Source organism: Cupressus sempervirens, chromosome 2 (genome assembly GCF_028749045.1).
Source record: "Cupressus sempervirens isolate cs-2001-9-10 chromosome 2, ASM2874904v1, whole genome shotgun sequence".
Classification (NCBI taxonomy): Eukaryota; Viridiplantae; Streptophyta; class Pinopsida; order Cupressales; family Cupressaceae; genus Cupressus; species Cupressus sempervirens.
In genome coordinates, this window is record NC_143119.1 from 48248600 (window position 1) to 48320688 (window position 72089).

Sequence of the window (72089 nt, forward strand, 5' to 3'; positions counted from 1 at the left end):
CTAGAAACACATGTTAGTAATGTTGTTTCATATTATTTGTGAAATTGAGTGACACATCTATCTTCAAAAAGGAGATCAAAGATAAATTATCAAAGATAGATGAGGATATATAGGTAAGTGCACACTAGCTGTCACTTGGTCTGAGTTATAGTTCTAAACACTTCACAAAGATCATATATCTGACAAATCTCTAAGTAGAATTATTGAGGGAAGAAGCCAGAATTAGGTTCACACTTGTAGAAATTCAGGGCATGATTCTTCCAAACATGGATGCACTACAAAAGCACATTGAACATGCAAAATCTCTCATCCATGATAGCAACTTCTCTCATGTATTTGCATATACATCCACACACACACACACACACACACACACACACAATGTTTCAATCCTATTTTGAACAATCGTGAAGTGTGATAAGGTGGGGCTACTAGGTTAGGTAAGGATAAAATGTATTAAGAGTTAATTAATAATAACTAATTATTATTAATTAAGTTTACTAATTAGTAATTACTTTAGAGAATTATCATTTCCTTTATTTATTTATTTTAAGCTAATTATTCAACATTGATTTATTTCTTTAGTCAATATGTATACATAAAATTATTTATTTCAAGATCAATTAGTCATTTTTATTAAATGATCATAAGAATGCTAATTATTAGATTTAATAAATAGAGGAGATGTTACAAGGTGTTACATATTAGTCATCATGTTTTCATTTTCTCCACAATAAAAATCATAATATTTTGAACACTAGTTTGTCAGGGACAAAGCACCTACTTGTAGAAATGCTCCATCTTTCTTCACTCTTAATTATTTGGTAATGTGATTGGTAGATATGTCTATGTAGGATATGGTGATGCTTTTTTGTGTATTTGCAATAGTTTTGGGGCTTCACACTTTTTATTGTAAATTTTTGGCTGACACACATTTGTAGCTTCTTCCTTTATGGTTGATAAGATATGTCTTTTGTTGACATTAAGGTCATTTTTTCTATTAGTGACTCAACGCTTAGTTAGTTGGTTACATTGCTACCAAGCTTTGTCGTTGCCACTGAGATTATCATTCATCCAATAGTGCTAACCAAGTGTCTCAGTTGCTATCGAGCTAAATAGACAATTTATAGTTCGTGTCAAGCTACATAGTATCTATTGAGCATTAGAGACAGTTTGCAATATAGCCTGAGCGTAGCAATGTTTATGAGCTATCCAGTAGAAGTGATGAAGACTCTAGTATTAACTGATCTTTGTAGTGTTAACCAAGTTCTACAGTGTCTACCAAGCTCACAATGTTAACATAGTGAATCTAGTGTTAACCGAGTCATGTAGTGTCAACCAAGTGATTCAGTCGCTATTGAGTTTCTTAGTGTTCACAGAGTTACACAGTGTTGACCGAGTTTGCTACACAAAAGTGATTAGTATAAACCAAGCTTCAATTTCAACCGAGTGCCTAAGTTTGTCGAGTGTTGACAGTGTTTGCTGAGTATCAAAACATCACCGATTTTGTCTTCAGAACCCAAGTTACAACAATTGGACCAACTTCATGAATTATGATGAAATTGGTATTGTAGTCGACTCTAGTAAGTAGTTATTTGGATTGATATACATGTAACTCATTGTATCATATCCAAGTGTGTGATTCAAAAGGAATATGAAGTGTATGAGTATGAATTGAAGAAGGCTACAAGAAGTATAAGGGACAACAAAGTTTTATCTATCACAACCACGTGATCATTGCAATACAAGGAATCTCATTCAACGAATCAAAGTTGGAAATCAGGGATCAGCCACTGATTCATCCTAATAGGTGCATCAATTAAATCCTTTAACTGGGTAGACTTAACAACCTTCTGCTAAATCTCTTAACAGAGTGCATACTTCATTGTATGTTTGTAAATCTTTTAGCAAGGTGGACCTCACTGTCCTTATTGCTCCTAATAGGGCAGATCACCAGAAGTGGTCAATTGTAAGCCTTAACACGTTAACTTTATACTACAATACTAAAACTTGTGGGTATCATCCACACCCCAATTTTACTTTCTATTTGGAAGGTTTTTAGGTTACCATATCTTGTGTCAAGGTGTTATGAATGTTTTATTGCTTTCATTCTTTCATGCATGCAATTAGATCAAAATAATATATGAAGGATTACTTGGTGAAGTGAGTTAAAGTTTTATTGGTTCCTGACTCACCTCTTTCCTCTTAGTAACCTAGCCTACCTTATATTTCCAATAGTCTTTATCATTGTAGATGGTGTGTGATGATTGTGGCTATAATTTTAGATATTATGGAGGGTGTGCTAACTTAGTGTGATGTTTCACATATTTTAGTTTTTCTTTTCATCTATTGGAGATGGTATTTGGAGTTAAGAGTTCATGTTTTACAAGCTACACCTTTTTGGCCTACTTGATATATAGTATTTTGTGTTTCCATGAGTATACACATAGGATAGGTTGAGATCCTTGGGAGATGAGTGAATAAGCAATGGATAATTATGTACAGTAAATAAATTTTTTTAAAATAGTAAATGAGTAGACTGATATAGAATTGAAATAAGCAACATATGTACATGAATAGTGAACTGTAATCATCATTGCAAATGAATGCATTTGTACCTTGTACAAATATTAATCTCTATAATCAAATTCATTATAATATTGTTGCAAAGAAGTGATCTTAATAGGTATGCAGGTAACTCTATATTTCCCTAAGGCAATATGCCTTAGTATGTAAGTCCTACCCAGGGCCAGTGAGCTCCTTGGCCTCAAGCATAAACTTCTATAACTAGTTAATCATTATTGGATATTATTCTTACCATAGTTTTTCCCATTTTAGACTATCCACATAGAATTCTAGTGTTACATGTGTTACTCTTTAAATTTTAATTGCTTGATTATGTACATAAGCTATATGAATGAATGTTCAATAATAAATTTAAGTATACCCCCAACATCCAAAAGTTTTCAACAATTATAATTAGTGTAAATTTTTTGTCATTGCACATTCTTAGGAACCAAACCTTAGATTGTAATGTTAATTGTTATATAAATAATTGTGTGGATCTCTTCTTATTGTTTGCATGATTATTTTTATACATTGTTATTGTTTTTCCTTTGATAACTTTTATTAGTTTTGTTTAAGATGAGACCTATAGAGCGGACTTCAATGATATTTGTTTGCTAGACAAAGTATAATTGCAACATAATTAATTGAAATATTTTCCTCAAAAGTAGCAATCCCTACTTTTTTGGGCTACATGTTTAAGTAAGTGAGAAAGGTGGGGGAATATAAATTGGCTTACTAGCTTGATTTTTTCCCTACCACTCATCAATCATATGAATTTTTTTATATTTATTTATTTGCTCTCATATATTAAATATGCTAAATAGAAAAATTTCATGAGACCGCCAACTGTTATAAATTGTAGAGCTTAGAATTTTATGGATGAACTCTATGACGAAAATATGAGACCTCCCACTTAAGAACAATCCTAGAAAACCTTAGCAACACCCATTGATTTTTTTAGGAAGTCCCCTCCATAGAACCTTATCCTTATTGGAATCTTTTTATGGGAAATAGGAGCTCCTATTTTTGGGTTAGTGAAAATGAGGTGGGACTAGAAATCGTTCCATTGGCTTATGAATGCTATCTGTCATTTATAAACCATCTAAATTTAATTTCTAGTTAAAAAATAACTTTAGAAAGGATTTTTATATATTTTTGACAATTTTCATAGAAGAACAACATAAATATTTTTCCACAATTTTAATTGAGAACATTATAACTACTTATACTTAAGTAGACAATACACGTAAGAATAACATGAGAATATGAGACAAGCTTTAGAAAATGAGGGAAAATAAGCAGAGAAAAGTGAGATGGCTTCACCATTTCTTCATCTCCTTTTCATTTGCTTAAAATTTTACCTTAAAATGGCGAAGAAATTATTTGAATGAATGAATGATTGAAATAAAGTTTTAGTAATTTCAACAAGGCTAAACAACCTATGAGACCAACAAAAAGCTAGCAAATGAAAATGCAAGACCCAAAATAAAAGGGTCCCGCCAACTAATTCTCCTTTTCCTATTGTAACTCGAATACCCTACTATGCATTTTGATTAGGAAATTCACAACCTTTATAATTGGTAAGGGTGTTCATGTTTAGTGTATCATAGTAATTGATCTGAATATTCTTCTAGGTTGAGCATTCTATGATGTAATGAAATTCTGTCTCCATTGCTTCTTGAGTATGATAACTACATCTTATATCCAACCACTCTTTAGATAGTGTCAACCTTCTACTTTCACATCTAAACCATCACTGATGTAAACCAAGTCTTATTTGGGAAACTAACATTTTTTGCTTTCCATTTTATTTCCATTCCTATGTAGTTCTTCCAAGTATGATAATGTGTGGGATTAAAATATTTAATGTAGCACTCCTTTTCCTTATAATATGCTCAATTCACATTCTTTCGTTGGCTTTGCCTTGAACACTTTTTATAATTTCCCTGTTGATGCTTGGACATTCATTTATTTAAATATCACATTTATTTAACCATTTGTTGATTTGGTGCTCTTTCTTCCATCTAATAATTCATCTGTTATATTGTATGGTTAATGATACAATTCCATTCTCTCTAATCTTCTTAAATAGCCTAACAAATAACACATTCTTGCTGCTTCAATAGGAAAATCTCAAGCCCTCACTAATGCAATCTTATAATCTTATATGAAATAGACAACTTAATTTAAGACTACTTGTGACTAAATGCTTTTGAAGTTTTCCCATCATCTCCATTTACTTACTAAAGTGTTGTTGCCCTATACCTCACAACCATATAGTACAATTAGAACCACAAGAAGTCCAAAAAGAGTTTTCCAAGTTTTCTAATCCCATAGCTCAACACTTCTATATCTATTTTGTAATGAGTGTAATGCTTTTCATGTAAGCCAAGGTCATCTTCATATATGAATAACTTTAATACATAACTTGTAGATTAGACCTCTTACCACCAAACTTGTATAATCATTCCTCTAATTTGTCAATGTAAATTTCAAATAAAATAAAAGCTAACAAAAAACCTACTCTACTCTACTCTACTCTACTCTAATATCACTTGCAAGACATTCTATAAACATTAGTAAAAAAACCTAATTAAACATAATTAACACATATTACCATTAGTTGGACTACCGTCTTCCCATATTGTTGCTAAAAATGTTGAACTATTACAAACAAAATTAGCTCCATGGGAACCTGCCTTGTGGCTTCAGATTGCCCATTTACTCCCTACGGACGCCCCCTCCAACCCCGACCCAAAAAGTTTAAACAATTTTAATTGGACTGCATACCTACAGTGAATTAAAACACGTAGCCTGTGTACTCTGTTACACTGCCCCCCGTCGACATGAGATTTCAGTCCGGGAAAATATCCCGCAGGCCTCATTTGTTCTGTTAACTCTGCTGCATTCAACTAATAATATTCGATGCTGAATTTGATCTGCTCACAGCAAAGTTTCCTTTTAAAAAATCCCTTACCCATTTCTTCACCGAAATGGATAACCAGTTCCAGCCGGGCACATTCACAGCTACCGCCTATCTTATCATGGGTTCCTCCTGTTTATTCAAGCAAAAATACAAGACAACGATATGTGAGGACTTCCCTTAAGTTGGAGGCACAAATTGAACCTGAAGAGATGGAATTGCATATCAGTGAAGGGAAGCGTCTGAGTGAATTGAGCACATGGGGTATTGGAGGGCCTGCAAAGTACTTGGTTGAGGTGAATAGTGAAACCCATCTGCTCTCTGCATTTAGGTATGGCCGTCCTTACATAGTCAAATGATTTTTAATAATGCTTTTTGAAGCTTTTTGCATAGCGTATTGTTGAGAACAGCCAAATTGTAATAAGGAACCATCCAGAAAGCTCAGTCACTAAAAAGTGTTGGTTGCTGCTCATTGGAAGAAAATCAAGCAAACAAGGGGCTGTAATCTTAGCTGGTTAATAAAAGAAACATTATGATCATAAAGACATCTCTCTTCTTCATGGCTTCCTCTATCAGAGAGTTAGTACCTAACTTATTTTGAAAGCTACCATCAGATTTAGATGCGTAATCTGTCATTGTTTTTTAACATTTTTAGTAAACCAGTATCTTAATTGGCCTTGACCTTAAAAACTACCTCAATCTTTACTTTTCATTAATTTGTTTCTAAGAAGAGTTCTCTCTTCAAGTGACGCCTTTAAAGTTTAGACAGTACAGTGGCTTTAATTCATGTCGTTGATCATAACTGAGACCCCCCCTGAATTCAAACTGCTCTAATTTTATATTAAAATGCCAATTCTCAAGGCCATCTTGAAGGTCTTCCCTCTCAGTTCTGTGATATTAACTCCCTTGTCTAGAACGTAGATAACATTTAGGGTGCCTAACTTATTCTTTAGAAGTTAGATCTGCTTCCCCTACAGGCCTACAGGATCGTTATTACCACTTATGCCATTTTTAAATTCAAATAAATGGAGGGTGAGATGTCGGGTGAACAGCTTCTATAACTTTGCCATTCAGTTCTTTTTACCAAATCTCAATAACTGCCTCCTGTAAACTAAAGCAGTTTTTCATGTTTTCAAACCACTTCCATTTAGAATCTTCCAAACTCCTACAGAGTGAGCAGAAACATCAGGAAAACAGCTTAGAGAACTCAGAAAAGTTATGTTAGTATTTCAAGTTTTAACCATTTATTAATAGCTCTTTGAATTTTCATGTATCTGAATTCATCTTGTTAGAATATTGCCTGTTTTTCACGTATACTTTCCATGCCTTTTCAGAAGTTTTTTTTTACCATTTTGAAGAATTTCAGAATATCATACTTTTTCCTTTGTGCTCATTTTCCTCTTCCTGCAAATTTCTTGAGAAATCTGCGTATAGTTTCAGCTTTGATACTCATATTGGTGAAGTTTTTTAGGACCCATTTCTAATTCTTGATGCAAGATTGGTTTTTAACATCTGTCATTATATGATCTATCCTATTAGTGCTACCTTTCTTGACCAGTACAGCGATTTTGGGTAAATTCATAGTAGCCATGTTTGTAAAAATACAAATAGAGTTATGAAACAAGAATATGTTCCCAGCAAAAAAGTTTGGGATAAAAATTGACATAGAATGAATATTGAAGTACAAATACCTAAACTATTGAAACTTGAAGGATTTTGCATATAACTTAATTGACAATTGCTGATGAAAGATACTCTGCTCTGTGAAACATCTCTGGAAGGGCAGTACATGCAGCAAGTTCATTCAGTTCTCCTAGTCGTCATATTTTTTCCATGCATGTAATAGGATAGTCACCAGGGGTAAAAAAATGTCTGTTTTCATTTATCACACCAAAAAAAAAAAGAGATTCATGAATTTTTTCCCTGTATCCAATTTTTTTGCCACTAAAATGAAATAATACTGTAATAGTTGATAAAAGGATTGTATATGGTTCATTGAAAACTCAATAATTTTGAGTTATCTTTAGGATAAACCTCTTTTGTTTTCGCTATTAATGCCCCTCTTTAATGGTAACACATGACAATTAAGGCTCGAGAGTTACTGTATATTTAGTGCATCAGCTTTCTAAAGTAGCCAATTTGGTCTGATGGATTATCTACTGACACATATGATTCATTGCCATGGGGCTCAGTTCTCATGAAATGATTGCATGGAAGCATAATGTGGCTCAATCAAACCTCCTGCTTCCATATTTTAGATTGAGAATCGGACAATATTAACATCAGGCAGACTTTTAGATGACTTCAGCACTAGAAATCACAAGCAGAATTTTAGATGACTTCAGTACTAGAAATCACAGATTAATTACAAACATTGACCTGGAATTGGCCTGGAAACTTCCAGCAACCCGGACTAGAAAACCTCCAACCTCTCCAAAATAAGGCTAAAAAATTACAGTATTCATAGTATCCAAATACTCGTGCATAACACCCAATTGAATCTTGATTTCTTTTAGGTCCTTTACAGCTGCTGCTTCAAGAACTCAATTTCATCAGGTTCCACCGATCCTCTTTTGCTTTTCTTCTATCTTGTTGAAATGCCAATCAAGAGTCTACATAGCATCCACCACCTCACCCTTTCTACAATTACTGTTTCCATCATAAATCCTTGCATAATCTCATTATGCACCATTTCATGTATATTATCTTTGAATTCCTCTGAAATGGTCTCATGAGACTAAAACAAATCAATCTAATCTAACCCATTGTACCTAAAATTGCTTTCATCACATGCACAATTTCACGTTGAAGATGTTCTGGATTAGACACCAGTTCCTACCTTAACAGGTCTTTTTGCTTCTCCATACTTGGCACTATCACACATATCCTTGCCATCAAGCTTAGCAAACAAACCAACCCTAGCTTACTTTGCTACAAGCATAACATTGAACACAATAAACCCGTCAGTAGAATAGCCTTGTTATAATTAATGTACAGTCATGTTGTTCATGTTTTTCACCTTGACGAATTATAAACTTTTCATTTTTATCAAATAGCATGTGTTGTAAACTTCTTGAAAGTCATGTCAATTTTTTGGGTTGCATGTAAGGTTGCTCTATTGCCTTAGCATGGTCAAATTGAAAAATACTAATACCTTTGTCATCAAGTCTCATTCTTGAATGTTCTCAAATTGTTTGCAATGTCAACTTTGTTGACGTGAGTTTTATTACCACTTCACCATGCAGAATAGAACACCAAGAATTCTATCCTCCCTTGGGCAAGGCAATCTTATATGCTAAACACTATAGTGATTGTGTAATTAAATAAGGCAACCCCAAGGTTTACATTGCAAACTAGTGACTTTGTGTTGGATATAACTTAGTGAATGCAATGTGATTTTCTGGTAACTACATGGGGGCTTACATTATTCATTCTTGGACATCAACTTTCTAGATGCGAATGATTTGGCAATTTGAGCTCTTTAACTGCTCTTCAACTACTGCTTACAATACAAAGTGCAGAAAGCTTAGGTTTAGAAATCTAAGCTAACTCTAACAATGTAAGAAACTATTGATGGTTAGATGAAACTAAACCAATCCTTGCTTTTTCAAATTAATTATGCGAAGGAGGGTGTAATCTTCTAAGGGTATGTGGGTGATTTTCAAATTGCGAACACTCATTAAAATACCTCTCTCAAGTCAACTACGCAAAGGGGGTTGCATTTTTCTAAAGATGTGTGGATGATTTTCAAATTGATAACATTCATTTAAATACCCAAATTCTAAGGGAGGAAATGTGAAACCATGCAACACTACAAAACTTCACAAGTATTCATCATGATAACAACAATGGATGAGGAATGATTTTGGCAACATATTCATGAAGTCTCTTCTTACAAATGATTTGGGCAAGCCTTGTATAGAGCTCCAAGTACAACAAGTGGCTTGAATTCATTCAAGATCAACAACCGAGATTATGCCAATGCAATCCTGATGTAACTGCCAGCTACAAACGTTAAACACTATCCAATTACACAAAAGAAATAATTTGTGAGCCACTGAGAATATTACATTCCTTTTGAATACTTACCCCCTTGAGGATGGACCAATGAGAAAATTCGTTGTTGTGAAGCACTTATGGAATTCACATGTACACTTGAGAACAACTTGATTGGATGTGTTGGTTCCCAAAACCGCAGATTGGAAATCCAAGAGCTTGCCACTTCTCCGATAGGACTTCTCAATCAGTTTTGGCCAACGAACGGAAATCACTTAGATTCCCCTGCACTTCGGGCTCCGCTACACCCAAGCCGGTAAACCTTCACCTTGAACACTGACTACCTAATTCAAGGGTTTGCTATAGTGAATTTAAACTTTAGGAGTTCCTCGGCTAGCAGGGTCCTTGAACTCGATAAGAATGAAACTGAAACTAGATGCTGAATACTTGATAATTGAATTTTGTATAAATTTTGTTAATAATGAATTTGATGCTTGCAGGAGGAATGTATAGATTTTCTGACTTCAATAAAAAGACCAGTGCCTTTGCTTATCCGGGCGATAGAGTCAACTTCAGAGAATTTTTACATACAACTTCATAATGTTCAATGCATTTGTACTGCCAACAATTTTGATAATCCAGATGCGACAGACCAATTATAATGCAATCTTAAATTAGTCCACATTGAATTTTTACTCCACTGAGACAAATTGGACACAGCTGCGGAAACAATTAAATATTTCACAACACCTATGATGATCAAATTTAAAATGCTAATTGACCATGTCCACTTATCTGATAACAAAATCATATACAAAATTTTAAAATATAATTATAAAGGACGATTCCCCTCAGTTTAAATCTCTATGCCATTAATAATAAACAAAGAACATTTTTATTTTATTATTAATATAAAATAACTTTATAATAATAAAATAATGGAACTTCAATATAAAATCATATTGAACCCTTATTCCTCCTTACAATAAATATAAAATGCCTCTTCTCAATATGAATGTGTGAATGTTCGGATCTATCCCCCTGAATTGTATCTTTCTGCTCCTCTTTTATATCCTTCTTCACAAATAGGTGTAATGTTTCAATATGAAACATTGTATCTTTTATTAAATTGCACCTTCTCATTATTTCATTTTAAAACATCGATAAGGCATTGTTTTAATTGCATTAACAATTTCATTATTTGTTAAAGACTGATTAACATAATGCCCAGACTTGCGGTAACAATATGCAGAATTATAAGATTACATTCTTAACGAAAGCATCCGTCCAATGGAAGATGTAACACTTGGAACTTTTGTAGAGACGCCAAGATTAATATTGTAGAATCACTTATCCAATTCGTGGCACCGAATACAATATTTGTTGATGTTCCCAATCGCCAAGTATATCCATAACATTTCGAAGCCATATTCAATTGATTTTGATCGCTTCTGTGCCTTTACCGCATACACGTTATTGCCATCACCCTCGGCACTGGATATATATTCGTGTCCTAATTCTTCTTGCATCATATGATACAGAAATCATATCGTTCATAGAGGAAAATTACTTCAAAAATGAAAATGCATAGATCCTCATGCATTTGATTAGAGGCAACTTATATTAGACGTTCTGAAGTAAACGGAATGCTTCCACAGCATCAACTCATCCGCATATGTTACATGCACTTGGTGTGACATGGTTTTTCCTAAGACTTTGATGGCTTCTCCGATTAAGAGTTAACTGGATTTCCCCATGAACATTTTGAAGAATCATTTGTTGTGCTTTGTCCTGTCCATCCTTTATCTGTTCGGGACTTCAGTCTTCGGGGTCTAGTAGGAGTTGCAGATCCTTGCATTGTTATCAAGATCTGCTGACATTCGGCTTGGTGTCATCAGAATTGAATCTATACTTGATAAACTTGAGGCTCTTGGCAATCCTTCAATATTTGATTTTCTTCCAAACATATCAGATTGATTCTCTGATACATCAATTGCAAACCCATGATTTCCACCAGTAGTACCATTGCTTGTCATTGGTTCTGGTACAGGGAGATATTCAACTTCAAAGTTGTACTTTGGCAAGCAAAAGAATTTAAGAGCACCAGCTACAAAGTACCGAAATGGACCAAAATGCTTTTGGTACTTTTTTGAAAGCTCTAGAACATCACCCACGAAACCATAATATGCAACTGTAAGACCTGCGTGAATGTCACCAGCTTGGACCCACCCAACTGCAAAAACATCTGTCGCTATTAGACCGCCCCTTACAATAGCTAATGCAAAAGAACTAGGATCCCTAACCCCCAACACTGTCCAAACAAGGGAGTTATCAGAGCCTGCAGGAATAATTTTAATTGGGACAGTCATTGCTTCTTTCGGATCATCTCTGTTAATCAAACCATTGAGAACCTATCATTTGTTTATTGATATTTATGATACAGCCGCACTTTACTATCATATGATATCTCCGATGTATCTTAATATGGTGCAGGTTGGCTATCCAATACATGTTCTTTTGTCCCTTCTTAGGTGCTGAAGGTTCCCATCTTTGTTTTGTATATTATTGAAACGTATATATCATAATCAATAAACAATCTTCTCCACCATCATTTCTTAAATGGAGACTCTAAAAATTTTAAGCTCCATTAGGATGAATTTGGACATGTGGCATATGAACCCTCTAATTGGTTGAAGATTGGTGAGCACCACCTCATCATGTTTATCTTGTTTTAACTTCACTTCTTTATCCTTCTTGTTTGGAAATCTTCTCATTGATGTGTTCTTGAAATGGCTTATATCTTGATACTTTGACCTTGATCTTGTTCATGACTTGAATTGAGTTCTTTCATATTTCCATGGTGTTAGTGCTTGAGATGAGCAAACTATTTCATTCTATTGAGGGTTCTTGTCAATAAATTTTATAGGGAACCTCTTGGAGTGAAATGGACCTTATGGGTGTGCTCAGAAGGCCCAAAATTAAAAACCTATAAGTGCAAGTAAGACACATTAATGCAGCAAAAAGAGATGCAAGAGGAATCGATTTAAAAAATAAAAAAACACTAGAGCTAATTATGGTCTAACGTACAAGGTCAATTGTATAAAACAAAATTAGGAAGTGACTTTAGAACAAATTGGATTTATACCAGCAAAATGAACAACATAACAAGCACAAAGTGTATAGATGATTGTCATAGCTATCCGTTACAGTAGATCAAAGTAGAGACAAAAAGTAGTTGTGCATTTCAACTAGATCCATTCATGTTTTCTTTTATGGTTTGCTATGTAGTCCCTACGCCTATCCTTATAATCATTGATACTATGTAGTCCTCGTACCTTGCAAGGAATATTCCTTTACATCACATCTTTGTTTGTATTATGTTTCCAATGTTACATTAATTTTTAAAAATTTGTGTTAGGGCATGATACAAAGTTGATATTAGCACCTATGTTGTTGCTAGCATGTCGTAGCCTCTAGCCATAGTGGGTTGTAGTCTAGGGCTTTCATCACTTAGCAAGGGCTATAATCCCTGTGGTTTCTGTGTTGCTCAAGTGCCTTTCCATTGTGGAAGATTCAATTGGCTCAAGTGTTGCCTTTCCTGTCAACTCAACTTTGCCAAGATTAGTGTTATTGCCACAAGTTGCCCTAGCTATCCACTTGGTTTTTCGCATATCTTGCCTCAAGCATCTATAATTTCGACTGAAATAAACTCCTTGTGCTTTTCTATGCTCTCGTGAAAAATTGTAAAAGGGGTTTTGTTTTTATTTCTATGGAGGTGTTGAATTTTAGCCCTACAACATATCAAATGGTACAATAAATTAACAATTGTTGCATATTTGTCAATTATGTTCTCTTTAAATTAACATTTAAAATGGTGTAGACTTCTTTTGAGCATCTTATGCCAAACAATTGCTACACTGAGAATGCACGAATGACTGAATTGTTTTTTTTAAAGGTATTCTAGTCCACTTTAGATGGTACACTATTTAACTCCACTAGAGAATATGATAAATTTGCATATAGGAACAAGATGAATGAGGTTAGGTATTGATATCATTGTTTGTTTAAGATAGTCTTTTGTTTCACATCAAATCTTGCAAAATTCCTAAGCAAATTTGGCACAAGCATGAGCTTTTTGGTACAATTAATGAGTTTTGGGCACTTTTGATTGAGGTAGAATCAATTACATTAGCATTGGATTTCTTCTCATCCATTGAGGACTTTTTTGTTAAATTCGAGTCATTTGAGGTCACTATGATGGGGTTGTGGAGATGATAAGGTTGAGAAGGAATGTATATTCATCGTTTTGTTTGATCTCGGTGAACTATTTCAAGTCTTCTCTTCTACACTTTATTCTACTATGGGTGCACTTGGTGATTCTTTCACCATGTCTATTTTTGGCGTTCTTTATGATCATTTGACATGGGAAGAGGCTAAGGCTAGTTTGTTGCTCTTTGATTTTGAAGAACCAAGCATTAGTGGCACAATCATCCAAAGGGAAAGGGGAGAAGAAACAAAAAGTCTAAGACATATTCTACACAAGGTGGTGGACATCCCTCCAAGTCAAAACAAAATTCAGATTAGAAAAACCGAGTGTCCCCGATAATTTTTCAGCCCTCCCCATCCCGAAAACATCTCGGGAACTTGGGGATGCCTAGGGGACTTTGACTTTGACTTTCAAAGTAACACAAATTTGGCATATGTATTCTATTGATTTTAATATTTTAAGGTTCTATTATGTGTAAGTGCATGCTTTATCCATGTTTTCATATGAATATTTTAAATTTCCCTATATATTTTAATTTTCCCTAATGTTATATAACCGTCCCTTGGCCACCCCCAAAGCTAGCAAAGAAAATTGCCATCCTGGAAACTCGTCCCCCTGTCTCCTGCCCTACCCATCCTAGAAACTCAGGGTAACACTAGAAAAACCAATCCTTTCCAAGAATCCTAATTCTTACTAGTGTGATGCGTCTTCTTCTTGTAGTGTCATAAATTTTATACCCTTGCAATTTCACATGCTATTTTGGTCCTTTCTTTAGTGTGCCTATTCGGTTGTTTCAAGCCTATTCAGGCCTTATCAACATCCTAGTGCTGTCATATGTAAAGATTGAGATCAGATTGTATATCTTGGATCTTGGTACTTTGCAATTGCCCTTTTTATCCCTTTTTGTGTGGTATGGTGCCTAAGCCCTATTGCCTCCAAAAGGGTTCCAAATTGAAAGGTGCAAGTATTAGTTCTCGCCACTTGTGATCCGATCCTAATATTTTCATTTGATTGGAAGTCAACCTACATTGAAAAATACCTTGAGAACCCTATATTTGGCAATTGTTTATCATTCACAAACCTAATCTAGGAAGTTCATGCCAATTACTTATAATCAAGCATTTCTATTTGTTCAAGAGATTTGAGTACAAGGAGCAAGAAGCTACAACAACCTATCTTCAAATAAGATTTCACGATGGATGATGTTAAGGTTTTTTCATGTTATTGCATCAACACTTGGAGGACTTGTCTAAAGAGCATTGCATCAACTCCATTATCAATCCTAAGGTATAATCTTGTCAATTCAGAATTTTATTTATTTGTTTAGCCTCTATCCTACTAGGGTAACCTCTCTTTCTACATCATCATTGTTGTTCTGGATGTGGGAACACCAATGTATGATTTGACTTAGGTAAGCCCCTACAAAACACAACCAATTTTCCCCTTGGATTTAACAACAAAGAGCTGTAGATTCGCTTAGAGCAACCTAAGATATACATAACTAGACTTTGAATAGATGAAAATCCTTGGGCTTTTTCAATTTTGTCACTTATTTGACACTTCTAGGTTAATTTTTGGTGAGGAAGATCTAGAGAGCCTCTTAATCTAGAATTCAAAGCTTTTAGTTGATGAAGACACCCTTTGGACTAGGGCACCTACTTCCATGTTGCAACATATTCAGTTCTAGATGTTAGCTATAGGTTCCTCTTTGTATCTCATTTCTAGATCTATGATTCTACGATTTCTTTTTCTTCTAGTTATGCATCTTTTTGTCTGTGCAAATTCTTGTCAATTTTCTGGCATTTTACCTAAACATTGCATATTCATATCAAATCATATCATCTCAAACAAATTCCTTCTAAAAGGGAACAATTAGTCAAAGTGCTCAACTCTCCTTTTGGACTAAAGTTGAACCTTGTTTATTGTTCCCCAATGAAGGATTAATGAATGTGGAAATAGAGAATTCTTAGTTCGCGTTTGTAGGGTAAGGCTCCTATTTCTAACATTACACTTCCAAAATAGAGAAGAAATTAAGAGACCCCCTCAATATTTGTGGCAAAGTGGGTAATGACATAAGTAGATGATGGAAGAGACTAAACGCTTTAGAGGAGGCTATGTAGCATGATCACATTTGATCCTCCAAGTCTTCTTCCATAGGTTTAGATAAGTAAAGAGAAAGTCCTTTCTGCATGGGCTTTGTCTTTTGTAGCAAGCTAGATACTTGACTTTGAAGCTTCTTGTTGGTTTGTGGTGACTGATCAAACAAGTACTGTACACTCACCATGTATCCTTGTCAGAGTTTGGGGATGCAACCCCCTAGGAATTTTTTATTGGGGTTTATTTTTGCTAATCGACTTTGTAGGTTGCCTCAAAAGGGCTTAATTATGTAGCTATAGTGTGAAAAATTATTAGATTGTAATCTTCTCTTTGTTGGATGATAAAATAAGTGGATGATTGTTTCTTTGGTGGATGTAGCCCATGTTGGGTGATCCATGTCTTCTCTTATTTCTGCATTATTTTAATATTGTTTATTGCTCATATATTTTGAAACCCTAACAACTGGTATTAGAGTGGTGTGATTCTCAGTATGTTGGCACAAAATCTCAAATTTGAGTGGGAGTAATGATAGAGGGTAGCATAAGGTTGAGAAGGACAATTGCCCAAACTATTAGTTATGAAAGATGCAAATGGAAGATTATCTATATTAGAAGGATCTTTTCTTACCATTGGGTGGAGAAGCAAAAAAGATGACGACTACTTTAGATGAACAATGGGAGTTCTTAATAGGAAGACACTAGGAGCCATATAACTGTGCCTGACATCATCGATGGCTTTCAATTTATAGAAAAAGAAACAAGAATGAATGGTCTAATGAATGCTATAGACAAATAGTATGAAAATCCTCGACCTTAAAGAAGGTATTCCTTATGAAATGTTTATTTATTATGGAGATGCTAGGAGGTGGGTCTGTTAGTGATCATTTATGTGAATTTGACACAATTACTAGTTAGCTAAGTTCTGTAAAAGTACATTTTGATGAGGTTAGGGCTCTCTTCATTTTATGCTCATTGTTTGAATGTTGGAATGACTTGGTCATGGTTGTTACTCTGTCTTTGGTTCAAACACATTAAAGTTTGATGATGTTGTTGGTGTTATCCTTAGTGAAGAAATGTGATGAAAAACTGTAGTTGAGACATCTAGAAATGCTTTGATTGTTGTGAACATGGGACGACAAAGGAAAAAGGAAAGAGCCCAAGTAATCATGGGAGATCTAGAAATGGTAGAACCAAATCTAGGGTAAGTGTAAAGTGTTGGCATTATGGAAAGAAAGGACATCTAAAGAAAGATTGTTGGTCTTGGAAGGAAAAACAAGGGGATGGACAAAAGGAAAATAACAAGGAAGCAAATTTAGTAGGCGATGTGTTACAAGATGCTTTGATTCTTTCTTTGGATAATATTACTAATTCTTGGGTGTTAATTTCAGGGTCTTCTTTTCATGCCACACCCCATAGAAAATATTTTCTAGGCTACTCAAGGTGATTTTGAATATGTTTATTTAGGTGATGATGAACCATGCAAATTTGTTGGAATAGGAAACATGTAGATAAAATTATAAATGGAATTAATGGTTGTTGAAAGAGGCAAGACATATTCTAGATATGGGAAGAAATTTAATGCTAGTGGGACAATTGGGAAGCAAATGGTGCACAATCATATTCAAGTCAATTCATGGAGCGTTACTAAAGGTTCATTGATGATAGCAAAAGGGGCAAAGGTAGGTACATTGTACTATGTACTAGTAATACTGATTATTCTGTTTCCCTTGGTTCTATAGGAATATATACAACTTTATGGCATTATCGACTTGGGCACATGAGTGAGAAGGGGATGAAGCTTCTCCATTTTAGAGAATTTATTGCTAGCTTTGAAACAAGTTGGTTTGGATTTTTGAGAAAACAATGTTTATGGAAAACAAAAGATGGTCATATTTCTTAGAGTTCGGAAGGAAAATAACAGTGGCAAGTTAGAGCTTGTGCATTCTAATGTATGGGAACTAGCCTAGGTACCATCTCTTGGTGGGTCTTATTATTATGTTATTTTTATTGATGATGCAACTAGGAACACTTTATTTCATCCTAAGAAAATTTGATGTATTTGAAGTTTTCAAGAAATGGAAAGCTTTGGTTGAGAATGAGATATGAAACAAGTTGAAGTGTCTCAAATTAGATAATGGAGGTGAGTACTAGAGAGTTTGATAGTTATTGTTCATATCATGAGATTAGTAGACAAAAGACAATACTTAGGACCCCACAAGAAAATAGTGTCTGATGATTGTTTGCTTGATAAATAGAGGACCTTCAAGTTCCTTGGATGGTGGTATCCTAGAGGAGGCATGAACATGACAAAAAGGTAAACTACTCATATTTGGAGACTTCTGCTTGTGAAGCATTTGTCCATATCATAGTAATGAGAATCACCATGAAATTGCTTGAATTGCTAGTTTGGCGATTTAATTCACGGTTCCTGAATTTTTTGAATCGGTGAACTAGATCAGCGATTTCATTGCATGAATCACTGATTCATGCGATTCATGCAAAAACTTGCCAAAATCACCTTTGTGAATCACAAAAAATCAAATGATGATGAGATTGCGGGCAAGCTTGAGGATGATGACGAGGCTTGAACTAGAGCCTTGTTTTTTCATTTTGTTTACAGATACTGATAGACATACGTTTCATGGATCTTTATCTTACATACACTTATGATTTGATGTCTTATGGATCTTCATCTTACATACATTCTATGATTTGACTCATTATGATCCTACTATTTCTATTTACTTCAGCCACAATTTACATGTTGCATGTAACGTAGTTACGTATGTGATGGATTTATCATTTATGTTCTATGTTTATGTATGTTAACTTCTATTTCATGATGTTATAGTTTGTTTAAGTTATATTCAATAAAGGGTGCATGAAATAAGTTTTAAATTGTTAAAATCTCTAAATTTCAAGGGCATTTTAAATTTGCCAATTCGTGGCCGATTCGGCCTTGCCAATTCCGATCCTTGTTAGTATGGTCCATATTGATATAGTAAATCGATCAAAGCTTGAGGCAAAATCTAAGAAGTTTACTTTCATTGGATATGGATTTAATGATTTTGCTTATTGTCTATGAGATTTTGAGAATCATAAAATCATTAGTAGTAGAGATGGCATATGTAATGAAAAAGTTGTTCAAGGATTAGATACAGGGAAAGAAGCAAGAAGAGGAACACACAAAACACATGGTGCTTGATGAAATCCCAATGAATGTAGTACCAATAGTGCTAGAAAATATTGAACAACGAGAAATATAATAGGTTCCACAAACTCTAGTAAGAAGATCTTCTAGGATAAACAAACCTCTTGAATGATATTCACCTTCATTATATTATGTAGTACTAATTGATTCCGCTTGTGGAAGCAATGCTAGTTTTTACCAAAAAGAAGTGAGAGAAAGGAATGAAGGAGGAGGTGGATTCCTTGATACAAAATCAAACTTGGGAGTTAGTTGAATTGCTTGAAGGTAAAAGAGCATTGCCTAACAAGTGGGTATACAGGTTAAAGGAAGAACATGAGGGCAATAAAAGATACAAGGCTAGACTTGTAAAACATTTTGCATAAAATAAAGGTATCGATTTTGATGAATGTTTTTTTCTTCTTGTTAAAATGACATCAATTCAAACTATTCTAGTTCTCGTGGCTACAAAAGACTTGCATCTGGAACAATTAGATGTTATGGCAGCTTTTCTCCATGTAGATTTGGAGAAAGAGATATATATGTAGCAAACGCAAGGGTAAGGAGGCCTTAGTGTGTAGGTTGAAGAACAATTTGGTCGGATTGAGACAAGCACCTTGAGAATGGTATTTGAAATTTGATAGCTTTACACTTGTACAAGGTTACAATAGATGTCATTCTAATCATTGTGTTTATTTCAAGAGATTGGATAATGTGAGTTATATTATCTTGTTATTATATGTTGATTACACGCTTGTTGTCGGGTCTAATATGCAACTTATAAATGGCCTTCAACAAAAATTAGCACAATCATTTGCTATGAAGTATTTCAACAAAACAAATCTTTGGTATGACAATAACTAGGGACAAAAAACATCACACATTGATATTGTCTTTGAGTGATTAACATATAAATGGCCTTCAACAAAAATTAGCACAATCATTTGCTATGAAGGATTTGGGTTCAACAAAACAAATGTTCGGTATGAGAATAACTAGGGACAAAAAAAATCACATATTGATATTGTCTATGAGTGATTGCATGGAAAAGGTGAAGAACAAATTTCTGATGCAAGATGCAAAACCAGTTAACACACCTTTGCTTGGTCATTTAAATTATTGAAAGAGATGAGCCCCAAAACATAAGAGATGGAGTACATGTCTAAGGCTCCATGGTGTGTACAATGTCAGACGATGTATAAGTAGTGGGAGTTGTGAGCAGGTATATGAACAATCTTAGAAAAGAGCATTGGACTGCAGTAAAGTGGATTCTTAGGTAATTGAGAGGTACAACTCAATCCTTATGTTTTGGAGGCTCTCATTCCACTTTACAAGGCTATGTTGATTTACATCTAGCAGGAATTATTGATAGCAGAGGAGCAATACATGATATGTTTTTATTGTACTTGGCACAATAATCAGCTGTATTTCTAGATTGCAAAAGGTTGTAGCACTTTCAACCAAAAAAGCAGAATATTTTGTTAGTTGTTACAAAGGCTAGTAAGGAGATGATTTAGTTACAAAGGCTTATGGAGGAATTGGGAAGACTCAAGAGCATAGCAGGTTGTGCAGTGATAGTTAGAGTGTGATTCATCTTGCAAAGAACTCAAGCCTTCGCTTTGAAACCAAACACATACAACTTCAGTACCATTTTATATGATCAGTTTTAGATGATGGACAACTGAAGCTAAAGAAGATGCGTACTGGCAAGATTCCTGCAGATATGTTGACCAAGGCAGTAACTCGAGAGAAACTGACTTCCTGCTCAATTTCTATTGGTCTTATAAGTCTCCAAGGTGGAGATTGTTGGTTTGTGGTGAATGATCAGGCAAGTATTGTACACTTGCCATGTATCCTCGTCGGTATTTGGGGCTGGGCCGGGCCTTAAAGCACCCTCGAGTTTTTTTTTTCAGGGTTAGTGTTTAGTTTTTCTAACTGTCTTTGTAAGCCCCTCTGTAACAACCAATTTTCCCGGGTCTAATTTAACATCTAACATAAGCATAGAATACAGTTATAACTTCGATTTCATAAGAAGGCAATTACATCATTCATGTTCATGTGAAAAAGATTACCATTAAAGTCAGTTAAACAAAATTTCTTAACTAAATACCTGAAATACGTTTTAGTGAATAGTTCAGAAATTGAAATCACATACCTCGAAAAACTGAGACTGAAAAATCATCTAAGTATACTTCTGCAAACACCCGGGTTAGTCCACAAATACACTATAACAATTTCTCAAATCGATTGCTATCTCAAAATCATTTGATGATTACAACTAGAATTTAAATTAGGGCATCACATATCATCTTACCAATTAGGGCATCAATTACCATCGGTTTATTTAGGGCTTTTGTTACCGCTTTATCACTCAGGGCTTCCGCGACCACGAAATTCAATTAGGGCTTCTGTGACGACGAATTTTATCTAGGGTATCCGCGACGACGAATTCAATTTAGGGCTTTCGCGACCACGGATTCAACTAGGGCTTTCGATACCATGGATTCAGTTAGGGCTTCCAATACCACTGTATCAATTAAGGTTCTAGCTGTCACACAATCAATTAGGGCTTCGAATTTCTTTTCCTTCTAATTGCTTATCTGTGACAATTTCTCAAGATTAAATAAATACTTATATTCAATATTCATTTATATGAAAGTAAAATGATGATAACAATGAGATACTTCAATTTAATCTTACCTTCTCATAAACAAAAATGATAATACCTGTTTCTGATAAACAATTGAATACATAGCTTATCTCTGTCTGATGCATATCCGACATCTTGAGAGAGGTGAAACATTGTCAGGGGCTTAACCACCCAACCTCGGACCAAATCTTATCCCCAGACGATCTCTAACGAGAAAGGCCCTCCCTACTCAGAATTGACAGGGAACATCTTACCATCCATTGAACTTCGAGATATAAACATGCCATATGACTTGGTAGCAGGAGATCAGGAATATGCATGAGCTATTGTTAATTCTTATTAAATGATATATATTAAAATGTCATAGCTGATATTACTGGTTCTTATTGTTGATGAATCTTTCCTCACACCCCCTCACCCTCATTAGGCCTCCAAGCTGGTGATTTCCAAGTGCTTGTTTAATATTAATAATTTCACTCTTGCAGGGTATGAATGTTTGTAATACATTCTGAACTGAATTAGTTATTCACAATTTTTCATTGCATATCCATATCTTTTATACATGTTTAATACTCTCTTATGAATAAAGAAACATCTATGATTTAAGGCGGTTTCCAAGGACTAGAATTCTTTTACTAACCACCCCGATTCAGTCTACAATTATATTAATGAAAAAAAGAGACACATTGAACATTCTTGATTCAACAGTTGCATTAGAAAGAAAACACGACTGGCCATTCTAAATTCGGCAAGATTCTTACTTGTCTCCTATGCTTATATCTTCAACCAATTTTCAATATCTATATCCTTGAAAACAAATTCTCAATACACACAGATACAACATATGAACTCATATTATATCCAGCTTGCAAACTAGAAAAGAACAACTCATTGCACTCACAAACCATTTTGAATGCTCACAAAATATTCTCTACCACAACATTAATAGATTATACTAAAGATACCTATATTTCTCTGCATCAATCATTAATTTGAAAATTAACTTTGCCTATGAAGGAAAGACCATCCAAGTACGATTTGCAATACCACATGCAAAGTTTAACATGATTTGATGATGAATTAATCAAAAGAAAATTACAAGTAATGGCATATAGTATTACTTTGAGAAAGAAAAGAGTAATCAAACTTTAATTTTGTCACAGTCGGCATTCTCTATCATTCACCCAACTGTTCAATAAGCGATTCATGGATGCAGACTATAAGGCATTAACAGGAATTCAAAATATAAAGTAAACAGCATGATTGTTACAGTCTGAAGTATTACATAAGGTTTGAATCAAAACCCGACTCATAAAGAACAAGAATCTGTAAATGAAATATGGAAAATAAAACTTAAACACGTCCTTACTTGACTCATGGCTACACAGTCGGGTTAACTATATCTATGCTCAGTTGCTTCCTTCAGATTTTCGCAGGTACAGATGACAACTAGCAATGCAAAGATGAGAGTATAATGGTGTTATGGGTACCGTGGTTGAGCAGGGTGGTAGATGTTTTTCAGAATGAAAGGAAGACGGATATTCATGTCCCGATAGACGACTAGGCCAGCATATTTATTAAATTAAACCTGACCTTACGGCTTCCTGACGTTACAAGATCTTGATTTCGATTTGCATTCCATCGGTTGGAAAAGAAATATGAAAAGGAAGATATACTAAATTGAAGGTGAAAGATGAAAGGTTTTATTTATTAATATTATTTAATGTTTAAATCAATGACTAAGTACTAACATTAAAGAATATTAAATTAGAAATAATAGAGTTGAAAGGTGAAAATAACTCAAATATTATTATAATTCAAAAATTATTAAAATCTTATAAGTACTTTAAAACATCATTTTATTAAATTATTAAAATATAAAGATGCCAAAACACTTTTATATTCAAATGCAAATATATAAATTATTATTAAAAAAAATAATATGACGAAAGATAATTTAAAATACTTTTATATTTAAACTTAATTAATTATTAACAACTCATGCAGTTCTAGAGATGTGTCCTGTTCAAATTGCTAGGTCTTCTACTTGTCTGTCCAATGATGGTGATGCCCTGCCTAATTCTTTTCTGACAATGCTTCCACCCTTCAACATGCTCCCTGCAAGGAATTTCTTTGTGATTAAATTATAAATTATATAATCTTAAATAATCATAATGACCAACTATCTTACCATCTTGCCAGATTATATCAAATTAAACTGCCAACCGACTTCATGTGAACCTCAACGGCTATATTTCAAGCTAGGTCAAAAATTGGGATGTAACACCCTCAAAAGTGCTAACAAATATGTGGCCGTGGTCACAAAAATTTCAGATTGTAATTTTCTCTTTGTAAAATAATAAAATAAGTTGATGACTATTTCTCTAGTGGATGTAGCCCATGTTGGTTGAACCATGTTAAATCTCAGCATTATCGTATTTTTGTCTTTTTTTATTTCTGCATTATTTTAATATTGTATATTGCTCATATATTCTGAAACCCTAACACTTCCCATCATATCACACTTCTTAGGAAATTGTCACATCACTTCCAAATTGTATTACTTCAAATATTGCAATGGGCGGATTCAACGCAACTTTAGTTTTCAGATGATGCACTGTTCAACTAGAGGATTTTTGCGCTCAAGATGTACTTTTGGTTTAGGATATTTTAACTAAGCCCCTTTTTGTATATAATGTAGGGTAATACGATTCACTAGCTTATGCATGCAAACTAGGAGACTAGACCTATGTCTGCTTTAATTACTTTCAAAGGAGAGTGGACTGTCATGTCCCCTATTTTGCCTCATAGAATTTAATAATAATGAACAAAATAAGGAGTTGATTTAATAATAAATTATATTATAATTTATTATTAAATTAATTGTAGCATTAATATAATAAATAAGAAAACATGTTAAAAATAAATAATATAATAATATAATATATAACTTTAAGATAAAATATTATTATATTATAACATAGAATATTATATTATAATAAGAGCAATTATATAAAAACAGATAATTAAATAACTAGTCAAATGAATAGCACCAACATGGTCAGAGAAATAAAGATATTATATGTAAAATTTAGAACAAAGAATATCGTTAGACACTTATACCTCTAGCTGTATATCCACAAGGGAAATAAGACACGACAATAATTAGAACCATTGATATTTTCATGCAGCTCGGATATGTGAAAGATTGATCCCTATTATCACATAATCTGCACACCAATCACTAGGAATATCTGACAATACATTCTAACGCTTATACCATCAACCAATTTCCAAATGAGAATACAAAGTATTAGCAATAATGTCTTACATGATAAACAACTAATAAATGATGATTAGGATGAAAGCTAATCAACGTTTTTATTAAGAAGGCACCTGGAGGAGTTGTGACTCATTAGTTACAAATCAAATGATTCATTTCAAGATATAAAAGAGTGATCGAAAGCAACACAGATGGGGGGAGTATCCCAGGGAATGGAAGGTAATACAGCATTCAGGGTGATAACTATATCAAAGACAGTAATATACACACGAAGAACAATAAAATATATCGGAGGATAATCAGAAAATAATACCAAGTACAGTGGGCATATAAAGTAGAAAATAATATTCCCTTAATTTAGATTCAGTGTTGAAGGCTACAGGTTACTATAAAGATACACAAATCCAAATCATCGTAGATAAAGGAGAACCCTATAGTATGAGTAGAGCATAGAACTATAATCAGATTGGAAAGAAAAAAAAGAGCATGCATGAAGATTCCCAAGTCCTCCAATCATACGTAGGTAGTCAACCTTTCATGATGAACCAGGATTGATCTTGAAAGCCAATGAACCATTAGTTTTGGTATTGACTTGGAGAACCACATAAAAATAATAATGGAGATGATCTAATCTTACTTCCTCTATTTGGGACCGCTCAAATTAAACTCCAGACATGAAGAAGCAATAAACAATAAACAAATTATATAGATATTACTTTCTATGAAACTAGAGGGAGATATCATGATTTCTCACAGTAGGAATTGCAGGAATATAGTGAACGAGGACCATAACAGGCATGAGTTGCAGCAAAATGATGAATACATACATGGTTCAGTCAATCACAAATAGAGAATCATTTTATGGATGTATGGATATCACATCTATAGAGGGTACATTCATAAATAGAGTTTTCATACTCTAGGGACGTTAAATGAACATAGATGAAATAGTGTTTATCTGAAGGGATGATTTCAAAAGGATAAAATTCAGATGACAACTACGAGTAACTTGAGGTCCGTTTCAAGAAAGGAGGAATACAAGTTTGATGCACAATATTAATCCATCAATCTGCTCATTAAACTAAGTATGACCATTTAAAATGAAATAAATCCATGCAACATGGAGAGAAAGAATAAAGAATATCAGAAATCATTGAAGGATATCACATTACAAACCACATAAGAAAAACAGAACCAGATTTAGAAAGAATATACACTATGCGTACAGAAAAAGAAATCAAAATCAGAGAAGGAGATATAGGAAGAATAATAGATGAGAGATTTAGCAAGGAGGGAGTTAGTAATATTCACCATACTCAATGATGGAAAAATAGATAAAGAATTATTCAAATATATGAATATAAGAATGAGTTTTGGATCATCAACAAGACCATAAATTGTTATCTACTAAAAGGAAACATAATATCATACATATATTCAGGTTTAGAAAGAGAAAGACATTAAATTTAAATAAATATGTCTCTATTGTTGAAGATTGGACAAGAGGACATTACATGGACCCACAAGACTCCATCTCAAATCTATCAATAGGGATTAGGTAGAAGGTGGAAATGGCATGTTAATGCATGTAGCTTCGGTCTGACATTACTGTGATCAGCATTTGACCATTTTGAGACCTTTTTTATTGTTGTCAAAATTGAAACCATTCATCTTGTACTTTCAATAGAGATGGCTAGTTTATGAGATGGATGTGAAAATTACCTTTGTTATATGGTGGTCTTTACGATGAAATATATGTGGAGCAACCTCTAGGTTTTGTGGAAGACTCTTTAGTTGTTTACAAGCTTCAATGTTCATTTTACATTTTTCAAAAAGCCCCAAGGGCTTGGGATAATAAAATGGACCATTTCTTGTGTCATGAGCCGTAATCAACAACATTAATGTAATATAATCTATTCAATTATTGTGAAGCCATCATAGCCAAAACTAATCAATAATTATGAATAATCATTATAATTAATTAATTTGTCAATTCAATAAATAATTAATATTATATATAGTAAGCCATCAATACATAATAATAATAGCCCATATCAATGTAATTAAATGAACTATGATAAATATACTCCATCAACCTCAATAAGAAATTGAGTACCAAATCAATAACATTAAATAAACCCTTTGACTCCCATAAGAAGTTGCGAGTGCTAAGACAATATTAGCAAGTCCATGATAACCGAATTTAATCATTTATAAATTAAAATCTTTATCCTTTGTGAATTGTTGACAATATGAACATGAATAAGGATGTAAAACATGTCTTGTGATCCATGCTACTAATAGCATATATATGACATGATTCAAAGTGGAAATAAAAGGGGGAGATAACATGGTAAGGTGGAAATAAAAAAATTATATAAAGGAGATCATATGTATAATAAGGGGTCATAAAACAAATTAATAAAAACCTGATAAGACTATGGCCTTAAACCATGTGCAACTTAAGGCTTTGGACGTGGTCAAGCAAAGGTGTATGAAATAGGAAAAAAGGAAGTCCATGTAGAAGGTAGTAGGTTAAACAAATTAGTGCAATTACTTCCAATTCATAAACTTAGATTTTGAGAAATTTATGACAAAATGCTACAACCTATCTTAAGCTAATAAAGAAGCATAATTTGAGTCTAATATAATGCTATTAATAATCATGGATAAGTCTATAAGAACTCTTGTTTTAGTACGTAGAGGATAGGGAGTGTGCGCAGGGGGGGGGGGGGAAGTAAATCACTCACACTAGGGCAAGAGAACCCCATGTAGATTGTGTCCAAGCTTGAGCAACTGTAAATCTACCATCCATTACGAGATTTAATACATGAGAAATATTTACTTTATCTAGAATTACTAATGGTATTTAGAATCTTTTTATGTTTAAATTCATGATGGATAGGGAGTGTGCATAAGGGAGGAGTAAATCGCTCACTTGGGGCAAGTGATCCCAAGTAGATTGTGTCCGAACTTGAGCAATAATAAATCGACCATCCATTACATAATTTAACACATAATGTATAATAGTCTTATTCAATGCACTAATAATATTAAATGATAGATATTTAAGATTCTCTAATCATGAAACAAATATGATCTTAACTTTAATTACAAGTATTATGAGAATTTAAGTAAGACCCTATTGGGGTCATTACAAGTGGTATCCAATACAAATAATTCTCATGAAAGGTTATAAGTTGCGACCTTAAGGAGCAAACAAATTTGGAATTATAAAGAAAGGTCTCAGAAGGAGACATTATTCAAAATCTTTGTGCTTAAATTCATGATGGATAGGGATTGTGCATAATGGGAGGAGTAAATCAAGCGCATTGGGGCAAGAAAATCTCAATATGGATAAAGATCTAAGGGAGCCCCAAGCTGAGTGTGTCCAAACTTGAGCAACAATAAATCTACCATCCACAACGGAATTAAGCATGTGCCAGTGGGTAGGGAGTGTGCATGGGGTGAGGAGTAAATCGGTCATGTTGGGACAAAAGAATTGTAATATTGATAGAGATTTGAGGGAGCCCCAAGCTAAGCATGTCCATGTTGGGACAAAGGAATTGCAATATTGATAAAGATTTGAGGGAGCCCCAAGCTAAGTGTGTCCAAACTGGAGCAACAGTAAATCTACCATCCACTATGGAATTAGGCACCCTATTGTAGTACTAGTTGAAGCAAAGTTATTAAAATACACATCTTCAAGAACTTTTGATTTCCAAACAAGTGAAAGGAACATGACATTCACAATCAAAGTTGGTAAAATATTGTCTTAACCTTTTATTATTTCAAATTGTGAAAACTAATTTAAGAAGTTTTTATCATGTGTACACTTTGTCTACATTGTGTCTTCATGCATCAATGTGTTTGCTTAGTGTCTTCCTTGCGTCTTAATGCATTCATGTGTCTACTTTGTCTTTATTCACAAGCCATCATATACTAACATGTGTACGTTTGTAAGTGTTATAACACACATGCAAGGAAGAGAATAAATCTGAGCTATGAATCAGTTGGAATCACATCAATTGCTTGAGGACAAGCAAATTTGAGAGGGGCAGATTGTCATGGCCCCATTCTAATATAGAATTTGAAATAATTAAGTTAGTAAGTAATCATAGTGATACTAAATTATTAATAATGGAAATTAATAATAATGATAAATTAGTAAGTAATCACAATTCACACGAACATATTAATAAAAAATCTATCATTATTATTATATATATCATTAGTGTAATCAATACTAAGTATAATAATATAATATAAGTATTTTAATATACTCATATTTATTATAAGTATTTTATATTAAATTTTAACTAAACTATATATATATATACATATATTATATCAAGCAAATTACCAAAAGTGAATAAACAAAGAGTCGTGAACCTTCACCCACACACATATACTAGAGGAAAACAATGCTACCAAGAAATTATCGGATAGTTTTGTCTTTTTATCTGGAATGACTGGATCCGGATCATCACACAAACCCTAATAACAGAGACATCATATCTTGCATACTTTTGGATTACATTGATTCCATTTTGACCCCACATTTATACTCAATAGCAAAGAGATGATCTTTTGATTCTAGTGTTGTATGCGGATAATTCAATCCTTCCAAGTGGCTCATCACCTATGATCTAAAGTGTACATTGAGCCTTGATGGAGTGGTTTGATATGACAAATTGAAATCTTGGACTCATGCAACATTTTCTTGGTTTGCAGGTTATTTTGTCTTTAGAGAGGATTATCATTTTTTCCAGCACAAGTCTGCTCTTGATTTGGTTAAAAGATTTGGCATGCCTGATTGCAAGCTTGCTCTCATTGAATTTCAGTCAAGTGCTGTTTTTTCTTCTACTTGCACCACTTCTATGCTTGACGCTACATTGTACAATACTTGGTTGACAATCTTTTGTATTTGACATATTGTCTTAATATCCCTTTTATGTTTGGACTTGTCTCTCGTTTCTCTCAAGATTCACATGCAAGTCATAAGAAGGCTGTCAAATGTGTTTTGATATAGATCTAGGGCACCATACATTTTGGTATTCTTGTACATTAAGAGTCTCTTGGGTGATTAGTCTCATTGAGTTTGATTGGGTTGGTGATGTTGATGAAGTCTACTTTTGGTTTTGTCTTTGGCCCTGATTTTGTTTCCATTGCACGGTCTTGACAGAAGTAATTTTGCTAGAACATAATGTTATTAGGGGTCATACACCTACAACATTTCTATATTATTCTACTATAAGGTTATAAAAGGTTAGATGTTATACATGCTTTATTAAATATATCCCATTTAAATTAATTACAGTCTAATAACTAATTATTTATGAATGGTAGTTGTTGGATAGGTGTGACTTCATGTGACTAATATCCCATAGAGTATTTTTCCACCCTTTTCCCCTATATTTAAGGACGCTCTCTCTTATTTGAGAGTGTGTAGTTGGAATTTTATAGTTAATCATATCACTATGCATAGGAGGTTTTATTGGTCATGTTGAAGATGTAGAGGAGCGTCCCCAAGTTCGATCTATTTTATAGGCTAAGTCTTGTATTTAACTTGATAAAGTTTTCCCATGTATATCTGGTGTAATGTATAAAATCTATACTTGTATGATTCTCATTTTATTTATTTTATATTTTGTTTATAATGATTACTATTCTACATGCCTAATTTCTTACATGGGATCAGAACAAGCTAGGCTATATGAATAATATTTATAAGCTATTCTAGAAGACATGTTAATCATTTTAATTCATTTCTTCGTTTGTGAGGTCATGGTTATCTCATTAGGCCTTGTTGACAGGATCTATCTTTGCTTCTTATGCATTATTTTGTACTTCCCTAAGTTGCACTTGGGGGATGTGTGTGTGTTGTTAGTGGGGAAAAAAGTATATTGTTTAGTAAGTTTCATTTTAGGACTTATTGACACCTACTTACTTAAGCTTATATCATTTTTTTTTTTGTCTTGTATCATAGGATTAAGACAATTGTCATGATATTAGATATCTTTGGGTTTTATCCTTATCTATGTAGCAAGGGCATCTTATTGTAGTGTATCATATTGTTTCCTCGATTTCTGACAATATAGCTATTCTTTTTGGTTGCATCTCTATGGTGGAAGGATTTTTGTTTTGTTGGTTAGATTGCAAAACTTGTGAGTTCTTTCACAATTCCAAAAATTCTTGCAGCTCTAACAATTTTTGCATATATGCAAATAGATACAATGTTCAAGAAATTTTGCTCATTCTGTTATTACAGGGAGTAAGTGTTATTTATGTAGTCTCAAGGAAGTCTCCAAAATGTATCTATTGGCTTAAACCATTAAGTTTGCTTCTTCTGGAAATGATAAAATATTCTCGTTAAGTCTTACACAAATCAGCTTGAGAATACTAGTAATATGGTCGGTATGCCATTGCTCACTCTTACAATTGTTGCTTGGAACAAAGAAGAGGATGAAAAAGAAATTGAATATGGTAGTGACTGTAAATTAAATGGTAATAGTGACAAGTACGACTTTGTTTTAGACATTGAAAAGCTTGTTGGACTGGCTAAAAATGAAGACCAAGGTGAAGAAAAATACAAAGATACATAGTTTGATAATTGGATTGAAGATGTGCCAATAGTGGCATGTTGTGATGGTTAAGTTGTTGAGTTGTTATCCTTGCCATCAAGGTTCAAATCTAATGGGGATGAGGTCCCCCATTTGTGGCCTCACTGGTTCATAGCTCTAGGTCAAAGCGTTTACCCCTCTTTAAAAAAAAAATTGGATTGAAGATGTGAGGAAGATGAATATGTTGATAATGGCAATTCTGATTTTAAGTATGCTGGAGATCTTGGAATATATGACAGGAGAGGAGACAGAATGTTCTGGGAATCAATACTTACAACCAACGCAGTTGAAGTCGGGAATCATTCAATTGTCAAATTTATGTAGAAATATAATATTTAATCATAAAGCATTATTAATGTTTGAAGGAATTTATTTTAGTAGATTAAATACTGTATCCTCATTCTACAGGCTTGACAATATTATTTAAAATATTTTGTGAAGTGCTTAAGGAGCTGGCTACAAATCAGCTAAGTTGCTGATTTGGATGCGGATGAGAAATTGGGCGTGCGGATGCACGATTTCTTTTTGGGTGATATACATATGTGTGTGTGTGTGTGCACGCAAAGAAATGCAAGATGTACTCCCCCGTACTCCTATCTTGTTAATTTGGTGGGACATCGAATGCTGGTTAATTCCATGAAAGTGTTCCAGGAAGCAGTCATGATGAATCTCTGACAGCTGAATCATTTCAGATAATTTTCATGTAGCAAATATGATCAAGCAGCCAGTGATAGTAAAGAGGCATAGGAGAGGGATTGAATGCCATCAACAACATTCTGCAGATTTCCAGTATCTAAAAGCAGTTAGCCATCACTGGATGAATATAGATGCTAGGGGATCCATCCACATTCTTAGCCAGCTCTCAGATTCTTATCAACCATTGACACAGGGCAAGGCTTGAAAATTCTTTGTTCATTAAAGTTGTGAAATACATCACAGCCTTCTCACTAACAACATTTCGCCTATCCATATTGGAAACCTTTTCTTTCCACTTTTCTTTTTCCTGGAGTGCTCCCTATCTACCTACAGGTAAGTTGTCAAAAAGTTTGATGCTATGTTTGGTTGTTAAAGTCTACGATGGGTCTCATACAAAGCAGCACCAATCTATTGTAAAAATACTTTTCTCATGTTTTCTATACAAAAATCTGCTGCAAACTTCATTTTGTTGCATCCCAAAATTTTCTTCTTTAGGTTTGATACTTTATTAGCTTCCATGAGCATCCGGGTGCCTAGGAAATGCTTCCTGCATGCATCCGCAGGGCACCCAAAGAGCATCCAGCATCTGAATGCATCAGCATCCATTTCCAGGCATGCTTTCTACGCACCTTTAAGCTAGCAAATCAGTAATACTCGAGTTAAGGGAAATACAACTATATCTACATGTTACAAATCACAATTGTAAAAGGTTCCACAGCTCTTCGTCTCTGTGGTTTGGTGGTTTTTCTCCTCTCAATACAACTGCTTTGTAGGGATTGTAGGGAGACTTTTATGCTTCTAAATTCAAAAATTTCTGAAGGATATTATTTGCACTTTGTGCCATTATTTTCTTATTTTTTGGCATGTTCTTTGTATTATCAACTTGTAATCATTTCTTTTTGTTTCCTTGTATTTCTCCTGCACTTTGGCTCTGTAGGAAATGGGATACACTGTCTCAGATTGTGAGTAATAAACTTTGGTTCATTATATTCTTTATTTATTGCAGATTATTCATAAGTTTAATGTGCAATTGATTCCTTGCATATTTTTTGCACATTGAAGGAGTAAACCGTCAAATTTCTGTCTTTCTCTCTCTTGCAAATGCTGCATGCATAAGTTGACGGACTTTGTGTCTCTGCTAATTGTTGCCACATTGTTTCATCTTATCTTGGCCTTTTCAATTTTGTTTGAGGAAACTTGTGCAGTATCTGTCAGGATCCTATCTAGGGTTTCTTTATCTTTTCTTTTGTTATCTAATTTTTGGTTAAAAGTACATAAAAACTGTAGAAACCCCAAAGTTGCCACTTTCAAATGTAGAAGAAAACAATGAATCCAATAATGGTTTCTCCAAACATTGTGAACATTTGTCGCTGCCCATCGAGCAAGCCACATTAGTTTCAACAAAATATTGCAATGGCAAATCTGTTTATGTAATATCCCTGTCCAAATCTGATTGAAAATTTGCTATATTTGCTATTAGAAATTTTGTCAAACACTTCTATAGCAGAGGGATATACGACTGATTTTATTTTCAGTTTGTTTTCAGAATAAGAAAGATGACTTCTAATATCATAGGATGACTGAAAATGACTTTTCTTCCGCTTAGTCTACATCTAACATGAAATGCAACTCTTTTTTTTCTTTTTTTCTTGATGCAATATATGACATCTATTCAATGCAAATTAACACTTACAGCCAAGTGACATTATGTCAAACAGTTGGCATGCAACTAACATTATATTTCAAACTTCGAAATTGATATTTTGCTGATATAAAAATTCTGATATAAAATCAGGTTACAATGCCTTCAACAATCTAACTAGATTGTCCATACAGAACCATGTAGGTGTATTTTCAGATAATGCATAAACATGAAGATAAAATGAAGGGAACCTGAGATTGGTAGCCAGCTTTAAAACTGATCAAAATCTGTCATGCACTGTAGTGGTATTGTTCACAGCATTGTAGCAATACTATTCACGACCATTGTAGCGATAACACTATTCACAATTCCTGTAGCGATGGCACTGTAGTAGATGGGTATAAACTTCCTAATATGCCTCTGAATTAGCTGCTTAACTCCTTCTAAAGTGCAGATAAAATGAGGGCATCGAATGACTCTTAAATTTGAAGTGTATCATCTTCATGAATTGCTGCAAAAACTCAACAAGCTTCAATGAGATGACTGAAATATCACCTCCAGCAAATGCAACAATATCAGCTGATAGTTTCACAGCCTCAAAGTTGCCAATCAAAGAGAATTATCGTTCTCAATGACTGAAATGTCCTGCAGAAAACCCTTGGCTCCACAAGTGCACAAGAAAATGCCAATATCAAATCTGGATGCCCTACAATGAGGCTCTCCTCTATTTATTCTATTCCTTCACCCCTTCTAGAAGAACATAAAATATTATTTTATTGTACTTTTCTAGAAGCTTTCTTCTTTCCAACAATAATTAGTTGTGCTTCTAGAAGATTCCCTTTTCCATATAATATAATATTATTTTAGTGACTTATGATTTAATATTTATTTTTGTCACTTTTTAATTAAATTAATTAAATATAAAGTCACCTTTTAATTTTTAAATTATTTAATAACTTTATAAGAAATTAATTTAATTATTTCACCTTATTTGTCCACTTAGCCTTCAAAGAATGAAAGGCTAAGAACTCCATTGAAAGGCTAAAAAGATGGGGAAATTACAGTTTACCAACAGCTTACTACTAGTAACAGTTTTTATCAGGCAAACAAAGAAGTCACAATAAATATGTGTCTATTGTCAGCTAACTCTTCCCTCCTATTACAAACATGCATGTCTTATAATAAGATCTTTGCTTACTTAAACACTTGTTATTTAAAGCTCCTTACAATCTTAAGTTATCACCTTATTCTAATATTCCCACCTTCTAGGATTATAACTTTATAATGACGAGGAAAATGTTTGTGAAGGCCCATGATTAGCGAAGAGGTCTGCTGCATAGTTTTGTTCTCCCATACAAAGCAAAATCTTATGGCAGTCCAATTTCGCTGCCCCTAAAAATAATTCTTATAACATCAGCTCTAATTCCAGTCAGGAAAGGAGATTTTGTTCACTGCATACACTACTATTTGTGAGTCCCCTTAGCGTCCATTTGGTTGCTGGCATAGGAATTGGAAATTAAAATTGGGAACGGGAATTGAAATTGCAATTCCAGACCCGTTTGGTTTACCTAGAATTTAATCGGGAATATGTTAATCCTGTGTTTAGTTGTAGAAAACTGGAATTGGAATAAAGTTAAGTTTATTGGGTTCTTCTGAGAGTTATTATGGGAAAGATAATGCATTGTTTGCTGCGTGTCCTCCATTGTTGTTTTTTCTGCTTCTTGTATTCATTCTGGTCTTCTTCACTATTTTACCCATCTCTCTCCTGCACATTTGCCTTTCAGCTCATCTTTATACCACCACTTCTTTCTCCCAGCATGCCTGGCATCAAGAAAATCAGAGTTTTAGCCCTGCAACACAGTTCAAATATGATGGATGTAATCGAAAATGTGAGATAAATTCCAGTGAATCAGAGTTGTAATCTAAAATGTGAGATAAATTCTTGGATCACTATGGATGTAGTGAAAATGCAAGTGGATGAAATCAGATCTTCAGCAGTGCCCATGTTGATTGCTAGGCAAAGTTCTTGCAGACAAAGGCAATGTCTACAACCTGCCATTGAAATTCAATGCAGGGCTTTTGAACCAGTGTGAGACTCTGATTCCGTGGCTGAATCTTTGTTCTTATTTCAGCAATCGCAGCATGGGGAAACCCATCGAATCCTTTTTCCTGAATTGGTATCAGACACATCAGTATCCTCTCAAAATCATTTTCCATTTGAGGATCTTGAACCACCCCTGCTTGGTTTCAAACCAAGAGGCCGCAGATGTGTTCTACGTTCCCTACTATGGCACCCTAGATGTGATGAGATGGCATTTGAGGGAAAATGTCTTGGCACCAACAAGAGATGAATTGGGTCTGGAGCTTCTTTCATGGCTTGAGGACCAACAATGATCGTTGCTGCGCTCGGATGAGCTCGACAGAGATTGTGCTGCTAGCAGACAAATATTCCATGAGCTGTTGGAGATTTTCGACTATAGCCATGTACAGAGGGACTTCTTTTGGATTGCTCTGAAAGAACATTTTGTTGCTTTTATTTGTATCTCACTTGGAAATCATTATCTCTGCTGCAGCTAACATTTCTTGTACATCTTCAAAACTGCTCCTATCCAATGTGCTTGTAGTAACTGGACCCATACTAGGGTTGCTAAATGGCAGCAAATTGTTAGAGCTGCTGCCATTGAAGACACCCACAAAGCTCCGGATTGAACGGCAGGCCATGGCAGATGAACGAAATTGCCGTTCTGTGTTACATCCCAAATTTTTGTCCTAAATTTTTATTTTAATCATAGCTGTTGGTTTAACGAAATATTATTATGTGAAGTTAGTTAATTATAGACGTTGCATCAATTTTATTCTTCTTAATCATGTGAAGTGAGTTAGTTAATTATAGACGTTGCATCAATTTAATTCTTCCTGATCATGTGAAGTGAGTTAATTATAGCCGTTGCATCAATTTGATTCTTCCTAATCATGTGAAGTGAGTTAGTTATTTATACGTTGATGAAATTTCTAACGGTCACTAGATAATCAAAAATAGTTTTGAATTAACAATTAATATATCTTGAATTGATGCCTTGGTGAGAATGTTGTTTGAATGATTGCAGGAAGAAGACTGAAGAGAGGGGAAGCATTGCTAAACGGGATCATCGGAAGGGGATGGTCGGATAGTCCAATTATCTGAATCAATAGGTTTGACCTAAGACTACCCTTACAAGGATATTAGGATTCGACAACATGTTGCATAATGGAACTGCACGAGCTATTAAAGGAACAATATAATAATCAATGAAGAAATTAAAACTATAATTCATACCTTGAAGAAATTATTAATGAATTCATTATTTAATCATTATTATTCACACTTAAATACAAACATATGTATATAAAAATAAGGTGACACCAATAAATTATAAGCTATAATCTAATGATGCCACTTTATCAATACATACACATGAACGTATTTAAAAATGAACAATAATAATAAAATAATAAAACCAAACTTTTCAACTTCTTATTCTTTCCCTCTATTTTTTTCCTTCATTTAAAAATCTGAATCGATTTGCATTTGAAAGGTCTTTTGTAACCAATGGTAGCTGAAGAGCCAAACAAATTCTTTTATAGAGTCTCATGATCATGTCTCAACTTGTCTTTTGTCTTTTCTTCCTTCTCCGCTTTCGAGCTCTCTGTTCTCTACATTTGCATAAAGTAAAACCTGACTGAAAACCTTTACATTCCGTTTTTCTTTGTATTACCTTCACTTTCCATAGTTGCGTGATACTGAGCAAGGAGCGGAGTCCATATTTCCAACCACAGTGAACCCGAATCAGAACAGAAGTGTCACGTAAGGCTGCCAATCTATGTTCCTTTATTTCTTTATATTCTCTCTTAGTTCCAAGTTGGTTGTGATTCAAGTATAGATCAAGTTCAGATGCGGTCAATCTTGCTTGTATATCGTTCATGATGTTGCACTAGTCGTGTAACCCTTTGTGCATAGATTTCATAATACTGTTGTCTATTATAGACCGAACCAAGGGAACATTAATTAGATTTTAGGACATGGAATCTGTCAATTATATCAATGATGTTATGTAATCATGATAGTGAATCAATCATGCTTGAATAATTATCTCAGCCCATAATTTATTCCTTTCATTTATATCACATAGAAATGAAATAATATCATGGAATCCAACACCGAGGAATTCACCGGCAACAATGCCATTATAGATGAAGAGGTGTAAAGCAAATATAGTGGATACAACTCGTGTGCACCTAGTAATTACCGGCATGGTAGCCTCAGAAGGTGAGGAGGTGTAGAGAGACTGCATAAACAAGAGTGGAATCAGGACAAAGGAATAATAATAAACAAAACTACAATAGCTCATGCATGTTCCAAATATGACATAAGTTGTCAAGTCGAGTGGTGAAGATCGGGTTCGTAGAGCCAATTTGAAATCCTTGGCCAGGGTAGAAATTAGGTAGATGTGCCGAACATGTGATCTTTGTTGATTGTCCAGACGCTTCAATTATTTTGGAGAATAACCGTTGGGACTTCAACGCACCTAATTACTCAGATGGCTGGGCTTATGAACATCCCAAGTTCGATCCTGAGGTAGGGAGGGCCGTTCTATTAATTTAGGATGTGCGGGGATAAGTAATGGTCTGCGGTTGGGAGGTTAAGCCTATGTCAATGCTTCTCCTCTCACCAATGCCGAGGCTTGGACAACGAGTTAAAAAGATTCTTTGTTATTATTGTATGCTCCTTTCACTTTTTACCTCTGAAAGAATAGATAGATAATTTCATTTCAAGATGGAGAAAACCTTTACTTTTATGTTGAATAAGCATTTCAATTGATATAAATAGCCATTGCTTTATTTTCAATAGAATATTTAGAAGTAGTTAGTTTTTAGCAGCACATTAATATCTTCTTTTGTTTCTTATGAAATCAACTGCATATGTAAGATTGATTAAAAAGAGTTTCTTTCAGTTATAATCATTTGGTAGAATTCATTGTTGTGCGAAATGAAATCAGTTACTTGTGAAATTAGATTTATTTGAGATTAAAATTGGTTATGAAAATTTGTATGTTACATTTTGCACCCAACATTTTTCCACCCAAAATCCAATCAAGGCACTTGGCAATGGCAGACACAGATCAGAAATTCTCAAGATGACATATTGTGGGGCAGCTTTGACGCACTCTCAAGCAATGGGGATCTTATGATAGGGATCTCCTATTTTGTGTTTGACCAAATGATTGTTCCTTTCTCCAAGCAATATGAACCACCGATTTGAAAAAATTATACAATTTGGGAAAGTCAGATTGAGAATATGAATAACCTATTCCAATAACAATTTTTTTGGGAATGGATATATGCTCATTTTGGGGCCAAAATGCAAATACATATTTCTATTCCCAATTCTGATTTGGTGCACCAAACGGAGAATACAAAGCAGATTCTAATTTTCAATTCCTATTCTAGTTGTATTCCAACAACCAAACGGCCCCTTAATTTCTATGCCCTTGTACCCCGATCTTATAGTAGATATAATTGTTGGCTCTACCCAAAAAAAGAGAGCCACTTGGCAACAAATGGCCTTGTAAATCTCTGATCACAAAACCAAAACCTGCTAAACTCACAGTACCCTTTGAGATACCATCAAATTTTAATTTTGACACTTTTTGTAGGGCATTTCCAGTTGTTTTCCTTAATCTTTTTAGACTCACCCATTAGTCCTTGAATGGCATGTTCTACATTGATGGTATGAGTGATTGTGTATTCTAGCATTGCAAGAAGATGAATATAAATTATTCATGGTGGTATGGGGCATTTTTTGATTTCTTCCATTTAAATGATTTTTTTAGATGTGTAAACATGCATATTTGATATAGGAACTTGTGCAGCAGCCTATGAATATATACTCCTGTTTCAGTTGTGTAGATGTATTTGAGAAATGAACACTTTTGAATCAACATCGAGAATGTAGATGATAAATTACAATTGTGGCACACATCAATTTTTACCCTATGTGTACTAAATTGCAAGAGCTCTTCATTTGGATCAACAGTATAAAAAATTTAAGGTTTGTTTAAGATGTTTTCAGGCATAACTCGTGCTAATTATGGACTACTCCTTTTTGGTAACACAATGAATTTGAGCCTTAGCTGGTACACTTGGTTTTACTGCCTTTTGACTTTTCTTGCGGTGATATATTTTCATTTTCTTTCAGTCAACTTGTGTTGATAATCATGATATTTTTGAGGAGGAACAAACAAATGATTAACAAGGTGAAGATATCCTTGTCCAATTGCAGAGTTTGAAATGCCCAACTTTGTCAATTTCCTGAGTAGAAAGAAAGAAGAAAAATAGACAATATAAAAAGAAAGAAGAAAAAATGGACAATATAATTGGAATATATCGTTTTTGAGAAATTAAGATCCAGATGCTTATGGTTTCAAACATAGCTACCAGGCAAGAACTCTTAAAAGGCAAAACAACATTGCAAATATTGAGCTTACCAAAGTAGAGATCATTAGTTCAGTTTGGCTTGTAGTAGTGAAAAGTGTTGATACTTATCGTCATCTGAGGAGTTATTAACTAAATGTTATGGTTATCTTCTACAATCTATAATTTATGACATGAAAAAGTTATCAAATGATCTAATCAATACATCCTTTCTTCCTTCTCTTTTGATATTAGGCAACCCCTCTATATTATTTAAGTTCCACTGAGGGATAGCTATGAGACCCTGGTTTTATTTTTCCAGAAATATCTCTCAGTCAAGCTTGCCAATTCAAGGGCTGTACCTGTTGGGATTTGAACTTTGGTCTTGGGCATTGGTAATGCCTTGTCCATTCACTACAGCACATCCTAATGAACTAGATCAAGTCTTTCTAGATTATATCAGACCCAAATTCTTGTAAGCTGTCTTTTAATAACAATATGCATTCTCGTAGGATCTAATATCTCACTACTGCATTTTTTTCCAATTATCATTGCATACTTGAAAATACATTCTGGTCTGTCTCTGATCGGTTAGCATTGTTTCTATTTTGGTGCATATTATCTATTTAACTTGCCACAATTTTGGAAATGAATATTTGTTTAAATTAATTAGTTTTTCTCCACCATTTTAATGTGGCCGCCATCACATTTGGACAAATAAGTGTTTTATATTACTTGTATAAAAAACTTATATTACATATTCACAAAAAGGAATGGGTAGAAGAGAAGTCATGCTCCAAATTACAAACAGGGCCTAGCCCAAACTGGCCATTATCAGACCATTTGACTTTGATGTATATTAAAAATGGAGGATGCCTTGGGAAGATAAGGAATTATCAGACAACAAAGAGAGAACGAACAAAGAATTCATCATCGCTTTTAAAATCTTAAATTTCTGAGATTAACTGTTTTTACTTATGAATTACAAACTGAGGGAAAGAAATTTGTTGTTTTAACTTTAGATAGCCTAACATCTAGATTGAACCTGTTTGGCAGTTACAAAGTAGTTATTGTGTCTCCCTGAAACCCTAACTTCTGCCCTATTAATTGGATTCATACTCTACAAAAAAATTGTATGTAAATAATTCTTTGATTTCTACTTCAATTTATGTAGATGTTGCCTGCAAATTTTGTTTGATCTGTGTAATTTTTTTATCTCATCCCCCACGTTTCATCTGAGAGCAATTCCCCACAGTGACTTCACCTCACCATGTATACCTTTATCTTAAGGAGACACACGGTAGTACTTTATTGAATGGCACATTGAGAAAAAAATAGGGGTTTGTTTCTGACATGGGATTTCACTTAGGTTGTTGAGCTATACTTGTAAGGTTAATATACTTATCTCTGTCACAGGGTTCACTTTATGTATGAAGTTCAAATTTTTACCAATTTCTATAAAATCTAAAATATTCATTTGAATTTTTTCTAGACTTTGGGCAGAACCATGCTTGCACTTATATTGATGAAAGTTCATAGGTTTTGATTTTCTGCTGGTTGCACAGAGCCAAAGTCAAAAGCTTCATACTTGGAGAGGAGTTGAAGGCATTTCACATCTATCAATCAAACACCACCCAATAGAAGTAACTGACTAGAGATAGCCTTGACCTGTTAATAGTAGATGGTACCCACAATGATACCATTGGGTGTGCTTTTATGGCCAACTGAGGGAGACATCTTGCATCAGTTCAGTCACCCTGCTTCTTCTACTTGCTCCCATCTGAGCAGCCAAAAGTGTTGTTCGATTCACCTCTTTCAAGGGCTCATTTCCCAAACTTTTTAATTAATATAGAAAATTTAACATATTTATTATGTATATAGTTATTTTAATAAATTAAAATAAAAAATTAGCCAATTCAATTTATTATGTTTTAAAATTTATTATAATGTATAATAATAATTTTGTTTTATTTTAAGAGTTTAAGTTACTAAATATAAAATATTTATACTGTTTTAATATAATATCATTTTATTTTAATAAATAATAATGATGTGGATATCACATATATTTAAAAATAAATAAATTTATATGAGATGAAATTAGTGTTCTTTTTTTAAAGAATTTTTTACCCTTATTATAACGTCTCCTGAATTTATTATTGCTGAACTCAAACTTGAATGTGAACCTTAATGACGTAGATACTTACCTTATTTCGCCAGAAATGTCTTTGTGCATGTTATTTTTCTTCATATTCTGTTTCTTTAATGATAATTTTATCTGCCGGTGAGAATACATTAATCTTTCACTCTATACCATGTCTCATTGATGTGGCCGAGAGTAGAAAGCCAAATAAATGGTGACCTTTCTCTTGCAACTATATTTCACGACACACTTCAAGGCAGACAAAAAACTTGAGGGGTTTCAAGGTTTAGAACATAGAATGAAAATTGTTACTAGTCACCTTACAGGGGTTCTTGCGCTAAGCTGGATTTTCACACTTATCTTTAGAGGCTTTCAACATTTATGTTGACTGATCTATCACACATGAAGAAGACCTTCACAGCAAATCATTTTACTGATTTAGAACAGAATTAACGTTCATTTGCTCTCAAACTTCTTGATTTTCAAGTCGAATTGTGAATTTGAACTACACAAGCTGATTGCGTTTCATGAAGTGAACAAGTTTTGAGCTGATTTTCATGGGGAAATTTGGGCAGCTTTTTCCCTTAAAAGTTAAAATGACTGAAATCCAACTGACTACAACATTTTCTTGTGACCAAAATGAATACAATATTCTCTTAAGACCCTAAACTGAAAACCAACACTAGAGAATTAGCACAAGAGACATAACATTGAAACTTGTCCTGCAATGATAGTCCTCATCCTAAAGCTTCACAAACTTGTACAAGAAACTTTCAAATCTTTCTTTATCATCAACCTACAAGATACAATAAGGAAGCTAACCTTGCCCTAACCCTAGACCCTGAATTCTAGTCCATAGGTCAACATGCAACTACCAAATACTTCTCATTCCTCATGTGGCACAATACTGCCAAGGTGGACAAGGATTCAAGTCAAAGAGTCAGCTTTGTAATTCCTTCGAATGGTAACTTCTTTATATGGTGCCAACTGCCATCCAACAAGGATTAATTGAAAAGTTAAGAAGTTCTGTAATCTCCTCGTAGTCAACAAAATTCCACTTCCAAGGTAACTTCCCTCCACAAAAGTGCCCTAATTAGTGTCAATATCATGCAAATGTAGTATTATACATGCGAATTGAATGGTCAACATTAAAGTGGCCCATCACCCCAAGCAATCCTGTGGAAATTGTGAGTCTCATAACTTCCATATAGGATTGAAGAAGATGCTTTACAAGTGGATAGGAAAGAATTCAAGTTCAAATTTGAAAATGGAGGTAATCTTCACACCTAGGGTACAAGTGTAAGAAAAATAAAATTAATAATTTCAGTCTAAGTCACAGAATATGCCGTATTTCATCCATGAAGTTCAAATTTCAGTGAATTTTTGCCCTTCCCGAATTTCATCCTAATTTTATGATAAAATATAAAATTGTTATTAATATTATTATTATTTAATTATTTAGCAATGTCAAACTATTTTGACAATTTTGTGGATATATTACTTATATTCTAAGATACCAACGTGCTCAGGAAAATATTGGATGCGGGTGTGGATGCTTGGATTGGTTTGGGTGCTGCACCGATGCTGGCAGGAAGCTGTTTCAGTGCCTGTGGATGCGACCAAGAGCATCCAGAGAGAATCCAGACAGCATCTGGGTGCATCTGGAGAGCATCCAGACTTTTTGAATGCCCATCCACTTAAGTGACTTTAAAAAATATGTGCTTAATTGATTGATCAAAATTAAACTATGAACTATGTTTTAATTTTGTAATTCAAATCGCATTGGAATCTTGAACTTGAGTAATTTACTAATTATACTATTACTGTTATTTCAATTTGAACTATCAATTGTGAAGTATCATGCTATGGAATGGTTTATTTTTGTGTATCTCTTGCATTTCTTTGCATACATGAATTATGGTATATATATAGATAGATAGACGCACCCAGATGCATCCAAAATCCCCCAAAAAGAATCTGCGCATCTGCACATCAGCACCTCGCACCCGCACCATCATCAGAACCAACATTGGTAACTTAGCTTATATTTAAAAGCAAGTAAATTTATGTAAGTTAAATTTAATATCGATTTTTTTCTGAATTTTTACTCAAATTGAAATTTTATGATCAGCAAACTCGAAATCGAATTCAAACCTTGTGACTTAGATTTCAGTGATGCTGACTACCGAAGTCCCCAGATCCTCTTACATCACTCATGTTCTTTGATTTATTCATCATTTGTATTACATTCTTTGAGGTAATACATGTAATTTCATTATCTGGCAATTGTACTTTTGTTGCATATTATACTTCTGTAAACCTATGTTATCGAAGTTCATGTTTACTGCAATTTGACTCAATTATCAAAGTGCTTAGGCTTTTGTTGTTTGTTTCTCTTTGATTTTGGTGGATCTCAATTGAGTTATGCATGTAAAGTCAATTCCAATAAAACCCGAAAATCATGCAGAAGAAAGATAATCTATTAGCTGTATGCAATTCCTCTTCCTGTAACAGAATCTGTCTGCACTAGTTCTTTTTATATTAAGCAGGAAGTATACAACAATATACTAATGAAGAGGGATGTCTATGTTCTGAATAAAATTTTCTGTGGTAGAACTTTGAAGAGCTGATTAATAAATGCAGTACCATGACAGATATTGCCAAAAGCATAAGTTGCGCTTCTTTATTCTTGGGAGAGGCTCCAATTGTCTCTTTGATGATCGTGGCTTTGATGGTTGTATAATTCTTAACCAGATAGATTTTGTTGAGAAAATATGTCCAACTACCTATCAAGTCGGGAGTGGTTATGCATTTGATCAGTTGGGTTTACAGTGCTCAAAGGATGGGTTAACAGGACTTGAGTTTGCTACTGGTATACCTGGGACTGTTGGGGGTGCAGTGTATATGAACGCAGGAGCAGGTGGACAGGTTTTTCTAACTCAGAAATCTCTGATATTTTATTTGTTTGTGAAAATATTGGATTCAATTTTTGTCTCTTCTTTTGGTTGCTGCTTGACTCTTATTTTTTATTTGTGCATACTTCTAATAATCAGGATACAAGCAATAACAAAGTATTTAATGTTTTTCTTTACGGTTACAATCAGGAGACTGCAGATGTTCTGAAATCTGTGGAGATTATAATGGTTGATGGAAGGAGAAAGACGTTCCACAGATCTGAACTCAGTTTCAGCTATCGCAAATCAGCTTTTCAGCATATGCAGAACATTGTAGCCATCGTTTCTGCGACATTTGAGTTAGCATCTCTTCCATCTTCAAGAGAACACCAAAAATCATACTTGGCGAGGTAAGATAAAGTAGTTTTTTATATTTGTCTCTGACCTCTTGCCATGCTGGAATGTGGATGTATAAAAATGTCATTTTCTGAAATGACTGTACATCATGAAAGGCCGTGGCAGAGAATCTGGATACCCAAAATGGTATCCTTTAAATTAAAATTCTCTTTATTTGGCCCATTTAACATTTTGCTTCTTTGGACCAGCAGAAGGAAAAAGACACAACCAATTGGTGAGCGCAGTGCTGGCTGTGTCTTTCGCAATCCTACAACAACTCTCCTGTCTGCTGGAGCTTTGATTGAGCAAGCAGGACTGAAAGGTGTGATGCTGGGTGGTGCAAAAGTATCAGAAATGCATGGGAATTTTTTTATAAATGTTGGGAATTCAACTTCTGCAGACATGCGTTCATTGATAAATATTGTCAAAGAGCAGGTACGACAGAAACTTGGTGTTGAGCTTCAAGAGGAAATATTGTATGTGCCATATAATTAGACACAGATTGTTTTGTATCTGGGAGAAAACAAATCTTGTAATACTTATTAACATGCAGAATTCCAATAACAAGGATGTTTAGTATGTGCAGCGTAGGGCAGATAATACATGTAATGCAATTGTCTAATATGCGAAACTAAGCAGGATAATAATTTGGCGCGTCTTGATATGCAGCTTTAGCAGCTCCTGGGTAGTAAGCATGCTTTTAGCTGCTAAGATTTTGCGCTAGGGGAAAATGTATAATTCTATTTGAAACAATTCTAGTGCAATATTTATAGACCAAGGAAAATGCCTCTAGGAGAAGAGTAGTTGCTGCTGTATTTATCGAGGAGAGCAGAAGCTAGTTGCCGGAGTATATATATGTGCGTGGAAGCTTCCTGCCAAAACTTGAGATGAGCTAGTTATAAATATTGAATTCTTCTGGCACATGTTTTATATTGACTGCTTTATACTTTTGATTCTTGCTCTCCTCACGTATTGGAGCACGCTTTTGGAAATATTATGGATGTTAACCCGCAATTGCTGTAATCCACGGTGATGGAAAATTCCCACAGGAGTTTTTTATTTTATTTTTCATGTTGTGGAATTCCTTCAATGGATAAAATCCTTAGGGTGCGGTCCCATGAGGGGGGCGGCAGGATCTATTTTTGTGAAGTGGGTGGTCCTGTGAAGCCAATTTTTTTTTTACTACAGAATTAATTAGAATCTTTTCCTCAAATGTAGCAGCCCCTACTTTTTAGGGTGCAGATTTAGGAGGGTGCAAAAGATGGGGGGCTAGAAATTGCCCCATCAGCTTGGGCTTTTCTTGTGTCACTTGTCAATCATATACCAATTTTCAATTTTTATCAATAATTTTTTTAAACATAGTTATTTATTTAGTAAGTGAATTGAATATGTTAAAATAAAATAAAATCATGAGACCACTCACTTCCATAAATTATGGGGTTAAATTAATCCTAAAAAATCTCTAGAGTACCCGCTGAATTTTTTTAGGAAGCCCCTCTCCATGGGACTGCACCCTTAGTCAACCAAAATTCTCGCCTAGAGCCCGTGGTTAGGATGCATCGTTATGAGTTGCAAAATTTTCCAAAATTCAAAATTTTGGAAATATTGAAAAATCCCAAAAAGTTGTAAAATTTGAAAATTCAAAATAGTGCAAAAATTTTCTAAAAACTATGGAATCACCATATCCAAATCATATAAGGTTGAAATTTGTGGGATTTTTCCAAAATCTGAAGACTTAAAATTGAAATTGTTTTGGAAGATGGGAAATCTAAAGAAGTTGAAAATTTTAGATAAATCCATAATAGTGAAAAAAAGAAAATAAAATTCAAAGTCACATGAAAATTTCAAAAAGTTAGAATTGTGAAATCTAAACAGGCAAAAATTGGAAATTGTGAAATCTATGGCAAAAATTGAAAAATTGGAAAAATTAAAATCTTGTGAAAGTTTGAAATTTCTAAAATTGTGGTAAAAGTGAAATGGTGGAGAATACATCCAAAAAAGAAAACTTGGGATAAATTGAAAGAAAACTATATTTTTTTGAGTTAAATCAAGAAAAATGATTAAATATTGATTCTTGATCAATATTTAATTAATTAAATCCAAAAAAAAATTTGAAATTGGATAAATCATGAATAGCTTCTTCATGAAGCTAAAAGCAACAAGTTGGAAACTTTTTTTGGAAAATAAGAGAAAAAGTGACTAGTGGCACAAAAATTAGAATCTTGGGGACTAAGTAAAACAATTGCCTAATTTTAACCTACATCTTTAATGACAACTTTTTTGAAAGATGACTTATATAAGAGACTTATTCATTCAATCCTTCTCACACATAAATTTGAAGAGTGAATTGAGGAAAGAAAAAGTAAAATTCAAAAAGATCATGAGAAAGGGACTTTTGAGGGATTTTCTTTTGAGAAAATGAGAAGATAAATCCTTGAGGAGAGAGAGAAGAAATTTTCTTGCAAATTGTGAAAGGAGGATTCCGAACTTCATCAAAAAAGAACTTTTTAAGTGAGTTGGAGAAATTTGCAAGTTTCTTGAGAAAGGCATGAAAAGTTAATTCCGAGAAAGAGAATTTGGAAATCTTGATGTAGCTCCATTTTTTTTGTCTTTTGGAGGCATTATCTCTGTTTTTAATGCTTTTTGCATATTCTAATGTATGAACATTTTCTATTTTGTCGGAAGGAAGAATGACAAAACTCCTAGGAATAGGAGAAACACAAAGACAATTAATAAAGAATTAAAGGAGAGGATTCTACAATGAATCCAAAATCATGTCAAAGTGGGCAAAAATTGGAGATACAAGCCTTGGTGGCCTAGATTTGAAATTGGAGAATGTTCAGATACAATGACCATCATCCTACACAGTTGACCACCAGGATCATGAGAAGTGGAATTGTTGCATCGACTGGTTTCCCTCCTGCCTTTCATGAACATCTAGAGTTGATTGTGGAATGTGCCAAGCATTACAGTCCTAGGGATAAAACAATCAAGAATCTAGATTGAAATATTTTTGCAGATTTTTCTCCAGCAGATCCATATCTGAAGCATTTGGGATTCCTTCACATCCGAGAATGGTGACAAAAACATAGGAGCATACTTATAATCTATGCATACTTATAATCTATGCTACTAGAATTAAGTTCTGTGAATAAATATTCAACAAGAGATTGTTGAAAAAGAATAGATTGCATCATTTTGAGATTCCTAAGGAACTAGTATGGCTTGACTTGCAGTAGCAATATAATGACAATTGATGAATCTAGAGCACACAAGAAAGTTTTGCATGAGCTCTTACGTCATCTATATGTCAACGCAAAGGATGAATTATGATGGATTGAGGTGCAAGGACCGATTAAGAGTGGAACCCAACACTTGAAAGTTCATGACTACTACTCGCAGTTGCATTTACATTCCAGGGATGATTATGTAAGGGTTAGTGATGTCTTTGCCATGCGCATAGTGAGGACCCTACAAAGAAGCCGCATATGCGATTATCTTGTTAGCACAATAAAGTTGGTGGAGGACTATGGCACTTGGTTCATTCAATTTCCCACCTTTTCATACATTCAAGTTCAAGGATTTTCCATGGAGCCATATAAACTTCCGAGATACCTAATAGATAAGATGGTCTTATTAGAGCTTACTTGGTAGCTCATAGTCTATGACAAGATTCAGAAAGGGAAGAGGAAGTTGGGATTGCATTTCCCAATTTCTATTAGAGAAAGAAAAATTGTGACATGCCCATGTTTGAAGGCAACAAAGAGATCATCAAATGAACTCCACTTCTTTCGTCTTCCACTTTATCCAAAAAGGTTTGATTTTGATCCATACAATAAGATCACATCAGTAGCGGGATCAAAGTACCAACATAAGGTTCACTTTGAAGATTTTTGGGCAAATGGTGTGGATAAGCATGAGATTAGGAAGATGATGCATTCAAGTTGACCATTGAGCATTGTTAGAACATGCAACATATTCCAAGTTTCTGATAAGATGGAGGAGGATCCAAATGTGATTAAAAAATGATTCAATCCAGAATATGATAGTTCATCCATGTGATTGGCACTTTAAAGAGTTCACATATTTGGACACTATTTCAAAGCCAATCATGGATTTTACAAGGTTGTGGATTGAGCGTAAACTCACTAAACTAGTAGTGCCAACAAATGGATTTACATATAGATTAATTGGCCATCAACCATTCACGGATAAAAGACCAGGGCAAATATCCGAAGGGACTATTGAAGAAAGAGGAATTCCACCAGAAGATGTAGGAACTAGGAAAGGGAAATAGGTAGCTTGAGAAAAGCATCGTAAGAGTGAGACATATATGTCTAAGAGCTTCAATAGAAGAAGCAAAAATATGGAAATGTTCCATCTTCTCTGAGTCACACTCTTAGTGTTCAAGAGATACAAACATTTGAAAGGCAAGAAGTAGAGACAAGCATAAGGAGATTTGAGTGAGAAGAAAATTTGGCTAGGCCAGTAAATGATAGGTTGAGTATAAATGCCTATGAAAAATCCATGCAAGAGAGAGGAAGAGATCAAGATAGAGCTATAGAGGAAAGTCTCACTACAATCTTAGAACAAGAAATGATGGAGGTTGAGGCTTGTCTAGAAGGGGAAGATGCTCTTGTAGCAACATTACAGATTCCAATAGTTAAAGTTGCAACTCTTGAAGTGACAGTGGATAGTCTAGGAGGTGAAGAGGAGATCGACATTCAAATAGTCCAAAGGAAAGAACAATTGGTGATCCTAGGAGACTAGAGTATACCCACCACAAAATGGTTAAAACAACGAATTTAGAAGAGTCAACAGAAAGAAATTGATTTGGCAATTGAATTACAATAAATTTTGGACCGGGCAAACCAATCCGAAGAACAAGGGAACACAAAAGGATTCACTAAGGTTGTCAGAGGAGAATCGAGGTCTAAGATTTTGCAGATTGCAATTCCTATAGTTGACATGGGTAAGGATCATATTGCCCCGAAAATCAATCTTGGTCATGCCTAGTGGGAGAAAATCATAGAATAATTTGCTGACTCTACTCAGGCTTTGAAAGGTAGATTGAATAAGTTGGAAGAAGGATACTAGAAATAGAAAAGAGAAATCAAAGCCATGTGTCAGTACATCAACAACTTGCCTCGTCTAGTAAGAGAGGAAGGTCCATTGTTTGTCCCTTCGACATGTGTTTTAGCTGAAGCAATAGATGACATTGGTAGGATCAAGCAGACTGCCAAGATGTGAAGGTTTGGGTTGAAGGAATTTAGGAAGAAGCCTTCAAATATGTAGAAGAATTGGTACAAGTAAATACTAGGGCATTAGTTATACTCTCCAGGATCCAGTGCATGGAGGAATTATGGGAGGATGAGCATATTTATCAAGATGAGATGATTTTTAATCTTTAGAATCTAATGGAGACCCCCAAACAGGCATTGATTGATGGTAGAGTTATTTGCAAAGGGGATGTTAATGATTTCCTGTGATGGTATAATGCAATGATCACAACTAAGGAAATGTTTGAGAGCTTTACCAAGGAATCCCCTAGATGGAAGAAGGTGGTTGACAACATCAAGCAGGGGGCGTCCAATACAATCACATCCTTGTCATCACAAATATTGGTAGAGGATGAAATGACAATAGACAATTAGAAAGTCAAGTTGGAGGAGTTCTTTTAGTTGAAAGTTTTTGAAAGAGATGATTTTGAGAACTTCTCCATCTTCTCGAATACCATGCACACCACTCAAGACTTGCTACCGGATTAGGAGGAAAGTTTAGGAGAGACAGAGAGAGTAGTTGCAGTTTTGGAATTCAAGCAAGAATCAAAAGTAAGCATCATTGCAAAAGAGTTGGAGACAATATTGGATCAATTCCATGCCTTTTTGTGGGTGAATCAAGGATAGATGTAGTTATTGCATAGTTGGTGTGTGCTTGGTGGTCATTTATTGCCCCTTACCCCCTTCTTGGACACACATGCACAATGGGCATTTATTACCCACTATAGTAGTGGATTCTTTATTGCATTGATGTAGATTCATTTTCTTTACACTAGCCTTAATTTGCATTGATCATCGATTATTGTGATCATCTGAACCATATGTTGTAATCGATGACCTATATAAAGGTTTCACTCCTCATTTGTAAAGAGAGAATTTTTCAAGATTGTTGCTATGAGCTATTATTGGGATAATAGAGTTTCCATTGAAGTTTGGTGAATACTTGATGTTTCTTGGTGCTTGCTTGTTCTCTTAAATTCCCTCATTTGGATTAAGTTTAGTTTAGTTAAAGTATTGTGATTGCAATGGAGAATGTGATGGTGTATTGATGAATTCCTTTAGTCCATACTTTTGACATTTTAGTGTTTGTAAATCATTTTATAAAGTTAGCCTGAACCCCTTTCATGCATATGTTTAACTTCCATTCATGATGGTGTATGTGGTGGTATGAAAATCTCTAGCATAACCCTTGAAGATTGCACCAATCCACACATAGTTGTAGTATAACTTGGCGAATCAGAGCTTGGTAAATTGAAAATTTTTTCCACTGAAGTACTATATGTTGTCATCATTGCCTTTAGGAATAGATTAGAATCTCTAAACCCTATCCCATTTTATTTCTGCATATTATGTGAAAATCCAAAAAAAAAAAACACTTCATTGCAAAACCTTTAGATAGCTCCCACATCTAGTATGACTTATAATGACACTGAGTAAACATACGTAAGGCCCCTTGTGATCATCAACAAATAACATCAACCACCAAACTTATCCACAATCAAGAACCGATGTTGAAGGAACCTTGGAGTCATCATATGATCTTCTAGCAATCTTAGCATACATGAGACTTTATTCAAGAGAGGATACAATATTTTAGTATTTTGTTCTATTTGGTGGGTCATAAAACATGCATCAACATGCCTGTTTACCTAAAAATTGATGCCTGACTTGAGATTCTAGTTTATTAGAAGTTTGGAGGAATTAAATTATGGTTGAAGTATCCACTAGTACACCACAAATTAGACAAAATTTTTTTGTGAAAAGTATCCACTATAGGTTACTGCTCCATTTTATCTCATTATCTAGTAATTGTATATAAATGAATCACATGGGTTAGCTAATGACTAGAAATAACAATATCTACATTCAACAAGACTGACTTACATAGTTTATAGCAATGAAATTTGGTTTACTTATTACCTAATATGGGTAATAAATAAATAAAATCTTCCAAAAAATCCATTCTTATTGGTATAAAAATGATGCAACAATGATCAAGAAATACTAATCCTTTTCATTGTTTCATAGAATCACTAAAGGTTACATTAAAAAAAAAGTGATGACAAAACTAGCTCAAATTTGTAGCAAATTTGCTAGTTTTTTACTTTTAACAAGAACAAACTATTCTATCTTTGTCATATGGGAACACGAGTTGATATATCATTTCTTATAGGATGACCATGAAACATGCACAACTATGCTCTTATGGTTTTGGAGAGAAGCTTAATGTACTACTACTGGACCCAATAATATGGCTGTACAAATTTTCCTCAAGGTAGAGAATGAAAATGCTAAGATCTAGAAGTTGAATTGACAACATAAATAAGACAGAGAAAATGATGTGATCAAATAATGCATTTAATATTGATCAAATAATAATTGATGACAAATCTATTAAATACAAAGTAGATGTGCTTGAATATATAGGAAATGCACACAAATTATGAGTGATGCAAGAAATAACCTATCAATCACACTGGGTGTAATTACATGTCCACTAGTGTTGGATCATCTTCCAATGTACAACAAAGTATGAGCAATGTGTAATAGTGAGAGGATGACAATGTGACAAGAACACTAAAGGTTGATCTCATAAACATTGATGTATAAGATGACAACTAATTCCACTTCAAGTGGATTTTTCCAACACCATGTGCTAAAATGAAATGTAAACTTCTGTGTCTACATGACAATATGTAAATCCATTATCCTAAATAAACTCAAGTATAATTAGTGAATATATAATTACACCAACACCCCCCTTCAATGCAACTTATGAGAATGCACTCAAGTTCGCAAAGTTAGATGATAATGCATAATGAGCCTCAACTATTAGGCCATGATATATGCCCTTGTACAATATGTACTAAGAAACATGGATAAATTTAAGAAACCCCTTAAGAAAAAAGTGCAAAATTGTGGCGAATCTAGCATTATTTTGGAGAATTTCTTTTCATATTGAAGCTGATTTTTTTTCAAAGTAAGAAAAGAATTCATTTTTTATTGACAATTTTTTTCATACTATAAAAAATTCCATAAAATCATGACAAATGGTACATTTATGGGGGCACAATATATATTTTATAAAGTTAATGTTTTGGTTTTGAATGAAAAAAGTTGTAAAATGCGAGGCAAATGATTGGCTTTAGAAGGCAATACTGATGAATATTATTGACTAGTTGAAAATTATTTTATTTTATTGGCCAATCGTTTGGTAATTATGAGAAAAATAAGTAAATTGCTTTGCAATTTTCAAGAGTTGTCTCATCATGTGGAGCCAATACCAAATGAAAATTTATCAAAGATATAATTAATGCAACGTTATGTTGAGTTAATATCACCCTTTTTAGTTACCAAGTTGTTTGTCGTCATCACATCATGGTATCAATAACCGTGATCACATCGACAGGTACCTTAAATCAATCATTTTCTAATTGTAAATGTATTAATTGAGACTATTTGATTGATTGTAGATCAACAAGTGAAGTTTTATTTTGGGATTTCTTGAAGGAAGCATAGTTATCTAGGAAGTCTTTGGAATGGAGACACATATCAAGTCTTAACTTGGGCCTTAACTGCGATGTTTGATTCCAACTGGTCAATCATTTACGTGGATGATGAATTTACAACTTGTAGGGTAACTTGTAAGAAATAAATGTCTTGTTAGTGACCACTAATAATGACTATGGCATTCACTTACAACTATCCACTCATCCCAGATGACTTGAAAATTAGTACTACTACAAACTATATTAACAATTTCTCACATTTGTGCATTAATGGTAAAAATTTGCCTAGAGAAATGAAAGATTCAAAAAATTAAAAGAAAAGGGCTACTTATAGATATTCTTGCTTCCTTCTTCAAGTTCAATTTTCTTGCTTTTGGTAGTTATAGTGTTTGAGTTATTTGTGGTTGGAATTCTAAAATTTGCCTCTGGTTTTATGTTTTTAGTATTTAAAATATCTTCCTCTAGTTATGGGCCATCCAATAATTTTCTATCTTAAATAGAGTTTGTGAAAATGAAAGTGATTTGAGACATGTCGATAAAATGCTAGACAAAAGTAAGGGCTTCCTCTAAATATATCTTCATAACATTAATGGCGAAATCAAAGCTATTGATTAAGACAAGCTTTGGAAATTGTAGGCAAAAGTTTTGAACTTATAGTGTCTAAAAATGAGATTTGATTGGTGATCTTAATAGAAACATAGATAATTACATTGGCCTAGGCATTTGACACAATATTTATAAAATTCTAGCAACATGACTAGTCAGATATATACTTTTTATTCACTGAATCCCAGGTTGCCACCACGAGACATTCACAACTTAAAAATTCCTCAATAAGCAACACAATCTCTTATAGAGTAGAGAAAGAGAGAAGAACTCATGGGAAAAACTGTTCCCCACAAAGAGAGATGAAAACAAAATAAGATGAATGGATAGATGGAGTAATCAAGATTCACCATCATGACATACTGTAATGTCCTTGCTCCTTTTTGAGAGAGAATAACAATGGAAATAGAAGTGTATGTCTACTATAGAGGGAAGTACGAATATGTATGGTGTCAAGTTGTAGGGACATTCATGAAATATGGCCATACGGTATAGACTACACGATGTGGGCTAGGATGAGAGTTCGTACAGTTGGTGATGCAATGGTGTACAATGGATAGGATTTGTACGGAGGTTGTGTGCAATGGACAAAGTCCATATGACAGTGATGTATGGTAGGTAGAGTCCATATGGAAGTGGTGTACGATGACCAAGGCTGGCTATACGAGATGGGGATAAGGGGGTGTGGAAGGTACGACCATATGGTTGACAGGAAGCTATACGTCAAGTAGATGAGAGTTCGTACTATGAATGTGGGAGCCGTATGATAGGCGAAAGACAGACAAATCAATATGAATGAGGCCGCACAGTGTGTATGGAGGCTGTATGGCTAACTAGAAGGCCGTATGACTGAATTGGGAGGTCGTACGGTAGACTTGTGGGGATGTTTGATGGAGCTTGAGGCCTTCCAGAGAGAAAAGATCAACCTGCACTTGATATTATGACAATACACTCAATAATGCTATAAAAATGAGAGAATAAGTGGTTTACTATAATTTCAGATATTTCGCAATATGATGGTGCTTCAATTTGCCAGATTTGAGTGAAGTATTATAAGCGACGGAATAGGGTGAGGGTTGATTCTCGCTGAAACTGAGATGACCAAATAGGGAAGATCTTTCACTTCTAAAATGGCAAACAACAGAAAATCCCAATAGGAATTCTTAGTAAAGCGAAAATAATCCAAATCGCATGCCTAATTATTGCCTACAAGCCGTGCTTAAATACTCGTTGGAAAACTTTTTGAGGGTGTACAAAGATAGCTGATGGCGACACTAACTACAGAAATTAAAAAAAAATGGGTCCGAGATATATTAAATCAATCAGTCCATTAACAAGGTTTAATTAAATACATTTATTTTATAATGGGGACATTACAGTCCTCCCATCCCAAAATTTGCTTGTCCTCAAGCAAATGCACATCTGGTTCTAGGAAACTTTCTGTAATTAGCTCCTTCAGTTCCAAGTCAGGCACTAAGTAGATCTTCTTGCCGAAGTAAATGATGTCATCAATAACTTTGTATCTTTTATTGCATACATAGCCATCCATCAACTCACATGCAAAAATGTTCTTGGAATATTTGACCAATAGATGGGCCTACCAATTGTCCAAGGAATGTGGTGAGGTGTTGACTATCTTATTTTTATTTGTAGCGTTTGGGACCAAATCTTGTTTAAAAATTGCCTCCATCTTCTCGATTGTGACTTCCCTCGATCCTTTATTTGACATTCCTCTTAGCAACACCTTCTTGCCATCCATCTCGAATGAAAAGTCCATCCTTTTGAAACTTTGGGTGTATTGGTCAAGAGTTTCCAACCACTAAGTGCCCAAAATGATATCAGTATCAACCAAATCTATGACAAAGAAATCATCTGTCATGGTCTAGTTTCCCATGGAAATTTGTAGCCGTAGGATCACATGAGTGCAAGGTAACAAGGTTCCTCCTGCAACCTTAACCTCAAGTCCTCCATGCTCAACTATGTGCAAGCCTTTACTAGTGAACAAAGATGAATTGATGAAATTGAGTGTGGTGCCACTATCAATCATGATTGGAACTTGTTTTTCATGAAGTGTGTTGCAAACCTTGAAGATACCACCTTCAGTCGATGTAGTGAGGGTAGCAATGGAACTCCCTTTTTGTATTAGGGCATTTATTCTCTCTTGCTGGGTAATGTTGTTATTGGTTGCTGTAGGTATTTGTCCTTCGTTTTCATCAGGCATGAACTTAATGTAATAAATTTTTCCCTTCCCAAGGCAATGATAACCAGGTCCCCATGGTTCTTTGCATGTGAAACAAAGCTTTTTCCTCTGGAGTTCTTGCCGAGAATCTTCATCAATCTGAGGTTTCTTCTAAACTATCTCCTTGTCCTTGTCTTCTTGTGGGGATGCTGTTGGTGTAACTACATGAGTTTTGGAGGAAGATGCGGCCATGTCACACACCTTCTTAATAGCTTCGTTGAGTGCACACGGGTTGAACCCTTTAATCTAACCTCTCAAAGGCTCCCTCAGCCCATCCATGAATAACACAATTCGACGTCTTTTAGAGATGTCTGTGACTAATACTGATAGCCTTTGGAACTCAGTGATGTATTTTTCTATCGTGCCCATTGCTTTAGCTGAGCTAGATCTTTGAAGTTTAGCTCAAGATGTTTTCCCATCGAAATAGTCAATGAGTCTCTCAGTGAACTCGACATAAGAGGTCACTTGGTCATGACCGAGAGTGACTATCCATGATGCCATCACTCATGCGCCACTCCTTCCACATAAAGTGCTATGAACTTGATCGCTTCCTCTTCGGGCATTGGATTGAGTTGGAAATAGGTATCTGCCTTTAGGACCCATGACTATGTGGTAATAACTCTAGATCCATCAAATGGCAATAAGTTTACCTTTTCGATCTTTCTCCTGAGATCATCATTAAAATAATCAGGATTTCCTCCACTAGAATATCTCATTCTTAGATCAACATAGTCTCTATAAGATATATCACCTTCCATATTTGCGTTCCACCAATCTTCCTGAAGTTTTTCTTGCATTTCCTCAAAAGTGGGCTCTCTTCCTTTGTGTGGTGCCTCTATCCTTGGAAGGAAGATGGGTATCGAGGGTCGAGAGCGAGAGAGTTGATAATTTGTCCTTCCCAAAATAGAATCATCGCAATGCCCATTTTGTTCTCCTATCTTTCCCTCAACCAATTTTTGTAGAGTTTCCTGCATAAGCCTTTGGGTTTCATTGATTTGCATTTGGTTTCTGTTCAGCTCTCTTAAAATGATTCATGAGTTCTGTCGTGGAATCCTAATGATCTTCCATTCTATCAATAGGGTTACTTCGCGTTCTTCTTCGAGTATAAACTTGCATTCACTTCCATAGGTAGGTAGGATCAAAAGCTCTGATACCACTGTAATGTCCTTGCTCCTTTCTGAGAGAGAATAACTGTGGAATCAAAAGTGTATGTCTACTATAGAGGGAAGTATGAATATGTATGGTGTCAAGTTGCAGGGACATTCACAAAATATGGCTGTACGGTACAAATTATATGGTGTGGGCTAGTATGAGAGTTCGTATGGTTGGTGATGCAATGGTGATGATGGAAATAATCTATACAGAGGTTGTGTGCAATGGAAAGAGTTCATACGACAGTGATGTATGGTAGGTAGAGTTTGTATGGAAGTGGTGTATGGTGACCAAGGTTGGCTGTATGGGACGGGGATAATGATGTAAATAGAATCAATGGAGTAAACCAAATGTTGGAATACATGCTTATTCCTTCAAAATTCATGAAATAAATTCCATTTTCAATGACATCTCAATGGGGCAAAACAAAACTCTTTCCAACACTGGTTTACAATACTTTACCATTCACATAGTTTGATTGCTATACTTGAGTACATTAATCATAAATTTCAATCCTGAAATTTTCTTTCAAAATATTTTGGATTATTTTTTCTAAGTTAGAAATAATAAAACATATCAAAAGTTGAGCCAAAAAAACTCAATCCATTACACGTTATAGTCTCTGCATCTAGACCCATTTTCTCTGTCATAAATCTGAAGTAAAACTAGTAACCCTTCCTTGGGAATCTAATAACTTTCTCAAAATGACTCCAAATGAAACCAAACCAATTTTCTATAAACCCTATATGAGTCTAGTTTCTGATAATATAAGCCATTAAATTTTTCAATTTATAAACTGTTCTACAAGCACCAATCATTGCCTGTAACTTCAAAATAAATCCTTAAAAACCAGTCTTCATTAAAATGAACATAACTAACACATATCTGAATGAAAACGACTCAAACCAATTGGAAATAAAAGCTGGTTTATATATATTTCCAATGAATACAACTAGAGTTTCTATTTCATCCAAATATTCTTGTACCAAATATATAAATCCGACTGTAGCTGGGCATCCTCAAATCTGCAAATGACCACTTCACCAAAACTAGCATAACTTCTTCAAAACTTAATAAAATTGTTCCAAACTGAAAAGAGAAAGAAGATTATTCATCCTAATCTTTAAATGTATAGAAAATACAAGGGTTCCAGGCTGTTCATGGCCATAAAAGACCTGGAACCAACACAAAAATAGTTAAAACCAATCAAAATGACAAGTTCTTGAAAATTGATTTCTTCAAAATGACTTTTTTCTTCTTCTCATTCACCCCTCTCTATTTGGAACGACCAATACAATGATTTTAAAGTGGTTTTTGTGGTTTAAAACTTTCCAACCACCTTTTTAACCAACCCAACACATTCTTTTAACCCTTGTACATTTTTCAATGCTTCTTTAAGCACTCCCATTACAATGCAAATGTATTTTTTTCTAGTTTTTAATACATCGCAATGCAAAATTAAGTATTTTAACCATTTCTTCAACATGGTTATAGGAAAATCTAAATGACTTAAATATTACAATATTATGAAATTCATCATAATGTATGATGGGTCAAGATGCTCCCGCATCATACTCCTAGGCTTAAAAGATTTCCATGTTCCATGGAAATGTGCAGTGGAGAGTTCAGCAAAAAAAATCTTTCACTTCCTTGTCTTTATCACTGGGTCCATGCTTCAGTTATGTACTCGATTTTTTTAAAAATAACTCTCATCAATGGAGTAAAGACTAGCTGCTAGCCATAATGCTTCATGCTACTTCTTCATACCACCTTATTGTCATCTTACCCAACAATAGCCTCGATCCGGTGATGCACTTCCCACTCTCGCTTAGTGGTTGCTCTCAACATCCTACTCCAGACGTATCTCTGATGGAGACAATACCAAGACCTCTGCTCATGAGATCTTCACATACACAATTGCAAATGCATCCTTCTTGCAGCTATGATGGATCCACATATGACTGGTTATATCTCTACTCACAAAAACACTAGATCTTTCGTTGGCTCTGATACCAATATGATGTAACACAAAACTTGAACCTCAAAAATTTAACATTTACATGGTCTGATTGCTATACCTGAGTACATTAATCATAACTTTCAATCCTGAAATTTTTTTTCAAAACCCTTTGGAGTATTTGTTCTAAGTTAGAAATAGTAAAAACATATCAAAAACTGAGCCAACAAAACTCAATCCATTACATGTTATAGTCTCTACATCTAGACCCATTTTCTCTGTCATAAATCTGAAGTAAAACCAATAACCCTTCCTTGGGAATCTAATAACTTTCTCAAAATGACTCCAAATGAAACCAAACCAATTTTCTATAAACCCTATATGAGCCTAGTTTTTGATAATATAAGCCATTAACTTTTCTAATTTATAAATTGTTCTACAAACACCAATCATTGCCTGTAACTTCAAAATAAATCCTTAAAAACCAGTCTTCATTAAAATGAACATAACTAACACATATCTGAATGAAAACAACTCAAACCAATTGGAAATAAAATATTATTTATATATCTTTCCAATGAATACAATTAGAGTTTCTTTTTCATCCAAATATTCTAGTACCAAACATATAAATCCGACTGTAGCTGGGCATCCTCAAATCTGCAAATGACCACTTTCACCAAAACTAGCATAACTTCTTCAAAACTTAATAAAATTGTTCCAAACCAAAAAGAGAAAGAAGATTATTCATCCTAATCTTTAAATGTATACAAAATACAAGGGTTCCAGGCTGTACATAGCCGTACAAGACCTGAAACCAACACAAAAATAGTTAAAACCAATCAAAATGACAAGTTCTTGAAAACCAATTTCTTCAAAATGACTTTTTTCTTCTCATTCACTCCTCTCTATTTGGAATGACCAATACAATGATTTTAAAGTGTTTTTTGTGGTTTAAAACTTTCCAACCACCTTTTTAACCAACCCAACACATTCTTTTAACCCTTGTACATTTTTCAATGCTTCTTTAAGCACTCCCATTACAATGCAAATGTATTTTTTTCTAGTTTTTAGTACATCACAATGCAAAATTAAGCATTTTAACCATTTCTTCAAAATGGTTATAGGAAAATCTAAATGACTTAAATATTACAATATTATGAAATTCATCATAATGTATGATGGGTCAAGATGCTCCCACATTAGATAAGGGGGTGTGGAAGATACGACTGTACGGTTGACAGGAAGGCCATACGTCAAGCAGATGAGAGTCTGTACTATGAATGTGGGAGCCGTACGGTAGGTGAAAGACATACAAATCAATATGAATGAGGTTGCACAGTGTGTATGGAGGCCGTATGACTAATTGGAAGGCCGTACAGTTGAATTGGGAGGCCATACAGTAGACTTGTGGGGATGTTTGATGGAGCTTGAGGCCTTCTAAAGAGTGAAGATCAACTTGCACTTGATATTATGAAAATACACTCAATAATGCTATAAAAATGAGAGAATAAGTCGTTTATTTTAATTTTAGATATTTTGCACTATGATGGTGCTTCAATTTTCCAAATCTGAGTGAAGTATTACAGGCGACAGAACAGGGTGAGGGTTGATTCCCATCAAAATCAAGATGACCAAATAGGGAAGATCTTTCACTTTCAATGTGGCAAACAACAGAGAATCCCAATAGGAATTTGCAGTATAGAGAAAATAATCCAAATCACATGCCTAATTATTGCCTACAAGCTGTGCTTAGATACTCGTCAGGAAACTTTTTGAGGGTGTACAAAGATAGTTGATAGCGACACAAACTATGGAAACAAAATAAAAATGGGTCTGAGATATATTAAATCAATCAACCCATTAACAAGGTTTAATTAAATACATTTATTTTAACAATATTTATAAAATTCTAGCAACATGACTAGTTAGATATATACTTTTTATTCACTAAATCCTAGGTTGCCACCACGAGACATTCACAACTTAAAAATTCCTCGATAAGCAACATAATCTGTAGAGAAAGAGAGAAGAACTCATGGGAAAAACTATTTCCCAAAAAGAGAGATGAAAACAAAATAAGATGAATGGATAGATGGAGTAATCAAGACTCACCATCATGATATACATCATGCATATTCGATCAAATATCCCCATATAAGAGAGGAGGAGACATTATATACCTCCCATAATGTTGAATCTCTTGCAAAGATTGTCTAAGATGTTGACCAAAGTTCCTCCATTAGAAGAAAATAAACCAAATGCTACACCAAGAATGCCAAAGTGTGACAAAATTAGATACCAATATCAATGTAGAATGACAGATGAATTACCCACTAAGATATGATAGCGATGAGACATGGAGACACTTGTAAGCATCAACTAGGTACACACAATTTGTAGGTTGGTACACTTGAACTTGTGTCCTGGTTGAACTAATTGATTGGAGCATAGCTTTAAGAACAATGTCCATGATATTACTAATCTACTAATATAGGGATTACATTAAATATGTCATCAATGACATAATACAAATAAAAATGTGACACTTTATGATAGTGCTTGTACAACATTGCTCATGTAAGAGCATATAACGTTAAAGACAAATGTGCAAAACTAGAAATACAAGGATGACAAAACCACCAAATAATAACCTTTTCATATATTGCAAAAAACATGTCCTTCAGTTGACCTTTACATATTAAGTCTTTGGGAGGAAATTACCTCCCCACTAGTGTTGATCTTAGATTGGTTTTGACAAGTGAGTGTCAACACACTTAAGCCATTTACTTAGTCCATGTCAAACTAGTAATACATGCCGAGCACAATATGTAAATATTAGACCATGCCGAGTTGCAATGAGTGCTGAGTCACTCAAGTGCCAAGAAGATAGACCATGCCGAGTGATTCAGGAGCCGAGAAAATAGTGGATGCCGAGTAATGCAGGTGCCAAATCACAGTATACAGAACAATGCATGCCGAGCTTCAGAGACTTTATATGCTATGTGACATAATTTTGACATATTTGTTTGTAATAACATAAACAACTATGTAAACCATTTTTGAGTTGACTTAAGGATAGATTACAATCTTTTGGAGATAAGGACGAATCTATATTTGATTCCCTATGCAATAATCAAAAAATGGGAAGGTTTAAGCCGCAAAATGGATGAATCTTATACGTAGATTCATACCTAACCCTAAGCCACCTAAGTCTTCTTGAGGAGGATGAAGAGATAAACTCTTTACAATGAGTGAGTGATCGAATTGGAGGAGCAAACAAGATAGTTTGTAGAGCATTCAAGGTGACTTAGAAGTAAGAGTGAATTGCAGAATCAGTTAGAGAAGAATAGAGGATAGAGTGAAGGATAAAACATTGAGACATTTGATAATGAAGGATCAATTATACATTGTGTAGAGATGATCTGTTATTAGGTAAGCAAGTGCCAATCACAGGATCTATGCTGAGACATTTTAATAGGTGATTTTAGTTAAATCTCTTAACAAAGTAGTCCTAACAAGTTGTATGAAATCCTTTAACAAGGTGCTTACTTAGTTGTAAGTTGAAGTCCTTTAACAAGGCACACTTCTAATAGGGTGTTGAAATCCTCTAACAAGGTGAGACCTAACAATCTTTGTAAGCCTTTAATAGGACAAACTTTTCATAGGGTAGACCATGATTCATGGTCAAATCATTTTAACCTTCATTGGATACACTTTATTGCTGTAATAGTGAAAATTTTTAGGTACCATCCCCACCCCAGTTTTACCTTCTCACTTGGAGGGTTTTTGGGTAATCATATCTGGTGTTATGTGTGTGATTGCTTACATGTTTACATGATTTAGATGCATATGCTTTACATGTTATTTTAGTTTACATATTGAATGCATATAATGAATGAATGGTGAAAGTTTCATGGGTCCAATTTTAAACTACTGATTCACCCTCCCTCAGAAGTTTACTCTTTTCACTTGTAATTCCAACAATTGGTATCAGAGCCTTGTTCTTTCAAAGAGAAGCTTTGCAGCTTTGAGGAAAGATCTTGAAATGGAAGTCTATAGGTTGGAAAAGACTATTGAAAACTAGGAGATTGAAATACATCTCATACTAGATCAACTGAAAGAGGCAAGAGAGGAACTAAAAAATCCTTGAAGAGAAGGAAAGAAATTTCTATTGTAGAGAATGGCACACAATACAAAGAGATAAACACTATTAAGCTATTTGCAGATGGAGACTCAAATGAATTTGATGCAGCAGTTGCAAATCTAATGGAAAAGAAAAAAATTCAAGCTGAGGAAATTAGAAATCTCAAGTTAGAACAAGAATCACAAGCCATACTGGTATGCGAAGTGGTTGAACAAAAAAAGAAAGCCATGGAAGACAACCATGATTGAAAAAGAAAAAAGAGTTTTGGCTAATAGTCTGGAAGAGAAGTCAATAGAATTGACTAAGATTTCCAACGTGCAATTGGATATTCTAAGTCAAATGATGAATGCCAATTATGAATTGAATGTTAAGGACATTAAGATAACTACATTGGAGTTGCAAAATGAACAATTGTAGAGTGACCTGAAAAGAGAAAAGGAATTTGCTAAAAGTTTCAACAAGCCAAATGAAGCCATCAAATACTTTAATAAATTATTGAGATCCCCTAGATCCAACAAAGATGCATCATGACTGGGCTACACAAGCATTGAAGAAGCATAATCATCCAAAGTTGCTGAAGAAAGGAACATCAAAGGTAAGAACTCCAAACCTACTTGTCATAATTGTGGTAAGAAAGGACATATTGCTAATATGTGCAAGAGAAAAAATATAAATCAGAATGTCAAGTTGACTCATTGTTATAAATGCAACAAGCAAGGCCATTAGGCACATGAATGCAAAGCCAGGACCATGCATAAACAAAGATTTGAAGGATATTGCTACAACTATCAAAAGTATGGACATAGAGCTTTTGAATTTAGATCCAAATCCATGTGGTCATGAAACAAGCATACAAAGGTAAGAAACAATGGGAACTTTTATAATTGGGATTATAATACAAGATATAGCTGTCATTATTGTCAAGAATATGGACACGTTCCTAAGAATTGTATTAGGACACACTTCAGTGGTAACTACAAAAGGTGGTTGAGTCAAACCACATGTTTTAGCTATTTGAAGATTGGTCAAATCAATAAGCATTACCCAACTAGGTCAAAGGCACCAAGCTATGAATTTGATAAAAGAAAAGGCAAGGAAGGAAAAAGAAGGATGGTTGCAACATATAAAATGGAGAAAGGATCACTTTACCCAATGGGTCAGGTGATCACACCTCATCAAACTAGGTAGTCAAGAGGTATGTGGGATTGATATTCAAGTGTTATATCATACATCAGTTCCAAAGGAGACTATATTGAAAAGACTATATTAACATGAATAAAGAGGCAAGATGTTGTTGAAAATTCAAGTTAAACCTTTAAGTTTTTCATATTGTTTTCGAGCATGAAATGTTACCTATATATGCCAAGTGGAATGTTAGTTGATGGCAAGTTGCCAGACTATCTAGTTGATGTCGAGCTCATAGTAGCTGCTAAGTGATGGAAACATCAATGGATGTTGAGTGATCCTAAAATTGGTTGATGCCGAGCTTACAACTGTGTAAGCACTTAGCATTAAATGCAAGGTTTTTGAAGGATATATGATTAATTTTTGCTTATTATTCATCATTTCAAATTTGAGCAAGATAAAGTAGAGTAGAAGGTGATTCAAAAACCTGTCCAAAGCATTTGCAAAGATTTTAGCAATGATCTCACACTAGTTTATTAGATTTCACAAGGTATTTATCACAAGCTAGGCTATGCAGTTTAATTTTGCATAAACCCTAGTTTGACAAAACAACATCTAGTTCAAAAAATGTTGAAGGCAAGGAGGTTTTGAATGTTCATCTTGTCAGTAATGAAGTTAAGCAACCCATATTTAAATCCATTCTTGACATCGCCTATAAACTAGATCCTTTTAGTACATTGTCAATGATCTCGCCAAACATAATTATGGTGCAAGGTGTGAACAAGTGTTACAATTGCAAGATATGAAGTATTGGAGATATGGAGATAAGAGAAGCATATAATAGATTGTGCGAGAATGGTGTTTTGATAGAGGAATACAAAATTTTTAAGAAAAAGGGTTTGACATGAGCCCTAGATTTTCCTAATGTGTTTAAAACTGAGTGGATATGAATTGTTCTAAGCAAAATTCATGATGATTCTTTATGGCTAGAGGGAGGACCTATCAAGATTACTAAGAGAATAATTCATAGGGTTACTGGGTACCCAACCCTAGATTGTCCAAAGAAACTCATAAGTGACTCCAAGGAAGTAATAGAGAAGAACACTAGAGCAAAATGGAATAAGAGAGGCATGAAAATAGATACTATTGCTGATCCATTGTTGAACTTTGTTGTAAGGGTAATCTCACACAAATTCTATCAATCCAGTAGATTTAATAGTGTACCCTGTATAGCTGTGGATGTAGGTTACAAGATTGTAAAGAGAGATCATACATATGATCTAGCAGAGCTACAATTACAACAATGGATGGAGAATCTTGAAGCTATCAGAAAAATCAAGAGTGCACAATGCAAGTTTGGTTCAATACTAGTTTGTATATTCTTTTATGTACATAATACATTTCTCTCTTTTGGTACTATAGGATGGAAAAAAAATAGATCAATTGCAGTGTAGATCAATGAGTTCATTGAGGAGATGGGATAAAACTTTGAAACCTTGATGACAAGTTACTTTGAAGCTTTTAAGAAATCAATGAAGGAAAGAATGATGATACCAGTTTCTTTGGTTGAACAACACTATAATGACATGATTTCTTGTTGATGTTGATTACACTTTTGTGCAAGCTGCCACACCAAGGGTAAGATGGTTAAGACCACTTGGCTATGAAATTAATGTTGATGAAGCCTCAATAGCCATCACAACACTACTAGCAGAGGAAAAAGATAAAAGTGTAAAGATATTTGGCAACTATGAGATGGTAAAATCAAAGATTACCATGGAGTTGTAAATTGCATCAGCCATTAAGAAGAAAGATAAGATAGTGAAGAAACTAAAAGCCAATTTTGGAGAAGGTGCCGAGGAGGAGGAAGAAGAAGAAGAAGAGGATTAAGAGGAAGAAGAAACACAAACTCAAGAACCTCTTGCATTGACCCAAGGCATGGGAGAAGACAAGGAAGAGGAGGAAACTAAAGGTCTTAAGGGAGAAGAAGCTAAGGAAGCACCTACTCCTGCTGAGCCAAAGAAGAGGAAGGCTAAGGCACAGCTAGTGACAAGGGTAAAGAAGATTATCAAACCTAGCCCATCCAAGCCCATTGCTCCTACCACTAGAACCAACACATATGTTACAAGTCAAAAGGCCAAGGAAAAGACCAAGCAAACAGAGCAAGGTGGCCAAGAGTAGAAAAGACAGAGAAGAAAATATGTGGCACAACCAAATTCTGATGAATAAAGGATAGAATAAGATGAAAATAACCAATTTAAAGTAGTAAGTCACAATCCCCTATCTGATCTTGAAAATTTATGTGAAAATATCAAAAGCAATGTAGATTTATCTAGTTTGAAACATATTGAATTTGATAAACTTGGAAAAGAAGAGAAAAACCAAGTGGAAGAGGCATTATATGCCATGATGTCAAAGTTTAAGAACACTCCACTATAATTTTTCAAATCAATACAGAAAGGTTTATATGATATTGTTGAGCAAAAATGACATTATTGTTTGAATTTGGAAAAATAGATCAGGGAAATAACATTGGCTCAAGTGATGCTAGAATTGACAAAGGCACAGATTGCTAAGGCTGTCAAGAGATATGTAGTTAGGTTCACACCTAAATATAGAGCCTTCAACATTATTCAAAATGACATTGAAGATGTGGTCAAGAAATCAACTCAAATATGGAGACTTATCTATGGGTTGACCATTGTAAAGCAAGGAGAAGCTGACCCTTCAGAGGGTAAACATGATGATAAGGATGATGATAATGATGATGAAAATGAAGATGATGATAAAGACAATATAGTTGAGGAGGAAACAAAAAAGCAATATGATGACAAGGCAACATCTAAGCAAAAACAAGATGAAAAGAGTGTGGAGGACACACAAGTGTCGAGTGTCAATCCTCCTCATGACACAAGTGTAACAACTAAGAATATAACTGTAAAGGATGTTTCTGATGCTTCATCTCAAAACATCAATCAACTTACTATAGAATATTTGAAAAAGATTCTAGACCAATCTACACTCCAAGCTAAACTTTGTGAAAATCCAATTTTGAAGGAACAAGTGGCCATCCAAGCACTAGTAGCCTTACTAGCATCTGCCACTCCTACACAAGATCTTTGGAAGCTGGGCACAAAAGCCATTCCATTACAAATCTCAGTACCAAGCCCCAACTCATTAAAGGTTCATAAGGTAATTCATTATGGAGACATAAGCCTTGATGAAGAGATTGTTATTCCAAAGTATGACTATGACACTATGACATTGGAGCAAATAGGCATATTACAAAAAGCCTTAGAGAATAAAAAAAATTAATAAATGCTTAGGAAAGAACACAAGTAGAAGCAAGCACTCCAAGATATAAACAACATCTTTTTAGATGCATTCAACCTACAAACTCTTGAAGAGACCAAGCCACTGATAGAAAAACTGATAGATATAGTGGAAAAGGTCAGTAATGAAGACCTTGATACAACTGCAAAACTTTTAGAATGGTTTGAGAAGAAGTTTCAAGGTAAGGTGAATGAAAAAATATCTAGCGAGATAGCACTAACTCAAGTTGCATTGGAAACTAAGGTTGAAGAGGTGAAGAAGGTACTTGAGAATATATTCTCACTATACACAAAGCTATGTGATCCTACACTCTTCACTCAAGAGACCAGGAGTCATATTTTGAGTTTGGAGAGAAACCTCAACATATTAGGTACTAAGCTACCTCAGAACCTAGCTCAAAGTGAGAAGCATTTCAGAATGTTACTTCAAACAAAAAGTCAATTAGTTGTACTCACAACAGACGAGGCTAGCATAAGAGCCAAATTGACATGTATACATGCATCCCTCACCCCACACACAGAGATACTACACAAGGATATAGGTTATGCCGAGACTCTACTAAAGAAAGACCCCAATCTTTCTACTTTAGATGGCCTAGTGCACCTTGCTACTGATCTTGCAATCCAAATCAAGTCATTGGATGTTGCATATGACAATAGGGATGCAACCCTCAAGATCATAATAGATGTCCATAAATCTTTTTTGGACAAACACACTATACGTGTATACCCCATTTGAAATAAGTGTAAAAAAGGGGGAGAATAACGAAAGAGGGAGATACAACAATAAATGGGGGAGAATAAAGAAAGGGGGAGATAGAAACAGAGGAAGATAAAGAATGGATGAGATACAACATTGAAGAAAGCAACAAGAAAATAGATATAGATATCAGCTAAGATAGAGCATATCAGATGAAAGAGTATCAGATACAATACATTTAAGTCAAAGGGAGTACAGATTCTAGATACAAAACAGACACATTAACTTAGGGGAAGTTATCAATTTTGAGGTATATAGGTTATTACATAATTTTGAAAATTTTGAAGTTTTGTATATAAGCCAAGTCATGGATATGTTATACTCGAGAAGATTAAGATTGGTTATGTATATTCAAGTGTTTTTGACACTCATGTCAAAGGGGAAGATTGTTGATCTTAGATTGGTTTTGACAACTAAGTTTCAACACACTTAAGCCATTTACTTAGTTCATGTCGAACTAGTAATACATGCCGAGCACAATATGCAAATATTAGACCATGCTGATTTGCAATGAGTGTCGAGTTACTCATGTGCCAAGTCACTCAAGTGCCAAGCAAATAGACCATGTCGAGTGATTCAGGAGTCGAGTAAACATATGAGTGCTTGGGTGGCGTTCCTCTACTCATGCATTAATAGTTTCCAAAGTTGTTTCATCTTTCTCTATGTTCATCTATGCCTCCATCCTGAGAGTGGTAGCGTATTCATGTATTTCGTTAAATGTGTGAGCAATCTTTTATTTCATTCCACTTGAATACAAGGGCGGTTTGTCAAATGATACTCACCAATTTGTGAGTTCCATTTGTTCCCAGGCATACCCGCATGTTCTCTTCACATGATATCTTTAGTGGAGTCATACTTGGCATCACAGATCATGGACAAGGTAGTATTCTTATCACTAATGTATTCCATTAGAAATCATGCTTCCTCACGGATTCTAAGCCGTAAACATATCGACATTTAGTTGAATGATTTATGGGCTTCCTTGATTCCTTAGTATTTTTTTATATTAATACAATCCTTGTTTTTACATAATGATGAAGTTCATGCCTAAAAGCATTTTAGCCACGAGGATTGGGTCTTCATTCGTGCTCACATCCACACTTTCCCAAGACTCGAGTATTACATGAATTTGTAAATTCCCATTCTTTCAAAACATGTGTTTGGCTATGATTGGGTGACTCACATTGTCGGATATGTCCGCGGTTATGCATTTCGTTGTCATTTATCAAAATGAAGAAGCTCAAAAATGTACTCTTTGCTCTATTCAAACCCATTCAAGCCTATTCAAGTTGAACACATATTTCACACGATCCCTTGGGAAAACTTTGATTGTACTTGAATTAGTAATCTTGAACAACTGATATAACATTTACCATCTGACTTCTTCTTTAAACTTCATGGACTTGATAAATGGTATTTTTGTATTACACATTTCTAAAATCACCTGAGCTTAAATTCTCTTTTTTAACTTGTGATTTGGATCATTGAGACTAAATTCTTCAATGGGTAGTCACCTTCAAAATCAACCAATTTGGATTGCTTTCATATTGGTATTCACAATCTAGGACAAGGAAGTCCTTAGAGCATAACTTTGAATCACTGCATCTGAGCTTCTAACCATGGCTTTGCATATTCTGGAAAGAATCCTTGCAACATATGTGTTGCACCACATCAAACTGATGAGTTTTCTTAAAAGGTAGAGCGAATCCTTGGAATTATTGAGCTGACAAAATCTGGACCTGAATTATGAATCAAGATGGAATTTGAGTATTAAACTGAACATGGATTCTACATTTTGAAACACTTCGAACCAGCAAACCACTTTGAATTGCTTTTAACTTGAGTTTAAAGCAGTTTAAAATCATAAATTAAAAGTTTTAAAACTGTGTCCATATTGGATACTCTTTTCACATGTTTACATGATTTAGATGCATATGCTTTACATGTTATTTCAGTTTACATATTGAGTGTATATGATGAATCAATGGTGAAAGTTTCATGGGTCCAAGTTTAAACTACTGATTCAACCACCCTCCCCCCCCCGCGCGCCTCTCAGAAGTTTACTCTATTCACTTGTAATTCCTACAACTAGTTGTCAATTGGATAACATTGCAAAGTATGTATGCTATGGAAAAGTAAGTATTTTGTTCCAAAATTGTCCCCCCAGTT

The 72089-nt window shown here is 34.4% G+C and overlaps 1 protein-coding gene across 3 annotated transcripts; it reads left to right on the forward strand.

Moving 5' to 3' along the window:
* The first annotated feature begins 5242 nt into the window (after positions 1-5242).
* Positions 5243-46746, forward strand: LOC149571004 (uncharacterized). 3 transcript variants are annotated; one of them, XM_089812562.1, is made up of 4 exons: positions 5243-5822; positions 45179-45452; positions 45629-45828; positions 46027-46746. In XM_089812562.1, exons 1-4 carry the CDS (start codon positions 5494-5496, stop codon positions 46307-46309), a joined length of 1086 nt encoding a protein of 361 aa, XP_089668688.1. In that variant the 5' UTR covers positions 5243-5493; the 3' UTR covers positions 46310-46746. The 3 variants fall into 3 exon arrangements, with proteins under 3 accessions (XP_089668688.1, XP_089668689.1, XP_089668691.1); XM_089812563.1 differs by having other exon boundaries at positions 5270-5787; positions 45168-45452; XM_089812565.1 differs by lacking the exon at positions 5243-5822 and adding an exon at positions 44274-44781.
* Positions 46747-72089: the final 25343 nt, after the last annotated feature.

Bases quoted from the DNA above. Each gene is read 5' to 3' on its own strand.
- LOC149571004 (XM_089812562.1), top strand. From the start codon at position 5,494: ATGCTGAATTTGATCTGCTCACAGCAAAGTTTCCTTTTAAAAAATCCC. The intron at 5,823-45,178 runs GTATGGCCGTCC...GTACCATGACAG, and splicing joins CATCTGCTCTCTGCATTTAG to ATATTGCCAAAAGCATAAGT. The intron at 45,829-46,026 runs GTAAGATAAAGT...TTGGACCAGCAG, and splicing joins CAAAAATCATACTTGGCGAG to AAGGAAAAAGACACAACCAA.